The sequence below is a fragment of the Excalfactoria chinensis genome, chromosome 2 (genome assembly GCF_039878825.1).
Source record: "Excalfactoria chinensis isolate bCotChi1 chromosome 2, bCotChi1.hap2, whole genome shotgun sequence".
Classification (NCBI taxonomy): domain Eukaryota; kingdom Metazoa; phylum Chordata; class Aves; order Galliformes; family Phasianidae; genus Excalfactoria; species Excalfactoria chinensis.
Genome location: NC_092826.1, coordinates 33,385,416 through 33,457,504, shown reverse-complemented (window position 1 = coordinate 33,457,504; position 72,089 = coordinate 33,385,416). Strand labels below are relative to the sequence as shown.

The 72,089-nt window shown below is 40.3% G+C and overlaps 1 protein-coding gene and 1 long non-coding RNA gene across 4 annotated transcripts; both read left to right on the top strand.

Moving 5' to 3' along the window:
• The first annotated feature begins 31,027 nt into the window (after positions 1-31,027).
• On the top strand, positions 31,028-36,509 carry LOC140248393 (uncharacterized). Its single transcript, XR_011902834.1, has 3 exons — positions 31,028-31,443; positions 34,727-35,028; positions 35,641-36,509. It is a non-coding gene; the product is annotated as an uncharacterized lncRNA (long non-coding RNA).
• Positions 36,510-36,608: 99 nt separating this feature from the next.
• On the top strand, positions 36,609-49,120 carry LOC140248816 (uncharacterized). 3 transcript variants are annotated; one of them, XM_072329862.1, is made up of 3 exons: positions 36,609-39,020; positions 39,746-39,983; positions 43,844-49,120. In XM_072329862.1, the coding sequence occupies exon 1, from the start codon at positions 36,948-36,950 to the stop codon at positions 37,728-37,730; it is 783 nt and encodes a 260-aa protein (XP_072185963.1). In that variant the 5' UTR covers positions 36,609-36,947; the 3' UTR covers positions 37,731-39,020; positions 39,746-39,983; positions 43,844-49,120. The 3 variants fall into 3 exon arrangements, with proteins under 3 accessions (XP_072185963.1, XP_072185961.1, XP_072185962.1); XM_072329860.1 differs by lacking the exon at positions 43,844-49,120 and adding an exon at positions 41,723-43,046 and having other exon boundaries at positions 36,609-39,983; XM_072329861.1 differs by lacking the exon at positions 43,844-49,120 and having other exon boundaries at positions 39,746-41,455.
• Positions 49,121-72,089: the final 22,969 nt, after the last annotated feature.

Sequence of the window (72,089 nt, the reverse complement as noted above, 5' to 3'; positions counted from 1 at the left end):
TGCAAAACAATCCCTAACCTGAGAGACAACAGGAATGCTCTCAGCGCTCATACCTCAGGCCCATCACACTGCTTACAGTAATTGGCTGATTGCAGAGGGCAGGCTGAAAACATTCAAAGAAAAAATATACTTGGACAGGGAGTGTTTTTTTATATGACTTTTTTTCTCCTTTTTAAAGCTAATGGCTAAAATAACCATTAAAAGTATATTCTGCCTTATATTGTTGTGTCATCAGAAAGAGCTGGCAACTGGAACAACAAACCGCTCTTCTAAAAATACACCAGTAGTTATGCAGGGATATTTAAAATAGATTAGCATATGGATTAACTCTCATTCCAAAGTGACTTTAACCCTTTGAGGGCATGAATCCTGTCTTCAAAAAGTGCAGCAGTGCAGCAGTGAAGGCAAACTTAGTATGTCTGAGTGTCCAAAAGCCTTCTCTGGCAGAGCAAGCCTGGCCACAGCTGCTTCCATGTCTGGCGGGTACTTGATGGCATCTGAGCAAACACAGGTAGATCTTGTAATATATGTATTCTCCTACCATAATTGTAGGGTGCTTTTTAACAAGGCACATTTCAGAAGGCCTTACTCAGGTGAGACATTTACTTCTAGAAAGATATTCAGAAGCTATACAAGAAAGCCCTGGAAGTGACAGCAGGGGAACTATATGACAGCAGCTAAGTATGGCTGTACAGAGCCTAACTGTTAGAAATGAGCAAAAAATACACAAGGGGATGTAAGAAGACTCAAAAGCAGAGGAGCTACGTGATGTAACAGAAAACGTGTTCTGCTAAACTAATTACATTTTTTCAAGTGGCAAACAACAACTATTAAACCAACTGAAAGAGACTGATTTTTATGAGAATAATCAGATTTTCCAAATTAAATTACTTTTACAGTAGGCATTCAATATTTGCACTTTACTGCATGTCATTTTCAAAACCTTTACACGTTGCTGAATTTGCTGAGAATTCGGTATTTAAGTAAGGTGAGAAATTGTGTGAAATGAATGGCATATCTCCCAAGACTTTCCAAGCTTAATATGTCAGCTTTGAAAAATTCTTCTCCCAACCTAACTTTTTGCCAATTAGAAGATGTTTATTTTTAATTTAAATAATAATGATAAAGCATTTTTTAAAGTTTTCTTTTTAAGGCACACAGTCATTTCCACTGCACTGATCAACAGATTTTCCCCACTGTGGCCGTATTTTCAACGACCAATAACTGAAACCAAGCTTTCTGTGTTTGTTTTTCCTTTGTTGGTTTGGAAATATAGATTTCCCTAATTTACCAGCTTAATTTTTTTGAAGGCATAGGGCTCTTATATCTCATTTTATGGGAGAAGTCTGTAGTTTACTGGATCTAGAATGTAAGGTGCCTCACTGCTTTGATTGAAATGCTCATATTAAAACTTCTGCAGTGGTAATTAAGCTTTGGGACTTTTAATCAAAGTACCCTTTCGTACATAGAACTCAATCATTTATTCACCTATTTTCAAACTAAGTCTTTGAAATAAACATTTAACACATCACTATATAGAAAATACACAGGAAAAGAAAAAAATGCAGTGGCAAACAGCTCAGACTGGAGTGGCCTGAAGAGAGTCTTTCTGAATTCTTTCTCAGTTCTGGTAGGAGGAGGACCTGGGAAGATCCTGAATGGGAAGAGTGTTCCCTAGTGGGAGGTGGGAAGGAATATGTGGCAGGGCAAAGGGAAGAAAAGCTGGGGGCATTCCCCATAGCACCTTCTTTCTGCCTAAATAATAGAAGAGTCCAGTTCTAGGCAAAATGCCCCTACAAGAAGCAACCAGTATGCAAGCAGAGGACTGTATGATACTATCCACCATCAACTCCTACTGATGTAAGTCCTTCAGACAGCAAATAAAGGAGAACATGACGAGCCTGAGCTACTGAACAGTTGCTTGCCTTTGCAAACATGGGGATAAAATACTTCTTGTTTCTACAGGAACATGTCTACAACATTCTTCTTTATTTTTTTTCTTTCCATTTCTGCATTAAGAAAACATGCCAAGCAAACTCTCTTTAAGAGCATGTGTGTGCTTGAAATGAAAAGGATATAAAAATCACCAGGAAGAGTAGTGTTTCTAAAGCTTGATATGGGTGGTGGTACCTAGGTTCCGCTGACCTGTACAGAGGCACGAGCAGGAAAGGTATCTTACAAGTAGGGAAGCCAGGAGCACTGAGTCTGGCTGGCTCTGAGGGTGCTCTGTGAACTGCTGTTACCTCTCAAGCTGCTTAAAACAGGGGAGTGAATTGCCTAGAGTGTTAGTAGGTAGATACTGCATCAAGATGCTAAAATGGAAAGTCAAGGAAAAAAAAAGAGGAAAAAAAAAAAAAAAAAAAAAAGAAATAAAAGGGAAAAGAAAATTAAAGAAGGTATTTCTAGAAAAGAAATTTAATAGATATGATTTGCTCTCTAGGCTTCAATTTAAATGTATTTTATAATCTAGCATGTATACTTTAAAAAAGGTTTCTGTTCTCTAATGAAGCTTTTGGTCCATTTGGAAGGGATAAAGCTCATAGATGTTATGGATTTCATTCTAAGTGAGTTAATAAAATCTCCTTTCTCCAATATCATTTTGGCATAATCAGACAACCTTGTATTGTTATTATCAGATGAACGTGCTCCAGTGCAAGGCTTTTATTACCTGTACATAAGCTTTCTAGGAAAATATTTTGAGAGAGACAATGATTGTTTAAATAAATGTGAAACATAAAACACCTGAATGTTGCTTCATGTAAAAGTCATTGGTATAAAAAAGAAATTAATTAAAAATACATATATCTTCCACATTCAGAGCAAAAATAGCTTTTACACTCTGACATTCTGCAGGCAGAACTCATATTTTCAGCTTTTAAAAACAAATGAAAACCACAGGAGTCTGTTCCCTGGTTATAAACCTGTGAAGCTCTTTGCTCTGTGCACGCACATATCCGTATGTGTGTATGCCGACATGCACGCGTGCGCACACACACACACATGCACACACTGGAAAAATGCTTTTGTCTCGAGGGCTATTTCTCCTCTTCAGAGATCATAAGATGCTTACTTAGCTAATCAGAGGAGAAAACAGCTATAATTTTGAAACAAGCGCTTTCTGTGTAAATGTACACGGTAGCAACCAAATGCCATTAGGGGAAAATATATATACATGTGTTTTTTATAGTTCAACTAATAAATTGAAAAAAAAAAAAAACGTCACTTCTTTCTTTACTATTTTTAATAGTTTTCTCTGCTTCTCCACAGAAAATAAGGGTGTGCAGCTGGTGCTGAAACTCACCAAATCCTATGCTGTACTTACCATGACTGTTAGCAGATTAAATCATAAATACTCACACAAGGTGATTAAAACCTAACATGTAGTATATTTTATTCTTTTTCCTTTCTGTGTAGTCTGCCTCTATTTTATTATTATTATTTGTCCATTTCAATCTCATTTTGGAAGGCAGTTATAATATTATCTTCCATGCTTTTATTGTATTTTTAGAATCTACTCTCCATTATCAAAGATGCCACCGAGGGAAGACACTTTACAGAGATTATTAGATTTAGAGAGTAGTCCAACATTGTTCTGAGTTAATAAAACAACAGGACAGCCGCAGCAGCAACAATACTTAGGCTTCACGTGAGAATGTTTTTTAGTCCATGCCCTAAGCAACACCAGTCACTCATTCATTTGGTAATAAAGATTACATTTCAACATCACCACGTACTAAACAAAAGAAATATTAAGAAAGGTTATGAAGCTCTTGTGAGGGCAGGAACAAATCAGAGTTACAGTTCAAGCTTATTTTTCAGTGCTACCCTGCTGAAATGCTTACACGTGTTATCAGAGCACCTTTGCAAATTGCTGTACAAATAGCTCAAGCAAACACCAATCTGCTAGAGACAAATATTGCACACATTTCTACAAGTGGGCAAGTGAAAGATGCAGACACTGAGAAAAGTCAACCCCAGGAAATTTTTTCAGGTACAGAACGTCCCTCACAAAACCTATCCAAAACACACTATTTCTTGCCCATTTCACAAGCAGGTAGGCTAGGGCTGTGTTGCTGTAGGCCTGGAAGCAGACTCAGACATACATTCCCCCCACTTCACTCCAGTAGCTTCTCACTCCATGGTAAGGCTGGAAAATGGATATCTATCCAAGGTAAACCAGCTGTTCCAAGATGCCCTGGCCTTTGCAATAATTTGTGTCTGGCTTATTCTCACTGTTGCCCTCTGGAATGTCACAAATGAAATTTTGGCTAGCCCAGTTGACCCCAGGAGACACCCTCATTCCCACAGAGTTTCCTTGGGAGGCAGCATAGGCAAATGAAGTCAGGGGTGATGCTGACCCAAATGCATCTCTATTTTTGCGTGTTTTTGCAAGAGAAGCTTAATCAGATTGAAAGCTGCTTTTGTAGGCTTTCAGAGAAAATGCCTTTTAACAAAAAGGGGAGGGGGATACTCACTGAGCGATGGCAAGAACAGAAACCGGAGCTTTGAAAGACCCACCAGGAGAGAGAATTCAGCCCACTTACATTAAATCAGCTGTTATTTTTCACTCTTTCCCCTCCCCCAGGTACTGGGTACCCAAAAAGAAAATTATATGAATCCATTTTCAGTGCTGATTCCTTTTAATCCCACAGATCAAAACCGTCCTACAGGTTCCAAATGCTTTTTCATTCTAAAGGTAAAACATCTCACAGGAAGATGTAAGGGGTAAGTCTTTCCAATCACACATTTTAAACTCCATCACTTGCAAAATATAATGAACTTTTAAAAAAATGGTAAAAGGCCTAAATCCTGAAGACAATGGGGGGTTTGCCATTAATACCTAAGGCAGCAGGATTGTGCACAGGGTAATCAATTGCCCAACAAGGCCCTAGAAACCCAATCGAGGACGGATGCTAGAGGAACATATAATATTTCACATTTAATAAACGGACTTTTGAGATTACAGACATATAGCATAGCAACAGAGAGCAAGGCCATAGTGCTAAAGTAGAGATTATTCACGTCTATCTGTCTGTCTGTGGGGTAGAATCTTAAGTAATCATTTTCATATAACCTGTCAATAATCAGCATGCTTTGGCAGTTTCACGGTTTGCTTCAATTTAAATTCCTATTCTTTAAAAGCATAGTAAAGATTATTCTACCTTCATCGGGGCGGAGGGCGGGGGAGAAGGAGGCAACGATGAGTCTTTGATAGACTAATCAGACTGACTCCTAACAATACCTGTCTTGTGAAAGCTAAGGAATTATAATAAAATATTTTTAGTACATCTTTGCTGTCAAATACCATCTTCTTTTAGTATTTATTTTGCTAACAGTGCTATTTACAGCAATTTCAATGAAATAAAATTAGACCAGTTTCATTGCTGCATGTTAATCAAATTTTAGCCTCAAAATAATGCATGAAATATGTTGTTACTTAATAAGCAGAAAAACTTCCAAATGGCAAAATCTCTATGGCACATTTCCTTTCTCTTCTAAATTAAGTATATAATTATAATCTTTTTATAATTACAATAGCTAAAAGACTGTGTTCAGGCAAATCATATTGTAAGTAATGCCTGCAAAAGAAATAACTGATTTTGGTCAGATTTTTTCCATCAACTTCACAATTATTTTTGGCCTGATTCTTCCTTCTCTCTCTGTCCTTTCTTTCCCCCCTAACACAAACAAACTCTCTACTTCTCTTCCATCAATCTTTCCATCATTAATTCAAAAATGGGCTCAGACTGCTCTCTCAACCTGTCCTCTGGGTGGATACACAAGGTGCTGTCACAGTATGTTCATCAAAAAATTAGGGAGAATGTTCCCACTTTTTGTACAGCTCTTAGCAAACATCTTAGGCTCTTATCACAATCTGTATCCCCTTTTCATCTTTAACCCAGTGTCCCACTCATATTTCAGTTCAGTTCAAGAAATAAAATGATTGTTCTCAATCACAAAAAACTATAATCTTTAATGCTCAGCTTTGATTTTATTCTCATGAAGTACCTTATCACTGGGCTGCAGCTGCTTTCCTGAATCCAGAAAAAATACCAATTATTAATTATAGTATCATACATCACCCATACATATGATCATTTATATATATATATATGTGTATACATATGTGTATATATATATATGTATGTATGTATATATATATCAGTCTGCCTAGATTAGAGTAACACGCCAGCACTCTGAGCCTTCTGAAAGGGGGGTGAAAGTGTATGGAAGGGGAAAATGTATGGATCTTATTTGATCACAGTTCCAATAGTATAGAAACTATGTTATGGTTGTTCTACTACCTTTATAAAATCAAGATCTTATGTTTGGCTGCATTTTTATTTTGCTTTTTCTTGCCAAAATAACAATTAACTTGAATGAATAGTGATTTTCAAATAAGTTTTTCAAAAGAGGAAAGTTGTAGCTGTGCATTTCAGTATCCCACACATACATATTAGGTAGCTTTCTCCCCTGGTGTGCCAGAAAAAAAACATGCATTCCTTCTTGCTACAAATCTGTAAATCTGAAAAGAAGAGGCCACATGAATAGGAAAGCTCTTTACAGAATAAAAAGCATGGGGCGTTATTAAGTAGGACTGTAAGCCCTATTCTATTCATAGTAATTAAAGGATCAGATCAGGTTAATGTGAAGACCTAGGTCAATAAAGTACTGTAGGTTCACCCTTTTAAATCCTTCTCAATCCTATAGACTGGGTTTCTGACTGTTCTGTTTGACTTACAGAAATGTTATAGATGACAAAGATGTGCAGAGGATCATTATAGAAAAGGTGAGATTTATATCAATCCTACCATGCATTTTTGAACTTAAGTGACAGGAGGTCCTTTGGGTGAGGTACATGGAAAAATTTAGGACAGGTTTCTCCACTGTTATACTCTTTTTACTACACTAGGTATTAAAATAGCCATGTGAAAAAAGTTCAGAGAATAATTTGGGTCTGATGAGCAAATGCATGATGTTATAAATGTTTTAAAACAATGCTGCTGCTTGAAAATAACCCAGCACAGTGGAAGAACCAGTGTGAATTTGTTCGGTGAGGGAGTCTGAAACTGCTGGGGTGCACCCAACTGAGCTGCAGAAAAGCAGAGATGGAGCTATGAGGAGTGTCGTCTCCAGGAGTAGCTGCTGAAGAAATCATCAGGCCTACTGCAACCATACACCTGATTGGAATATCTGCAGCCTGGAGGATTTCCTGCCCCACATGAGCATGTGTCAATCATGCAGACCCTGCAAAGGATTTGTGCTATAAAGTACCGTGTGAATTTTGTGATGTTCTCAAGGTTAAGCTGATGGCTCTAAGTGTAGGCCCAGTCCTGTGTAACAGGAACATCCCAAACTTCTCCAATCCCCCTACACTTCTCTTTGCTAAATCTTGATATCTTGAGTGTCCACAGCAAAATCTCTCCTTGTTTCTGTAGAGCTGTACCATCTCTTCCGCTCTCTCTGACCAAGATTTTGATCCAAATTCCTGCTATTAATCAATGGATAGTGCTGTCAGCAAAGCATAATCTCATCACGTTATGCCTGTCCTCTGAACCTATAAAGCACTCTTTGCCCCAGGAACAACATCAGTGAGAAACTGTGTTTACAAGGCATGTGGACTAACAAAGAAGAAGTTGCTGATATTATATGTCAAGTTATGGTTAATTAAGGAGTTAAAAGAAAGATTCCATTTACAAATGTGGATGATTGTATGATAAAAGTCTACTCTACCTATACTTATCTCATGGCATATACACAGATACTTTTTCCTTCTACAAAATGATCAAACTGTTGTATTTTATAGAAAAAAATAAAACTCATTTGAGAGGATCTGACATCATTTTACATCCCAACAGGCTTTGTGCATGTAGAGAAATTAATTAAAAGACCTACAGTACCACTTTGATAGAAGGGCGCTATAGTGAGGATTTAATGAACTCTCTACAAAGCTTACATATCTTAACAAGAAAACCCTCATTCATTAGGTCTTTTAAATCTCCCTTTAAAGTATTCTTATTCTAAATTATGAGATGCATATTTATATATTTACATACTGTGTCCTATTCTCTATGTATTTTTTATTATATGTATCTATAAAATTGCTAGAAATTAATGGAAATGTTTTTTCTATTAAATTTCATGAGATTCTGTAGTAACTTCTTTGTAACTATAGATGCAATTTCCATTAACTTTTAAAGGAACATCCTCATGAAAGTTAAAAGATTGGAAATTTAAATGTTTTACTGTACGGTCCAAAAAATAACAGGTAAATGAAAACCACAAAACTCTTAAGAACTCAGTCTTATCAAAAGATGCTGTATTTTCTACTCACATGTGATAAATCAGTGCAAGGAAAGGTTAGAGCTTGGGAGGAAAATATTTGCCCTGTGCATTTTCTCTTTTTTCTGTCCCTGTGAAAAGTTCATTGCATCTTTTTTTAAGACAAAAAAAAAATATAAACAACAACAACAAAAAACATTTAAAAAAATCAACGCTTGGGTAAGGAAGAGACTGATTGATTGACTGATTCTTTTAAAGACTGAGGGAGAAAAGAGGGAGAATCCATTATGAAAGCAGAGGTCATCCCAAGAAACAGAGAAAAATAAAACAAAAATAAAAAGAGAAAGCACCAAAAATGTTAGTATGTGAATGATGTGAACTCTGGTAAACGCCAGCATGCAATATGGCAAAAATGAATCAATCAGTTCAGCTTAGTTCAGCCTCTGCAACTGGCCATCTGGCGCAAAATCAACCAAATGTAGCCCTGCATATTCATCTTCATTTTCACAAATACTCAAGAGAATGTCATTCTAGGGCAAAATAAAATTAAATCACCATAATTTTTAAGACATCTTTTTCTCTTGTGCTCTCTGGAGATTAGCATGTTCATGTGAGAACACTCACTGTTATAGGGTTAGGAGGTAATTTCTAAGGGTGTACTCTCTTATATTTAAAATCATATTTTGCATGTTTGAGATGCTGAAACATGGATTTTGCTGTAAACACACTGAAGCAAAGCTTGCACAGGAAATTACTGTGGATACATTGACAGATTTGGTCCCCAGAGTGGAATTTTGCATTTACCTTCCAGAACAGTCACCACAATGCACCTGTGTGACCTGCTGACAGTGTGGGATGTGCTAGATTGACCTTAGGGGAGGTCTGGGCACTTAATCCTTAAAGCAGATAACAAAAAAGAACTGAAGATGCAAGGCCGGAACCAAGTATCAGCTGCAATTAAGACTGTTTGTGATCCAGTAAATTCTTTTTTTATATAAATCAAAGTGATGAGCACAAGACAGAACAAGAATCAATAAGAATAAGTGCAAGAGAGAGAAAATGAGCAAAGGCAACGCACAGAGTAATTGTCACAGTACACTTAGAAGCTACACTATGTACAGTTATTTATTCACAGGAGTCTAAACAACTGCCATTCCAGATAGATCACTGTGTGCTTTATCTTTCAAGTGCTTGAATTAAAGTCTAATCATACCCCCATCTTAAGCCTTATCCTTAAGTTTATTTATTTATTTGATTGGGTTAGATGTTCCCAGAGTTGGGTTAATTGGTTTGCCTGGGGTTGATGTTCAGGGAGAAGTCTGATTTGGTTTTAAGGCTGTTTATTTCGTTTTTGATTTCTTACAGCTTTAAAGTTCATCACATTTTCAGAGACTGAGAAAGCTTTACCTGAAGTTTGGACAACAGATCTTTTCATGAGCATGTTTTTGGATGCCAATATTCTTTCTGACAAGAATTACCACCAAAACCACAGATATTTAAAAGAGGTGTTGGAAGGTTCTTCCATTGATCCCGCATCTTTGCTCTTGTCCCACTTTGTTTGATAAGGGATAAATAAATGCCTGGCTTCATTTGAATAAATGTGTTGAGCAAATGTTAAACAAGATGCATCAAAAGGCAGCAAGCACATTACAACTGCAGGCTGCTGGGACGCTCCAGCTGAGCATGGAAGCGTGCTTCCACTCAGACAGGAAAAATGAAATAACCAAGGACAGTTAATCTACTTCTATCTATCTGCCTTAAGGATTGAAACTAAAGCCCATCACAGTAGTACCAGGCAGAAATCCTTCCTCATCTATTTACTTAAGGTATATACAAAACTATTAACTCTAAAAATGCCTCTTCTAATGCATAAATACAGTCAACACAATACAATGTGTTTGTGCTAATGAATATTTATTTTGAATGTTTATGTTTCTATTTTGTTCTACAGTCTTCCATTTCTTTCTCTTAACTAGTAGAGGTCAGAATCACATTTATTCTTTGATTCTGAAACCATGATTATACTCAATCAATTGTAATATATTTCAGGCAGTGCGTGATAATACTTTTATTGCATTTTCAGATCTGTCTGAGCTTTTATAGCCACAAAATAAACATTGGTTGCCCAAAGTACGCTGCACACACACACAAAAATTTAAACACACACACAGAAAAACCCACACACCTTAAAAGACAAATTCTTGGCAAACATTACACTTAAGAATCTCTTCCAGTCCTCATTTTTATTCAGATATCACTGTGCTCAAAAAAAATTGCTGCTGTTCTACTTGTGATTGTTTATTTTAGTATGTCACCAAAAAGAAGTATTTACAAGAAATAAAGTAAGCTGTTACAAAATGTTATATATTTGTTCTTCCATTTTTTTCACAGCATTTTGCTGTTTACATGTTGGTATATTAGCAAGATGACAACTATGGTTTTATACTTAAAACAGCATTTATTAAGCAGGACACGTACAATTCATAATGCCTAATTCTGAGTTTTCCATTGCCAACTGTGTGACATCAAATCAATGTTTTGTCTTCAGGCACAGAGAGGTTTGAAATAAATATTTTGCACTGTTCAAGGAAAAGCTGATGCATCACACCTTAACTTCATGGAGAGTTCTTACACCAACAATCTCAACTTATCTAAATGAATACAGCAATGGCTTCATCAGCTATAAACTACAAGACCAGACCTACATCTGTCAGACTTGACTTTCTGCTAAAGATGACTACCTTTACTAGCTTTTACTCACGCTGTTTTTCTTATTCTTTTGAAGGATTATATTGTGATTACTAAAGTCCAATGTTATACGTTAAATATTTGTGTTTTGTTCTGATTTTGTTGCTTTTCACTTCTTAACAGAGAAATCCTAAGAGCTAGAAGTACGTGTTCTTCCTCTTGATTCATTTCAGCATAGTCAAAGTATCTGCTTGTAATTACACTTTTTCCACTTTTTTCTATTTCCTATTGCCAGTACCATCGATAATATACAGCATGCTGCATATTGAATGCCAGTTCTTTAAGAATACCAGAAACTCACAGTCAGATAGTGTAAATCATGATAATATATACAGTCATTTTTGCTGTAATTATGCCAATGTTTCAATATTTAGTTGTGTTTTGTTCTTTACCTTTTCTCAGCTTAGGAGAAATTGTAAAATTATCATTCACTCAACCTGACAGTACCAGCTTCCTTCATAAATATAATAATTCTAACTTTATCATTTGCCTTTTGTGCAATATTAGTTATGATTTCTAACTAATTACTTTATATTCTCTGCAAGAAATCTCTGAACATCTTAACTAAAGGATTTCATTAGAAGACAAAATTTGCAAACATAACAGAGGAAATTTTAATCTGTGTTTTATTAATATTTGGACTATAATTCAGTTCTTACCTGCAATATTCCGCTTTTCAAAGTATGTTGAACATGAAATGGGATCTTATAGCAGAGTCACTGACTGGTGAAAGGCACCACTGGGTTCAGCTCCCACTCCAGCAGGGACAACAGAGCAGGGATCCAGGCCCATGTCCAGGCAGTTTTTGAAGATCTCCAAAGAGGAGATTTCATAGCCTCTGAGCAGCCTAGACTTGTTCTCCATCACCCACGCAACACAGAATTGCTTCCTGGTGTTCAAATTGTGTTGCAGTTTATGCCAATTGCCTCTTGCCCTAACACTGGTCACCACTGATCTGAGCCCCCCCTTCAACTCTCTTTACATCCTTCTTTTAGGATCCTACACACTGTGAAATCTCCCTGAGCCACCTCTTCTCCAGGCTGAACAGTCCCAGCTCTCTCAGCTGTTCCACATACAAGAGATGCTTCAGGCCCTTCAACATTTTGATGGTCCTCATTCCAGCATCTTGATGAGCTCTTTCTGTTATGCCTGAGGTTTCCAGTATGTCTGTGTCATGTAGTTTTTAGCTTGAACTAAACCCTTGTCATGTTTTTGTAATGTTTTGCTATTAGTATTCCACATCATGACATCGTGTGGAGCACAAAGAACTACACATTCCAGAGGACCTCATGGTCAGAGAGGGAAATATGTCACGGAAGTGACACTGGCTCTCTTTCTCACTGCCTGGCAGGGGTGTGAGTGTGCTTCCAAGCCATGGTGCCTTCAATTTCAAAGTAGGCATCTTGGTTTTCAGAAAGCTCTCTCTCTTATTTTACTTGATTTACTGGATTGTATTATATTGTGTTATCTTGCATTCCTATATCATAGTTAGTAATATAAGTTTTCCTCCTTAGGTCGTTGCCACTGCTCTGTTTGTTTCCTTGAGCCCAGCTCCCACCTCCCTATCCCTTTCCCTTTTCCCTTACAATTTTTTTGGGGGGCCAAGAGGCCCACAGGCCTACTGCCCCTGTCACAGATGTAGATTGATCTAGATAACTCTGTGACAACCCCCACCAACTTTACTGAGTGTTCAGGATGAGAAAAGCCATTGCTGAGCACTGCAATGCAGAAAGTGGTAGACACCACTCAGCACCCATCCAGTCTGGGCCCAGTGCCTTTCATGCACTTTTGAAACTGTGGCATCAGGAAAGCCTATAATGTGTGTATATATTTGCTATTGTCAAAGAGAACATCACTGATAAGAATATGCACATTACCACCTAGTTGATTTCCTAAGAGATCTTTCCTGAATATCCTTTCAAAAAGACCTTTGGAACAAGGGTCCACTTCTAGTGATTAGATGAGGTGGAATAACCCTCCCCTGATTGAGCATTATCATTCTTATAAAGTGTTCAAACCAAGAATATAGTCAGTTAATACAATAAATTTCCTGTTTCATCTTTGCTACCAGTAGTAACTTGTTAACTTTACCACAGATTATCAAGAGACTTCCAAAACTGAATCTAAGTTACTCCTAATATCATTGAAGTTTAAACTGTTCCTATTTCCTATGAGACATGCCATTTAGTAGTTAAATGTGAATTAAAATAATTATAAAAGCCTTAGTAATTATAACAAAAGGTGACAAAGATTTCAGGGTTTCCACACAGTCTTTCTTCCCCAAGCAACAGAAGAAAAGGACAACACTTAATGGAACCAAATTGTCCAAAGTAAAAAATCACTACATAAATATTTAAAATAATTTCTGTAAGAGGAAAGAAATTTGAAAATTAGAACATCACTTCATTCTGCCCACTACTAAAGCCACAAGGATTAATTCCTACATTGGTTATACTAGTGTTGTTCTAAATTAACTACTCATGCAAACAGAAACACTTCAGATATACGTTAGTGTGTTAATGAAGTAAGACTTTGGCCCTGAGATTTAGCTCTTTCATTAGTAATTTATACTCTCATTAGGGATTTATAGAAATGGGAATCTAAGGCTCAAATGCTAATTGAGAATTGTCAGTTGTAAATAAGTGCTAACAAGAAAAATTTGCTCCTGGTCACATTGAACAGAGATTTTAACAAAACAAAACTCAAGCAGAGAGGATGCAACTCTGCTGTCCTGACACACGGACCCTTACGAGCCATTGCTCTCCTCACCTGCACAGCACCCTCCACCTTCTTCAGAGAATAGATGAGAACAAGACTCTGTGTGTAAGATATTTAGTTCCCTTGAAGCCCCTCTGCACTCTTGAACTGGGGCTAGTAAGGATAGTGTCATGAAAGAACCCCCCTGTGAGCTTGGGGGATGTTGTGTGTGATCACATGAGACACTGTTCATGGTGATGTATCAGGAAGACTCACAGCTCTGTAACCCTACTGAGCTACCAGTCACAGCCTAAACTCTCAGAATGGTCACCTCCTATTGCCAAGTCTTATCTCACCAGCACTTACATACTGAAACCCACAGAGAAGAAGACCAAAGAGGTTAGGGAGGAACTAGATCATACCTAATCATGTTTCATACTTGTATGACCAGGAAATCAGAATCAGGTCACCTCAAAACATACAGCCACTAGTCAGTCTAGATTTAGTCTAAGCTATATTGCTGAGGTAAGTCTTCAATCTCTGCATACGCTGTAGAGACAGGTTGCCAAAAGTAACTTGAACTCTGCCTGCTAGATTTAGCTAAGCTTCAATGGTATAGCTGAGGTCACATTTCCAGATAAACCTTATCTTAATTTTAAATCAACACAGTATAGAAAGAGAAAGAGAGAGGCGCTAACTCCTGGATGACAGATCTGACTTCAGTAAAACTGCAACAATAAAATTGAAAACTTGCCTCAGTGTCAGAAGGCAAAAGCTAGTTTTAATCCTCCTCTCACCCTTCATTCCCTTGTATGCTCCAAGGTAAATAAATCCCTCCTCACTCTAGATGTCTTTCACATAGAGACGTGATCCCTATGCACCTAGAACAAAGTGAACTCCATGCAAGATTCTAGTCATCACTAGAAACCGTAACTAACACACAAATTTACAGTAGTTGCATATTATTTTCTTTGAAAATGAATGCAGCTTAATCTAGTGAATTGCTGTAGGCAGCTATTAAGAAGCAAAACAAAACAAAACATTTAGCATATTTTTAAAAAGGGAGGAGGAGGGAGGAGGATTTGCTGGTTTTGTTTATTGGTTTGCTTTAGAAGAGACATCACTAAGTGCTTTCAAAACCCGCTAAGAAAAATAAATGAAATGAAGAGACGCAGGGCATTCTCCAATGTCAGAAAAATAAAAAATAAATAAATAAAATAAAATAAAATTTAAAAAGCTCCAGGATCTGCATTCAAAGCAGGGACTCTCAAACTTGGATGTCAGCTTTTGAGAAAAATAAAGATATTCAAAGGGATGTGAAGAAGTTTGGTAGCAAAAGATGGACAGGCACTACATCTCTGTTGTCTATGCATCCAGATAATCTTCCTTAGTAGCCTCTGTCTCAGTGTAAGGACCCTAAGGCTCTCCTAGTATATCCTACATTGAGACAAGGACAAATTCTGGTTTCCATTTCAGTGGCACATCTGTTGTTAGATGACACAATGCAACAGTGTACATTATAAACTTTTCTAAGCTAGACTGTCTCTTTCTCCCACAAGCTAAATTTCTCTTACAACCACCTTTTACGCCCTTGCCACGTTTTAACACACCTTTTCTTCAGTCTCTATCTTTGCCCTCAGAAATGTTTTCTGCTATACTTGAGTACTCCAGGGTCACAGCCTCAAGTACAGAAGAAAAGGAAGTGAAAAGAAACAGAAAGCTGCACTACTACCCTCCACTGAACATGCTTCTCCAGGTAAAGTGCTGCTCTGCTTTGGCACAGGCACAGATACATCAAGGATTTTCTCGAACTGACCAACCACAGAATAAAAAAAAAAAAAAAAAAAAAAAAAAAAAAGAGGAGGAAGAAAGAGAAAAAGAGGGGGAGACACCAACATTCCTTACCTTAAGTTTGGTATGTGTTTATATAACCCTTCTAGGTCAACTGAGCACACTGCTTCTCAGCTGTTCCTTCCTTCCTGAACTACAGAGTCCTTAGGTTAATAGCCTCTAGACTTTACTGTGCCCCAGAGAAGAAAAGGTCATGGAGACAAAAGCAATAGCCAGAGGCATTGAATTTAAGTCTTACCTCCCACCATACTTCTTGAGTGACCTTGAACAGGTCGCTTGAGCTGAGCATCTCAAAGGAATTCAGACACCCAACCTTCACAGATTTCAAGGGGAATAATTGCATCCTACTGAAGTTGCTTCTACATCTCTCCTTGGATTAACAGAATACTGTTCTCACCCTCTACAAAGACAGAACTGAAGCATAGGAGATGCAGAGACAACAATTTCAGTGGACTGGTTTTGTTTTTGTCCTACTTATCTTGAACAGAAATAAAATTAGAGAATCATAGAATATCCTGAACAGGAAGGGACCCACAAGGATCATCAAGTCCAATTCCTGCCTCCACATGGGACCATATCAAATTCAAATCCTATTTCTGAGAGCACTGCTCAAATGCTCCTTGAACTCCAGCAGCTTGGGGTCATGACCACAGCCCTGGGAGCCTTGTTCCAGAGCCCAGAGAAGAACTGGTGAAAAACTTTTTCCTAATTCCCAACCTGACACTCCTTTGATACAGCTCCATGCCATTCCCTTGAGTCCTGCAGTAACAGTGAGCCAAGGCACACCCACCCAGCCCTCCATAGAACAAATGAAACCCTGTTTACTGCACTGTAACCACCTTAGTACCAGAATGCACATATCACTTCTCCTTTAGCTTACTCTTATTTAAAAAGATTATTTCCTAACCTTACGTTCTTTTTACATGTCAAATATTTATCTTATTTCAATCACTTTCCTAATCTTTAAAGTCTTCTTTTCTTTACATATCAAGTCTCTCTATCTCTCCACATATCCCACAGCAGACCTTACTGTCCTTTCTCCTGAGGTGACTGGCCAGCCTCTACAGTCCCCTTTCCATCCCTCCTGCCTCTTAGCCCAACACTTGTATAGGTACGATTATCTTTTTTCATACTTTACCCCTGCCAACTGAAAAGTAATAGTCCTGGGAAACAGAAGGACAGTATTTTTTAATCTATCACTTCCAAACAGATTTGTCTTCTACTTTTGTTCAATTCCACATACAATTTGCACCTACATACTGCCTTTTGAAGGGCATCACTATGAAAAAAAATGATACACTGTCTTCATGCCCTTAGAAACTTTTAAGTGTGTATTTGCAAGGGAAGGTCACAATCTAGAAGAGAAAAATGAACAATACTCAAAAATAAAGTGATCACTTTACAAAAATGCCACTAAATTGTATTATTTTTTGAAATTTTGAGTACCAAAAAGAAAGTTTCTACAAAATGACCAGTTTTTATTACCTCTCTGTACAAAATGAACAATTAGAAGGAAAGAGGCACCTGATACAGCAATAATATAATATACATTTTATGTAATGTAAATATAATAACTGTTCAGGATGGTTACTATTGACTCCAATCTGAAAACAGAGTAGCAGAGTTTTCACAAGTCCAGTACAGATATCAGGAGCAACAGAAGTCAAAGCTTGAGTCTCAAAGCATATCAGAGTATTAGAGGACCTATCATTTGGAAATGACACAAAGAACAATTTAGTGTTTTATGCAACAGTAATGATGGAAAAAGGAGGAAGTAAAAATGGGCTAAGAACTAGACAAATTTGATGAGCCTTTCTCCTCAAAGACAGGTTGTTTTTCAGAGATAAGATCACAGAATATCATACCTAGTTAAAAACGAAAATTCTTTCTCAAGATTTTCCACCGATATGCACTACCGGGAATGGAACACAGAAAGCAATGTTTAGTTATAACCATTTGTACAACTATGGGCAATGTAAATAATATATCCGAATAAATAAAATAAATTTTAATAATATATCCAAAACCTATAGATCTTACTGGGGGCTATCTCTGAAGTAGGCTATCAATCTCTGAAAAGTCAAAATGTTTTCAATTATCATACTGTCCCACCCCTTCCAACAATCACAGATTATGCTGTAATGTTACCCTGCTGTTGTTGATTAGTTCTCCATGGAACAGGTCATGCCAATTATTCATGTGCTGAGCTGGGGGAATTTTCTTCACTGCACAATCCATATGCCAAAAGTATTGTTTCATTCATGCTAGATTCAGTAAAGCTTCCCAAATCATTTTAGTTAGGGAACAAATTTTAGGAACTGAGAAATTTCAGGAAGAATGCTACAAAAATTATCATGTTTTTTTTTTAATTTCATCACCAGTTCCAGTAGTATAGGCATTCCTCCACAAGACAGAAAAGTCACATACACACAACACCCCCCTACCAGCACAGTGCCCCCACCATGATGCTATCAGATTTTGGCAGGGAGTCAGAGAAAAACCTACTCCTCAGTAATGTGGTTCCACTTGGCATATATAAAAAAAAGCAAAATACCATGCAGTACAACAGAAACTCCCTTCTCAGATGATCATCCTCAACTCCAGACTAGACATATTCTCACCTTACAATCACAGTTTCTCAACTGGTATTTCAGTATGTGATGTAAAATAGAGTAAAGCTCAAGCCTTTATCTTAAAGTCCTGTCCCATCTCACCAGAGGTGACAGTCTGCAACTTGCATTTTAAGAAACCATACAATCAAGTTCTTATGCTCTTCCATTGAAGATGGACCCAAATTCTATACATTATCTCCTTCCATCAAATGCAGTAAATTCTGATTTTTAGTACCTTTGAATGAATACACAAATTGAGCACTGATGCACTTAGGAAGCCATAAGCCACAGCTGAAGACCTTAGGACAAATTTAACAGCTGGATGCTATCTTAAAAATAAAATATTCATTATCAGAAAAAAAAAAATACTTTGTCAACTGAATCTTCATCACTAGGACTGTGCTAAATCCCATTTAAAAGGGAAAAAGAAATTACAGCTCTCAGAACTGTTGCCTTAGTGGATTCTCAGGAGAGGCAGCAGTGTTGCACCACTTACCGCCAAGTCATGAGCTAAAAACTTCCCTAAAATGAAACTATTCTGCAGAAGGAGGCTTAGTTTCCTGGGCTTGTCCTGAGATATTCCAAAGGTCATTTGATCTATAAAGCCCAGATACGGATTTACATGGATGCTCAATTCCATATATATGGATGCCCAACTTACTGAAACTCTCACTAAAAGATTTTCTCCATTCTGTAGGATAGATACAGCAATTTTAGAGCGAAATTCTATACTGTGTTATGTGAGGTTCTAAAGGGTGATCATTACAATGGCTTCTAAAGAACAACACTTGTAATATATAAAACACAGATTCCCAAGTGTCAGTGGCTCTGTTTTCTCATGCCAGCCTAAATAGCAGAGGGGAACTTCAGTGAATGCTTTTTGATCCCTGGTACCTCCTCCTCTCCTGCAGAAGCCATCTACAGGCACACAAGTACTTTCTGCGCTTGACACGGAAAAGAAGTGGTTTCTGCTTTCTAAGAACTTTTCAGCCCTTCATTCCTGGGCAGGACTTAGGCTAGCACAGCTGCCTTGGGCCTGTTCACAAAAGCTGCTATCTCATAGCCATTTCCAGAAAGGAAAACTTTCTACAGCCTTCAACCCTGAATACAGTCTTTCCTACATGAGCCTGTTTTTCCAGTAGCCACATCTGCAAGACACCACACCACCACAGCAATGCAGGTGCAGGGTGACTTAATTTGGTCAGGTAGTAATCACCACATACAGTAGCAACAAGCTACAAGAGAGGCTATTACAATAACCATGTGGCACTATTGTCCCATACACATTGCTCACTGGGGATGTATTCACTGTAGTGAATACAGTCCAATTGCTTATAAGCTAGGATGCATCTCAGCTTGCTTTATTCAACAACACTGTATTTATTAATTCAATGTTTGTCACCCTTAACCTCACCCTTTACCCATAGCAGTTATCAGGCAGCCTTTGAAGTAGGAGTTTCTATTGCTTGTTTTCATTCTGTCACCCACTACTGGAAACTACTGAGCCTTAACACTCTCTACATTGTCTTAAAGTACATTGAGTTACCACAACTGGTTTAACAATATCCTCTTTTTGATTTAGCATGACTACAACAAAGTTAAAAACACCACTACTATGAAATGCAGTAACTAGCACTCACTCTGCAACAAAACAGTATTTGGTAATGTTAGAAATGTAACACAAAATATAATCAAATCTTACCTTAAAATAAACTAAGTGTTCAAAAATACTGTAGGAAGAGTTAGTATTTTAAGTTGGTATGACTTTATGTACGAAATAAAGCTAGTGCATTTACCCAAGGTATGATATGGGAATACATAACTGCAGGACATTCAAAAATCAACCTTGTTAGTATCAAGGTGGAGCCTTCGTTTCCTTTTCTGATCCTGCCTCTTTTAGTTTCTTCTATTGAGAAACCATTTCCCATTTAAATGAATACAATTATTAATACAATTTATTCCTCCATGAGGTATAATGGGTACCTCGGGGAAAAGATAATTAGAGAAGAAGCCTACCTCACAGAGTTTGTGGTCTACAATGGTTTCTTCTCATAAAAATATTAACAGCCTGTACACATTTTACAGCCCATTTCTGAGAGGTACTGAGCATACCTATTAATGCAATGACAAAGACTTTTTTAACTAAGGCAGATACAGGTTTAGAAATGTCCCACTGTAGTAAGGCCAGACATATTCCTTTAATTTGCACAATCATTTTTAGGGAAAGTAGGTTCTCACATAAGTAAGCTTTGCCTTTTTGTGTCCATATTCAAACATTTGTCCTGGTAGCAGTCTATCTGTACACCATTACTTATGATTACTCCTAGCTTCAACTTTAACAAATTCTGTCTAAATACAAATCATAATTACAAACAAAATAAGGAGGGATAGGAGCTGGATGGTCTTGGAAGAAATAAAAAGACTATTCTCAATCACTGTCCATTCAACAATGAATAAACAAGAAAATAATATCACTTCAAGTAAGGTTTTCAAGCTTATTTCTAACTTATTTATTGAATATTGATGTATTAAATAGTACATCAACCCAGAAGAGAAACAAAGCCTTATTCCTGCAAATCTACACCTTCAGCTAGATATAACTCCTCTACTAGTATAGTTTTTATATACAATGTTTGTAGTCCCTTATGTATGTGCATCATAGGAGCAAACACCTGGCTGACCACTGTTAATTTCAGATAAATGTCCCCTAACAAGGCCAGATAGACTGTAGCAGTAATCCTGCAGACAATAACACTGAGATTGGAGCCAGCTCTCCAGCTTAAAGCATTGAGCACAGAAATGCTATGTAAATTATTTTAGCAAGCTTTCCAAAATATTCTTCTTAATTGGCAAATCTGCTGTAACTACTCAGCTCCATACTTTTATGCTACAAAAGGCGAAAATTCTGCCTATTTCACCCTTATGAAAGCAAGGTACTCCAGTGTACTGAGACTCCTAGTTCTATAACATACCTGGCTAGAAACTAGCAATGATCTAGAGATCAGTTTTTTCCAATCTGAACCTCCATGAGAAGCAATATGTGTTAGCTCTAGTAAGCTTACAAACAACACTGTAAATTCCTAAGCTTTGCTGGCACTTTCTCCCTCATTCATTTACACAGACACACTATATCACATCTTTGCTCAGAAATCTCAGCTCTAAATTCTGGTATACCTTCACACTGTCTCAGTGAACCATGGTAAGAGAGGAAAGGGAAGAAAATATTTGTCAGAGTGTTTTTAAGAACTGATCTTTTAAGACATCTGTTCACAGTAAATTCTTGAACAAAGCTGTTTGATATCAGTGACTTACACATACTTAAGCAGGTTTCTTCCATATTGTGTCTTTAAAATATTCATCAGCCTACTAACAAACTAGTTTTTCTAGTAGGCCATCTTCTATATCATACTCTGTTGAGTAACACTACATAATATCTTTCTGTAGAGCAGGGGAGCAGTACCTGCAATCTCCAAACCATTTGTGGAAAAACTACTGAGTGGGAGGGCAGAACATCACTAAAATGATCAAAAATATCTATCAAACATCACTTTTTCATGCGTAAACAACCACATCCATGACCATCTATGAATACAAATTATTTTAGCATCGTTGTGTGTTAGAGTTGCTGGCAGCAAAGTCATTTGATTCTACTTAGAGCTCCACAAGTTGTCAGTGTCAGCCAGCTGCTATTAAAAGCTAGCATCATAAATGAAATTAATTATTGCTGATACTTTATACACACATCAATTATAATAATAAAAATAATAGAGAGCAAATGTTCCCAGTTTTGCAGGAAGATTACACAAGACTAAAGAGTTTGACTTGCAATATCAACACTCACTAAAATTAAGAACATCAAACAGATCACATTTCGTGAACTCATAACTTTCCAAAGCACTGATATTTCCACCTGAGATATTCAATACTTAATCTTTCATGCAGATTATTCTTACTTGTACATTTTAACAAAGTTCAAAGGAACAAGTTTCTTCTTTTTCAGTACTCTCTTCCTCAAGGCAGAGTGAAAATCTAGACATGTATGTTAGGCAGCATTAGAGAAAAGAAGACTGTATAGTAAAGCCCAAGGAGGAAAAGACCCTTGCTGGAGTATGCCTGCATTGAGAAAAAAAAAGAGAAGCAGCAACAACTGAAGAGCTGCTTGAGATGAGAGACAAAGAATGGATTAAATTCATCTCATTCATTTTTCCCCTTATATGCCTGCTTACCAGGGACCTCCTTAAACTCACTTCTTAAATGCCTCCATACTCAAAGCCAGTTGCAGTAAAAAGAACTTGCATCCACCAAATAAAACCTATGAGCAATGCTGAATATTTCTGCACGCCACCTACCGGTACTTTTTTCCCCAAACAATGACAACTGGAGTTACAGAGCAGTTTTTCTAAAGATGTAGTTGAGCAGTTCCACCCATGCACAGTTCAGTCTTTCACAACCAGACTGAAGCAGTTCTTGCCTGCAGCAAACTGAACTTGGCTGTATAAATTATCAGTGTTGCTGCATTTAAGCAACTAATCACCAGGTACACGAGCAAGAGATTCCCCCCCCCCTCTCCCAACCTCTGCCCCTTCAAGGAATGGCTGCCCCCACCCTCACTCTCTTCCCCAGGGTTCACCCACCAACGCATAGCCCTACTCAGCTGTATCGGCCACAGACTTCCCTCACACCAGATCCTCTCCTTGGATTTCCACAGCCTTTTAGTGAGGATCAGTGATCCAGCTCACCCCTCTACATACACAACACCCCACACATTGAGTTATAGGGTTTTTAAAGACTTTTGAATAGCGAGCTGATCTCTCTCAGCTATAAGGCTTCATCATAACTCCAGGCCCCTTCATTAGTGCTGCCTCTCCCATGAGCCACTGTTTCATAAAGCCCCAGCTGCCGCAATCAAGATATCTGCAAGGGAAGCTCAAAACTTGCTTTTAAAGTACATTTTCAGCTTTTGCAGATATAAAGTTTAAAATAAAATAAAATAAAATAAAAAAAAAAAAAAAAAAATAAAGGCTCCAAGTTCTATGGAAAAATCTTTAGGAAAAATGATTCACTAGTTTTGAGATCTTCAGGTAGACAATACTTATGTTTGGTGAACACTTTATAACTCAAATTCCACCTTAAATAGAAAAATTACCCACCCAGCTTTCAATCTATATATGAAACACACATGCAAACATCTGTGATGGTGTAACTTCTGAGGTGCACGTCAAGCAGATTTGTGTAGGTCAACATGGTTAAAATGCTAAATGCATTCTTTTCCCTTACAAAGTTTCAAAAACTTCATTTCATAAAACCTTGCTCAATACACTTTGAATGGTAACCAAGCCCACGCTGAAATAAGTTGTCTGGAAAATCTTTACCGAATTAGGTACATGGGAGTAAAGCAGCCTTTGCTGGATCAGAGACAATTTATGCCAAGAACATCAGAATTCCTATCAATATCAGGAACTGTTACAATGCTATGAGTCATTTTTATCCCAGGGTGCAGTGTACAGTCAAGGTAATATTTAAGAAATCTTTCTACCTTAGAATGTCAATAGAAGTAAGTAGGAAGCTATTTTAAAACAATAAATGTTATGTAAACACACAGGAAGAACTTGTGCTTCTCTTCCCAGCAGTAACCTCAGGCACCTTTTTCCTCCTAAACACCCCCCAGTGCTTTAGCAGCCCTTCAGCTTAGCACAAATCTTCTCCTGTCCTCACCACCTCAACACACACTGCTGCTGTAATCAATACTCTCCACTTCCTATCACTGACAGCCTCATGCACTTGGCTTATCCCCAGTGACTCATGTTTGCCTCTCTGGGCTACAGCTACAAACTGGTACATGCAGAAATGTCACTGTTTTTACAGCACTATGCGAAGATAGGACACTATATTGAGGGGAGATGTGTGCACTCTTCCGCACTCCAAGTGCTATCTTCTTTTTCTAGTCTCATTCAGTTCAGTGGGCCAAATTTTGTCCTCCCCTTTGTCTTGTAGAGCAGTATCTCAGCCCATGAATAGTCCCACTGACTCAAATGGGAGCTATTCAGACAGTCAGCCATCAGTAGGAATGGAAAGAGAAACTGAGATTGTATGGTAGCATTTCTAATGCATACCTTCTGATGGCATGTAACAACCTCCTGGTGGTCAAAGCTTTGCAAAACATAACTGCCATTGCTATTTCTTTTTTGACAAAGTGGGAAAGTCCTAATTTCTATGAATGACATCAAAAAATATCATCCAAAGAATACAGTAGTGATGCAATGAAAACCCAGAACACAACAGCTTCACATCTGTTTTTACACTGTAAGACACTGGGGGAATATGTTACCTAAAAAAAAAAAAAAAAAAAAAAAAAATCTCCAAAATTGTTTAATACCAGCAATTCACCCATTAATCTGAAAGAGAGAGAGAAAGAGAGAGAGAGAGAAAGAAAGAGAGAAAGAAAGAGAGTAAGAGAGAGAGAGAGAGAGAGAGAGAGAAAGAGAGAAAGAGAGAGAGAAAGAGAGAAAGAGAGAGGGGGGGAGGGAGGAAGAAAGAGAGAGAAAGAGAGAAAGCCGACCAGTGAAAAACACATAGCTCGCAAAATCCACATGCAGGTAAAAACAAAATTTAACTAACTAAAAAGACTTTTCTATCCATTTTATCAAATGTTTTAATGCAGTTGTATATTATCGCCCTTTATTTCCAGTACATAGAAGTGTGAAGCCACTGGTTGTACTGAAGAGCAAGAAATGAAGAATAAGGCCTGGACGCATAAAAGAACTTAACACTTGAAAAAGACGGTTCTGCCTGATTAATGTACACTCTGGCTTGCAGACCAAAGCAAGTTCTAAAAAGAAAGATCTCCTTTAAGCAAGCTCTGGTGAAAGAAATGGATCTGCTAAAAAACAACAGCACGGGTGCCGCAATGTTATTGTATGTACATTGCTACTCTATATTTAATAGCGACTTGCTCCTTTGGAGAGAACTTATAAAAGAATTATTCATTCTCTCTGTGCATACTTTCTGAGAATAATTCACTGTACTTTTCCAAATTATTTTCAAAGTGCACACAGACAGGAAAGGATGCAAACTTTTCCCAGGCTACATCTGAAAGCTTGTCAGCACTCAGCACTAAGGCCTTTAATCCCAGGCTTTAAATAATTTAGGTAACACTTGATTACTCCACTGCTGGAATGTCAAGCTCTGCAAAATCTGAGTAGCACAATATTTGGGGAGAAAAGAGAGAACACTCTGCTATAGGCACTTAAGTAAAATAAATTTCTTGAGAACAAACACAAACTGCAGCCTTACATTTGTGAGGCAATCCAAGGCAGAGCACCACTGAGGCTTCTTCCTAAAGAACACTGTGTTTTAGTTTCCCCTCACAAAACCCTGTCCTTAGGAGTTTGGGGGTGCTCTGGTCGTAGCATATGTGCCACGAAGTGCAACACCCACAGGGCTTAAGGAGCAGTTTTCCCTCAGGCTCATGCCGGTGGTGAAGTATCCTCACTAAAGCATGCACAACAACTTCACACAACAAGTGAAGCCCTCTCCCTCCTCACATACATCGAATTTCATCAGCAAAACAAAAGAAAACACGTTTTCCCCTTCTAATGAACTAAATCTTTTTTGCAAAGTGCCGTTTCAGTTTTTCAGGCAATCCACGGGGGATTCAGTGTTTGCTGTCTCGGTGCATTTGTTAAATAAAAAATAGTACAAATTGCTTTTTTCTCTGAGGTACAGCTGTGTCTGTCCTGCTAACAGTCCAAATTCTGCATTTTGCAGTCATAAACTCCATTCAAAATAGCCTTTTTTTTTTTTCCAAATGAGCTAAACTTATCGGTACAAAGTGACTCAAATAATTTTCTCAGAGGTAAGAGACAGGAATTTAATAATATGGGCTGTGAGATCATCATCTATGCATATTTCATTACACAGAGATACCAACTCACTTAAGAATAATTAAACATCCTTAAAAAATGATCAGAAGGCAACAAAGAATAAAAGATCCCCCTGATTTCCCCTGAGAATTAAAGCTTCACTTCTCAGATCCTTTCCCACTGTTCCCTTCACACAGAGGGGTGCAAAGTTTTTCCCTTAAATCTCTCAGTTCCTTCTCACCACAGCACTCACTGTCGAGCTCTTTGCAATACACAGCACTAGAAAATCAGGAGCAACAACAACAACAACAACGAGCCCACCACTGCCCTCAACAGAGCCAATAAATACATTCGCCTCTCCCTCACACCCTCTGGGAATGAGTCCTCACACCACCGCAGCCCTGACACCTCATCCATCAGCTCCTCACACACGGGAGCAAACCCCACAGCAAACCTCTTCTCTCCTATGACATCGCCAGAGCTGAGGCCCAGATGAGGAGCAGCCTTGTCTTCCAGCACAGCAAGGATGCTCCTCTAGGATCGTACACCTTGGCAATCTGACCTCAAGCCATCCTTACTTGCAAAACAAAGTCTCCATCATCTTCAGAGCAAGAAGGGAAGAGAGTGAGAGAGAAAACAGGGGTGGGGGGAAAGTCCAGTCCCCTGTGACCTGATTGGAAACTTTGTTGTGGCCAAAAAAAAAAAAAAAAAGAAAGAAAGAAAAGGGAAAAAAAAAGAAAAAATGCTTTGGCCAGTTGAGAAAGTGCCTATGGTTGCTCTTGTATTGGGAGGGTCTGTTCAGGGCTTCTCAATCTTCTTTTCTCTCCCTCTTCCCCCCTCTCTCTTTCTCCCCTTCTCTTGTTTCTAAAGGGGCCTCTGGTCAGCGCTGATTAATAAGTGTTTTTTGTTGTGAAGTGTTGAATAATAGAAGATGGCCGATGACCCAGGAAAGACTAAACCTTGTGCTACTTTATTGTGGCAAGCTGAGAAAGGGGCTTTAGGACAGAGACCCCAAGCACTGACCCGCACACATCCTGCGGATTCCCTATTCATTCTCACAGCCTTACAGTCGCCCAGAGCTCCCATTGTTTGCCAAGCAACAATAGAGATTTTGCAAAGAAAGTAAAGCTCTTTTCAGATTCCTCCCTGATGTTTTGCATTTGGGGAAACAACCATCCTCAACATTTTTTCCCTTAAATGAATATCAGGAAAACTCCTAGGATTTGGGGTTTTATTCCCGTCTCTCAAGACTTTCTAAATAAACCTTAAAAAACAAACATTTCCTCTTAATAAATGCTTTCTACTTTTTTTAATTACACAACACGTTTTTCCTGGAGAACTGCTTCCCTAGTGATTCGGGGAGGGGGGTGGAAATGAGATTTATTTCTTAGCACATCACTCTGCTTTAATGCACGTTACATATCTGTGCAGCTCCTAAAAATAACCATATTCGAGCATCCTCTCTTTTGAGTGGGAGCCAGCTGAAGAGTTCTACTCCTTTCCAAAAAAAGCAGAAGACTAAAATCTCTCGGTTTATTTCTGCCCTGATTAGGTGAGCCCGGCTGTTATCTGCTCACAGCCTGGCCCCTTCCCCACGCTCCAAACAAAGAGTTCATACGGAGACACCAAAAGAGGGCAAATGCCATGCACAGTCACTCTGTTTTACCTGTAGGTCCCGAGCCACAATTCCCATTGCAAATAATGTGCATTATTTGCAGCCTGGCCACGTGGGTAAATAACTCTTGCAGCTATCAAGCCTCTGGGTAGGAACACAACGAGATGGATGAGAGCCCCAGAATTGCAGAGTTCTGTTTAGCCACATTCCCTAGACCATTATATGTGTGTTTCCATTCCTCTATGGACTCCACTTGCATGTCACCAAGCAGTTGAGCAGTCTGGGTATTTGGTTTTGCCTGGTGAGGTTTGGGTGTCGGGTTGTGCCTTGTAGTCTGAGCATCTTGTGAATCTACTGGGCATTTAAAAAATAATAATTATAATAATTACAATAATTGTAATAAACAGAAGGAAGTTGCAATCAATAGGACAAATTCATGTCAAATGCCTCAGAATGTCTTCCTCCTCGGTTATAGGAATGTCTAAGAGTTGACCACTCACATCAGGCCCACTTTTTTCCCAATGCTCACACTTGCACGGGAGGTGCGGGAGAGGAGGCTGAGAACCCCGAGCTCCCGAAGGGGAAACAACAGTATTTATGAAGGGCGCTGGGCAGCAGAGTTACATCGGGAGGGGAGGGGGGGGGTGAGGCGTTGTAAAACATCCATTTGCAAAGGGCTTTCAAGCTGAAACTCTTTCATCGGCGGCGAAAGGGGAGGGGGAGGTTGGGTGGGGACTAGGAGCCCCCAATCTCTCCATTTGTAAAGGCGGCGGGGCGAAAGGTGGGCTGCCCGGTGGTCCGGGGGCTCGGAGCGGGCGGCAGCCACAAGTGCAATGAGCGCGGGGGACTCAGTCGGAGGTAGCCCCGAGCATCCCTGCGAGGAGGCACGCCGACCTCGGCTTTCACTTTCATGGCCACCAGAGCCACTTAAAGCGTTGGGAAGGGGAGAAAAGGAAGGGGGAAAAAAAAAAAAAATAGAAAGAAAGAGAGAGAGAGAGAAGGGGGAAAAAAAGAGCCCTGCTCTATTGTTCCCCTGTTCGATTGATATGCTAATTCCCCTTGTGAGGGCATAACAAAGAACACCTTGCACTTCTGAAAGACTTTTGTGTCTTGGCCAGAGAAGTTTATTATCAACTAATTAGCAACAACTTCTAGCAATGAGTTGAGTTACATTTTCATAAGCTTTGAACAAACATCCTGAGCTGCGTTGTGTCAGGGTGATGGGTTTGCTAAGGAAAATAGAGTCCTAAATCAGGGAATGAGGTTTAATAATTAGCGCCTGCTGTACATGGAGCCTCTGTCGACGTCGGTCTTCCACCGAAGCGTTTGATTCGCATTGCTTCCAGCCTTGCAAAGGGCCGTGACACTCACTCTACGGAACAAAATCTTACTCGAGGATGACTAGCCACTTTTTTCTCACGTTAAGGTTCCTCTTGCAAGCGAAGAGCATTTCAGGCTGCCCTGATAATGCACCAAGGATAATCAGTCTGTGAAGAAGCTCAATACAATTAACCATACTCAAATTACTATTATTTAGAGAGGCTAGGTTTAGACAGTCTGGTACTTCATATATAAAAATTGTCTGGGGAAAAGGAAGGTTATGTCCAAAATGACAAACAGAAAACCTCTTTAGATTTTTGTTTGTTTGGTTAGTTGGTTGGTTTTGTTATTATTTTACTTTTTACTCATACCACAGACCTTCCTATGAAGGAACTGGCCCAGGACTGGGTTAGTTCAGTGCCGCTTCTCTAGCAGACTTACATCATTGGTCTTCCGTTGGTTTAAAGTGAACCTAGGAAAAAGCAATAAGACTTTTACCACTGTAGCAGCTCTGATTATTTTCTTCCTGGCTTTACGTAAACAGAATAGAGAAGAAAATCTTCTGAGGCAAAGTACACTCTAACTAAGTTTACTGTTATTTTTTAATGGCTGTACACTGAGTGCTCCACATTATGCTGTGGGGGTGGTTTTCTCTCGAGGTGTGAGGTTTTCTGGGGGTGGGGTTGATATCGTTGCTCAGACCATTACCAAATCTCTTCTGCAGCATTTGAATCTGCAGCCTGGACTTCCCCTGGTATTAAGGAGAGCTCTGAGGAGCTGTGTGCCTCGGGCCTGTTCAGATGCACTGGGATTCAGAAGCAAGCAGCCTCACCACCACCACTTAGCAATTCACCTTATTCTCTGCCATTTGACTCATGGAATGGGTAAATATACTCTTCATCTCTCTGTCTCTTTCTGTCCCCTTCTCCAAGCGATTTCATTTGTTTAAAATCCTAAAAGGTGGTACCAGGTCTTACTGCATCCCAGTAATGTAAAGGGTAGGAGTGGATTAGATTCCTTCATTTCCTTTTGGTAATCCTAAATGCAGCTATCTCTGGTTCCCTAATCTCCTCTAGAGTCGGATTACCACCCATTTGAGTGAGTGCAGCTGGAATTAGGAGATGACAAGGATGGAAAGAAGATGCCAAGTACTGCTGAGGTTACCACAGAGTTGGTGTGGCCCACCCCTGCACCCCCCATGCTTCCCTATGGGGCTGCAGGGCTGGGGGCAGCACCCAGCACACTGCTCAGCTCCACTGTTCTCTTTCATTGGCAGCCCCCATCACCAACTGCTGCACTGGCCTCATGGCAGGCTACTGCCGACCTCCATGTATCCATCTGTTGGCTAAAAGCACCCAGTCATACAGAGATGCATACCTATTTCTGTGTATGTGTATCTATATGTATATGTGTATGGAAGCACCTGTGCTGCCCAGAAGGAAGAATATGCATAAGGTAGCAACAAAAGTGTGTAGTAATTGCTACCATGTTGACACACATGTCTGAACCCTACATGTATGTGTGAAACTGCTCTTTAAAACAATCGCTCATATTCGGTTGAAATGTAGCATGCTGCTATGTGTATTTAAGATTAAAGGTTTATTCTGAAAGGTTGTAATCCTTCCAGGGAGATTTTGTTGATATAAGACTTCACTGGAAAGTAATTGTGGGTTGCACAGGTTGACCTTTGCAGGGTTCAGATCTGGCCAGCTGAGAAACACGGGGCACCCATTCAGTAGGAAACCCTGCAGACCATCTCAGCGAGCATGCAAGTTCAGGAATTTATTAAAAGGTTACTATTAGTGGTTCAGTCGTCAAAGCTGGGGATGTGGCATTTTTACATGGAGTGAAATACATGATTTAATTATACTAAAATGGAAAAGAAAAAAAAAATTAAGGACAGGCCTTCTGCACAAATTGGAGGCAGTGAAATGCTCTTTTGTGCCTGCAGCTCTAAGGAGGCTGTGATGCATGAGAAGGAAAGCGACTGACTTAACTCATTGGGATTCAGGGAACGACCTGCCCTCTTTTGGAAAAAAAAAAAAAAAAATAGAAGAAGAAGGAGAAGGAGAAGAGTAAGTGTGCGTGTGTGTGTGTGCGTGTGCGTGCGTGTGCGTGCATGTTCGTGTGAGAGAGAGGGAGAGGGGAGGGGGAGACACACAGTGCTGCTTTCCTGAGCTGCCGCTTCCCAAGCAGAAGCTATCTGGAGAAACGCAGCGTCTTGGCTCTTTCCTGCATTTACACAATGAAACCACTGCTGTTTTTATTCCTGCTAACGGGCTGCTTTTGTTTGCATCCACTCCGAGGCATGGATGATGGGAACAAACAAGTGCTTAAAATCAAATAGACAAAAAAAGAAGAAAAAAAAAAAAAGAGAGAGAGAGAGAGAGAGAGAAAGAAAAAGCCCAACTGCGCTGGGATGCTGGGATGAGGATTACTCACTTTAGCTCTGACTGTAAGTACAAATCTCCTGCTGCATTTCTGTGAGCTACTGAGAGACTGTTACAGTTTGGATTTGAGTTGTTCAGGTTTGGCTTGCTTTTTTGTTGTTCTCTCTCTCTTTTTAATATCATTGCCTCTTTATCAGCCTCCCGCCGAGTTACTTAAATAAGGCAAAATCCAGGAGAGGGAGAGTGGCCCCGCATAGAGCGAAGCAGAGAGGAGTAAGGAGCAAAATGCAGGGAGGTAGGGAGGCAGGAGACAAGGGCGGGAGGCAGGGAGGTAAGGAGGTAGGAGACAGAAGATAGGGAGGTAGAAAGGTAGAAACGGGGAAGAAAAAGGCAGAAGGCAGGAGGCAACTGAGCTGCGGGAGACCTGCGGTTGCAGGCAGCATGCTGGAATGTTGGGTCTCGGTGGTGCTAGGGGCACAGGGGTATTTTCAACATCAATTTGAGGGCTTAGTTGGCCTGGAAAGGCAATTTTCTGGTGCAGGTCTGTGTGTGCCTGCATGCGTGCATACACATCCTCAGGCAGCGTGGTATTCCTTGAGTTTCTTTGGTGCAACGTGAGCACACCCAGCTTGAAGGAATGCGACGGACAAAACACCTTTTCATCTGGTTTTATTTTGTTGTTGTTGTTTGTTTGTTTGTTTGTTTTGAGATTTTGTTGTTGTTTTTTTTTTTCCTCAAGCGTACAAGTGACAGCAGGACTCTTCCCGGCAGGACTTGATTTAAATAACCAAGATAAAAACTGCCTTCCGCTCTCCTCAGTCAGCCGCTTTTCTCCCCCTCCGCTCCTTTCTTCCTTTCTTTACATATGTGAGCATTCCTGAGAAAGCGGATCGGGCAGAGGGAAAGGCTTTTGAAACGGTGGGGGAAAATGTAAGAGAATTCAGAGGGTCCGGGCTTTCTTTGTGTGGTGCTGAAGCCGCGGAGCTGCTTTGTGCTTTGGAAGGAGAAAATGGCGAGTCCTATTGTGTTTAGGCCATTTTCTTCCGGTACAAGGGTTTTCCCCCAAATCCTAAATACCTCAGGGCTTTTTTGAAAGAAGTCTCCCAGCCCACGAAGAGTGAATGGCTGCAGCTCTGCCTTTTCCCCAGCCAGTAATGCCTCCTGTTCGAAAGAGCCCACAGATTACTCCTCGCAAGGCGGCTGCACAATTCCTACAGCTGCTGCCTGCAGAGCCTCTCTCGTAGGAGCAGTAATTGGAGCTGCTCTTACCACGTTCTTCAGTTCATGGGGACAGGTTATGGGAAGAAAGGACACTGAAGAAATAATGACCTAAGAACTGTCCTTGTTATAAAATGCTAAGGAGAAATGTTAGCCAGCTAGGGGGGAGAAAATTCATCAGCAAAAAGACTTGTGAACCATGGTGTGAGGATCTGACTTATGCATTAAATTATTTAAACTTTATATATATATGTATATGCGTGTTTGAGTGAGAGTGTATGTATGTGCATATGCATGCAGCCACACAGATGGAGGATACTTTAAGATAGGAAAGAGGTTGTGTAGATTGTTAGGTTTTAGAGTATATTTATTCATTGTCGGCAAGTTATTCCCACTGTAATTTGCAAAGAAAAGACAGTATGCAACGTTTCATGTCACCCTGGAGGCTATACCCCTTACCGAAAGTCGCCTCTGAATTTGTACTTTAATCCGTTTAAGAAACAATTGAGAGTGCGAGGTTTTAAGACCGTTGTCGGTTATTAACCTCTTTTCTTTATAACATAGGCTAGCCCAGGCAACAGTGATTAAAAGCACTTTGTAACTGGGGAGCTATCAAATAAACCCCAGAAAAGGCAGATTCCAGCCCTCTCCCTTTTCAAGGTGCTGAATAAAGGCATGTATCTATGATTACTACCAATAATAATGGAGCAGAAGCGGTCCCTGAGCTCTTGACGGCAGCTGCCGACCCTAACAGCGCCCGACGCCCGCCCGCCGGTCAGCACCATGGACAGAGCGCGGGCGTGCGGCGGGCGCGGAGCGGCTGTCACCCCGCGGGGACGCGGGGTCACCCGAGCTGTCCGCACTCACAGGGCGGCGGGATGCCCCGCCGGGCCGCCCTCCTCGCCTTCCTTTCCTTGTGACTGACAGAGTTCCCGAACAAAAGACTGAAGAAATGACATTTAGAATCTTCTGTCATGAGAGCAAGCGCTATTACAGTGCCACGCTAGCGCTTTCTCTTCTTACTGCATGTAAAACAAGCAGGAAGATTTCTCCATTCTCCATAAGGCTGGGTTTTTTTTTCCCCCTTCTTTTTCCGAGACAAAAATAAATCTACTGCTCAGATCAGCTGAATGACAGTGGTGTAAATTAAATTGATTTTATCAGTGATCAAGTTCCACAATTGGAAAAATTAAATGCCACTTTGACAGACAAGGATAATATGGAGCAGATCTATAAGGCGGCTCCTTTGAACAACAACAACAACAATGTCAACCCAACAGGAGGCCAGGTAGTGGTGATCCTTTCTTCCTCATCCTGCTCTGTTATGTCACATCATTAAGTTCGCCTTTCTGCAGCACCAAAATGATTGAGACCATTGTTTGATGCAAAGGGACTGACAGTGATGAGTCATGGACTTTATGCCACAGCAAAGGCATCAGACAGACATGGCTCTCAGGCAAATTTCTCCTTTATTTTGCTCGTGCTTCCAATCGGACTCCCCTTTCAGATGCACTTTGCTGCCCTTCCAGCTCATCCCAAAGCTCTGCAGCTGCCAGCACCAACACAGAGCTGAGTTCTGAGAACAACAACCTGTTCTGTGTCCACTTAGGAGTGGCACAAACACACACATGAAGTCTGTAGGACAGAAAATCTGACTTCTGTGCCTCCCATCATCACTTCTGAGAGGAGGCCTTGAGTGACCTCAAGGCTCTGCAGAGCACCGCAGTGCTCTGGAGCCGCAGAGTGGGCACAGGGCCGTGCTGCCCAGCGCCTGCCTGTGCCGCAGTGGGGACAAAGCCCAAGAAGGCTGTGGACACACAAGAGTTGGGGGTGGCAGTGGTGCAGTGAGGAGGGATCGGTGACTGTTTTGGGCAAGTGGCCTCTGAGTGAGCCTGGGAGCTTACTGCTCTTTCTTGCTCCAACTGTATGGATTCATGTGACATTGAGGTTGGGGAGGTGGGAGGAAGGCAGAGTGGGGGGGAGGGAGAGGAGCCGGAGGGAAAGGGGAGGGTTGAACTTTCTGCCGGGCTCGGCTTTTCACACCTTTCTCTCCCCATCGTGCGAAAGGACGTTTGGGGAGGGAGCGGCCTGGCAGGGTCCCCTCCAAGAGGGTCCCCCTCGACCTTGCAGGGACCCAGCCGGGTGGCACAAGGCTGGGATTGTGCCGGATTTCAAGGACACGGGAGATGATCGGGACTTTGGGAGCCAACATCTGCCTGGCTGGTGACGTCAGCAGCCCCGTGTAATCCTCTTGTACTGAAGGCAGATGCCTTATTTGTTTGGCTGGAGAGGCATTAATCCCTAATTCTGGAGCAGCAAGCGAGGGGGAGAGACCGGACCGCTTCTTACCCCCCGACAGCCGCTCACAGGGCTCTCCTCCTCCCTGCACTCTGCAGCTCCGGTTGGGCGTAGGACGAGCCAGCCCTCGGCAGGTTTGACCATATGTTTTTTTATTACTTTATATATATATATATTTGGAGAGGGGTCATAATTTCTTTTTCTGCTTGTTGTTGTTCGGATACTTGGATTTCTCCCCATGGACTTCGCTTTTTGCTCTCCTCAAGCTGAGAAAGAAAAAGCAACTGCTGTGTTGATTTTTATTCCCCTCCACTCTCATCCATTTTCCTCCTTTTTTTTTTTTTTTTTTTTTTTTCTTAAAAAAAAAAATAGATTTTTGGGGGGATGGGGGCAGGCTGGATGTTTCCGCAGTACCGGTCAGGAGTTCGCCCTGTGCCCGTTCCCATCGCGCCGCAGAGCCCCGAGCGCCCGCCTGCCCCGGCTCTGCGGTGATGGGCGTTTCGCCTCTGTGCTCGGCCGCAGAGGCTGGGGGCTGGCCGGCCCCAGTTCCGCGTCAGTCCGCGGCCCCCCTCCGTTTCCCTTTCCATCCCTTCCCTTCCTCCCCATCCCCTTCCCTCCCCGCCCTTCCCCTGCTCTGCCTCCCCCCTCTCTCCCTTTTGTCATTGGCAACCGCGCGGCGTGCGGGCTCCCGGAGCCCGTCCCTCCCCGCCTGCCTTTCTAATTCTCTCGCTTTGTCTCTTTTCCAGGCGCCCGCACGCAGGAGCCGTGCTGCCGAGGGCGGGCCTGAGCCTTCTGCCCGCCTCGCCCCCGGATGCCCCGGCAAGCGGCGGAACAGCCCCTGGGAAGCCCAGCTCGCCGCCGGAGCCCAGCGCAGCGCAGCCCTCTCCCTCCCGGGCCCAGGCCCCCGGCAGCAGTCGAGGTCAGCACGCACGGTTCGGGGGGTCCGGCCGGGTCGATGCACCCGGCGCGCCGGCGGCACAGGGGCAGAACGGTCCCGTCTTGAGAGCTGAGAGTCGGCTGCAACCGTAACAATAAGAATACAAAGCGTAGTCTGGTTTTTTAATTTATTATTATTTTTTTAATTATTATTATTATTCTAATGAGTTCATCCCTCATTTCCTCGCTCGCACAGCTCGGTGTAGGCAGGCCAGATGGGCTGCCCCGACCCTCCCGGGAAAAGGGCAGGTGCGAGAGAGTTACATTTTTTTTTTTCCTCTTTACAAAGCGAGATGCCACGTCCCGGCCTTTCGCTTCCCCCCGCCGCTCTCGGCCGGGAGGAGCGGTCCACCCCGGGCTGCGGTTCCCCCTGGCCGAGCGGGTCCTGCGGCCGTTGTGCGCTCACAGCCGTCGGGGCGCTGACGCCCGGCAAGGACGAAATTACATCCTGGGAGTGCGCGATCGGCACACGCTTCATTTCTGTGATTTTTCTTTTTAGTCTATTACGTGCTTATCGAACAGCTTCCCGGGCACTGCAAACAGCAGATGGGCGAGTAGGAAAATTGGAGAGCGAATTACACCCAGCCCAGGATGGGACTGCGGCGGAAGGGAACCGCCTTTTTTATTATTATTATTCCTTTTTTCTTTTCCTTTCTTTCTTTCTTTTTTTTTTTTTTTTTTTTTTTTTTTCCTTTTTCTTTTTTTCTTTCTTTCTTCTTATATTCCCCCCCCCCCCCCCCCCCCCCCGGAGATCCGTCGCAATTCTATTTCCAGAGAGAACGCGAGTGAGCGCTCCCAGGCTCTGCCTCTCCGTGTTCACAGCGGACCTTGATTTAATGTCATACAATTAAGGCACGCGGTGAATGCCAAGAGCGGATCCTCCAGGCGGCATTAAGGAACTCGCTAAGCATAACGTTACCAATAAAAGCAATAGCAGATTGTCTCGAATCAGAAAGGAGAGGGGAAAAAAAAGAGCAGTGATGGGCTCGGAGCCTGTACTCACCTCTATGGGACGCGAGGCAGCGATAAGGCGGCTCTGTGGAGCGGTGGCGGCGATTTGCGAGGCAGTGAGTTCCGACTTCTCTCTTTCCTGGGCTAAGCCATGTAACGTCGCTTAATGGGAAATAAATGCATTTTTTCTGCTATTAATCACCGCGAGGATCGTTCTTTGCGCATCGCCCAGGAGGCAGCGAGAGGTGCCCAAGGTCCCCGCACGCTCAGTGCAGAGGACGAGGAATGCGGGCCAGGGGACCACAGAGCTGCGTGCGGGACAGCGCTGCCGGCGGCGTTTGAGCTCCGAGGGGCGGCGGGAGCATCGCGCGGTGTGGGCACGGCGGGGGGAGAGCGGACCGCTGCAGGAGGTCTGTGTGTGCACAGGGCCGGAGCGGTGTGCGATGCCGAGGGCCCGGGGGAGGCTGGCGGCGGGGGGGGAGGAGGCGGCGGCACCGAGGCGCGCGTGGGGGGTAGTGCATGCGCGGCCGGGGCAGCGGAGACGACTCTGCTGGAGGTGGAGGCGGCAGCGGGGCCGCTGAGGTGCGGTGAGCGGAGGGTGCGAGGAGGGGAGAGGCCGCGGGGCTCCTGCGGCGGCGGTGCCTTTGTTCCGCGGGGTCCGAACAAAGGAGCGGCGGAGCCGGACCGGGCCGAGCCGGGAGGGACGGCTGCCTGCGCTGTCCCTGGTGCTGGCGGAGGCTCCCGGCAGCACGGCTCGGGACCGCGGGGAGAGCGTCCCCCGGCGGGACGGGCGCGGAAGGAAAGCGGGGATCCGGACCTGTCAGGGAGCGGCTGTGGGAAGGGCTGCGTAGCGGGTCGGCCCTGTGCGCCGTGCCCCTACCCCCACCGGGTCCACGGGAGCGTCACCCAGTTCATTCCTCCCTGCAAGTCCGCCTCCGGACCGGGGTGAAATAGCTGTGGTGGAAGCAGGACGCTCAGGAGCTCCGTCCCGCTGTCAGTCGCGCTCCGGCCCCGGTCATCGCCAGGCGGCGCAAGGCACCGCGGCTGCCCCGTTCTGCGCTGCCCGCTCCCAACCGCGGCACTGCCGGGGAGATCAGAGATGTCCTCAAAGACCAGATAAGGCAAACCAACCCTGTAACAATAATAGCAAGAGTAATAACGATAGCAGTGCTATCCACTCGGGGTTGTAGTCCTTGTCTCCTTTCTTCTTGTGGTCAGTAAAGAACAGTAATCACGGTTCTATTTTTTTGCCAAAGATTAGAGTGCAAACTAGAATGGTCATCTTCTCTGCAAAGGTTTCTTGGCCTCTCCATTCCATTCGCCTTTGAATTGTCCTTGTGTGGGCCAGCTGACAGAGGAGGCACATGAGATACTCTTCCCCTGCATCCAGCTCAGCAAATTGGGATTGAGTCTCTCCCAATGTGCTGTCTGCTCCTGCTGTGCTACAGACTGGTTCTCATTTTTAGCTTTGAGATCTCTGTATAAATACAGATCTCTATATGTGCACAGATTTGCACATCTGTGTGTGTTTATTTAGCTTTAGATTGTAATGCTAAACTTCTCAGTAATTCTTGTTCATATTTCCTTTGTAAGACCTACAGTTTCACAGGATCTCAGAGGGGCTGAGCAAGGAACAGAGCAAAGATCATCTTCACCTGCTTTGTGCATGAGCCAGAAAGAGTCGCAGACCAGATTGACCCTTGCGCAGGTAGAGAGCGGGGAGGGCTTTTAAGCACCATGTGTGACCTGAAATGCCCAGTTAAACTGTAGGATTGCAAAGCTGAGCTGATCTCTCTTGCATCAAGTCACTGTGCCCACCATAACTCATATTTTTTTCTTGCGAGCAGAAGCTAAAGATTCATTATAAATAATATACAGTTCCATATCAAAAGAGGTATAAATACGTACATGAAGCTGCCACTGTCAATCTCCCAGTGCATGCTTTAAAATATTTCTTAAAGCTTGGAATGAAACAGAGTTTCTTTTGTTTTGTTTTGTATGTTTTGAGAAGACGAAGCCTTCTTCAGTGAGATTTCCAAAGACGTGGAACACTGACACTTTCTCAATTGCAGCAGCAATAATAATGGTGGTGATGATGATGAAGCACATGAAAAATGGATGTAATTTAAGATCTGATCTAGCAGAAACCTGGGTAATGCCTCAGTGCATTTCTCACTCTGATGTCATGCTGCAGCAACAAGAATACTGAAGTTCTGGTGGCGGCTGCTGGAAGTGACCGGTATTTAATATTAACCACTTTCCTTCCTACTTTCAGAAAGGAACGAAAACCTTGCTCTCAACAGCTTTTCCTCTGGACGGCCTGATTTCCGACACCAACCCCATCATGGCTTCCCACGGCGAGGAGAGCACTCCCTCTGAGCCCCCTCAGCACTAAGAAGCCTTAAGACCCTCCTCCCTTTCAGTTCTCCCCATTTTTCCTTTCTGAAGCGATGCACCCCCGTAGCCAAGGGAGCGGAGAGCGGCCGGGCCGCTGCAGGGCACGGAGCCCCGCAGTCCTCCGTTGTAGCGCCCCCTGGCGGCTGCGGTGGGCTCATGCCGCAGCACAGCCCGACACTGCGCAGCTCAGCGCAACGCGGAGCCGAGCTCCCTCCGCGGCGGAGTTGGAGCACCTTCGAGAGTTTTGCAGCTCAGAGCCGGACATCTTTTAATGGTTTCCCTTTGGAAATCAAATCTATGCCTCTCGAGCAAATTCCGTGCTGTAGAATACGGGCTGCAAGACAAACATACAAAGGGCTGTAGTAGGGCCACTGAGGTGACTTAGGGCATTGCTGTCCCCCAGAAGCCTATGGTCCTCCTACTGCAAGAGGCAGTGTCAAGTTATTGCCTAGTTACAGAGATGGGCTTTCTTCAGAAAGTTAAAATGAAACCTTTAAATGGACTTAAGAATCAGACTAATTAAATGCCTACATTTTGTTTTATTTCACCTGTCCTCCTGTATTCAAGGGAGCGGCTATGAAAACGTGTAGCCCCACAAGCTGCAGGGCCCAGGTAAGTGAGGCAGCGAGCAAAGCAAGCCCTCCACAGGACAAGCACTTTCCCATTGCCTGCACCAGCACAGCCAGCCCCGGGAGCAGCACATTCCGCAGTGCCTGCGCCAAGAGATGTAGAGCTGAAGCAGTATCCAGCATCCAGAGGCCTGGTGCACAACTACAGTGAGACAATGTATGAGCCAGCTAGCAAGGTATGACATGAGATTCATTTCCACACTCTGCACAAACCTCTTTTCATTTCTTTTGTATTATTTAGCTCTGTTGGTGCTGATGAATTACCACAATAACTGAGGAGTAAGATAATAGCAGATAGCAATTTGCACTGTAAAGTGAATTAATTTTCTTTTAATCAGGCATTGTTAAATAGCATGGTGGGAATAGAGTACAGTGCTTCTTAATGTTAAGTATTTGCTTGCCTGAAGTAGCGCTAAAAAAAATATGACCGCTCTAGAAAAGCCCTGCAACCACAAAAGAAGGGAAAGATACCAAATCTGAAATGCACTGCTGTGATAAAACACAACTGAAGGACTGTTTGATTTACCGTTAACACCTGGAAATAACCAAACTAACTTCGTGTACTTTTCATGGTTCGGTTAGCTTATAATTCACTGTATTAAAGTAATTCTGTTCATTAGGCAGAGAAAGTACAGGTTGAGTGTTTAACAATTTTAACTTAAATACTCACTTAATACTTAGCCAAAAGTAGTTAAAATCTAATCTAAGGTTGTTATTTGAGTCAATAACATATTTTACATAAGCGTTCCATGCAAGAAAATACAAGATGAAACATTCTGCTTACAGCAACAAACTGTGTACTTGTAAATTGATCATAATGAATCCAGCTGGTAACAGGGTTAGTAAGCAAAGCAACAGCACTTGTTTCTTAACAATCCCACCACATAACTGTGGAGCTCTTTAAAGACATCTCTTTACAGTGCATGGAACAGGGAATAATCTTAACATTGGTCTTCCCTACCAGGAATTTTAAAGCACGTAATGATTATGCGCCATTTTATGACATTTTTTTTTTTTTTATGAAGGAAATGTTTGGTCTTTTCCAAACATAAAACTTCTCTAATACAACATCCAAATCTCACTAACCTGATCTGTTAGAGATACTGAATGTATATTAGCCATTCAAAGAGTAATGTTTTGATTTACTGCTATATACCCTGAGCACGAGGCAATGAAGTGAGGGAACACTATTTCAGTGAACATTATACAGATCACATTAAAATGTTCCTACATCTACACCACTATTTTTCATACTCATTTACTGTTGTTGTTATCTGTTCTTTCTTTGGATTATATACTTTCTGCCTACAGATATTCATGGATAAAATTAAAAGAGCAGATTTGATGGTAAACTGAAAGAACGTTCTTCAATTTTTTACCATATACCCTTTCAGGTAATCTGGCAATTGGTGAAGTTCATTACAAAACAAGGATACAACTTTCTTAAAATTAACAAAATCCTATTAAACATGGTAAAATACAGTAATAATAATAATAATAATAAAAAGAGTCTGTCACTAATTAAAGCCATAATTAGTAAGACGTTGACCTATTTTAAAGATTTTTGTAGTTCCTCATCTCTGTTCCATACAGGATTCTAAAGATCAATTAGAATTAATTATTTGCTTTAAAAGAGTGCCAAAAAAAAAAAAAAAAAAAAAAAAAAAAAAAAAAAAAGACAAAAAAAGAAAAATCCAAAGTTTTTCCCTCTTTCTATTTCTTTGGCTCAGTATCAGTCAGTTAAAATGTCAGATTACCTACCTTAGTTAAATCAGTGAAAGCAGACGCAGTATACAGATCACAAGTATTTCTGCAGTACTTAGAAAGCCCAGACTTCTAACTGAGCAGGGAAAAGGAAGAAAGTTTATTTTATCACTATCAGTATAAAACTGAAACGGTGTATGTGCCTATTCAGACAGATCTTCTGCATTTACATCTTCACAACCTCAGTTTTAGTATGCTTGATGTTTTCACAAGACTCTTAAGACCACAAGCAAGGTTTAAGCATGCAGGATGAAGATTTGAAGCACATAGGATGTAATACACATTTGGAAAGGAATTATTTCCTTCTTTGCATGAAGCCTTGGTTCCAGCTGACACTGCAGCACTCCCTGCAGGCTCCTGTTGTGCTCAGGCCCTAGAACTGTGCAGTGGGGTGAGCGCATGTGTGCTCAGAGCCCCAGTGACCAACATGATACTGCAAACACTTGAGCTGGATGTTCATACTTATCACATTGCACAGGTCATGGGTACCAGTATTCATATACTGCAGTAAGTTAAAATATTACCTAATGCTATATATGTGCATAACAGAGAATTAATTCTGTATTAAAAGGCAAGATGTTCAAGAATAGCAGAAATGGACCCCAAACACTTTTCCTGATCTGTGAAAAACGTCGGACTTTTCAAACATTACCTGAAAATGGATGTAATGACTTCAAGGACTGAGAACAGTAGAAATGGAATGAGATGTCATGCAAGGATGTGGAAGATCGCACTCTGGAGTTAAAGAGATTATTTCCTGTTATAAGTTAGGACTGCAGTGGCCAAGGGAAGTAGGTGGAAAGTATTTTGGCATTTGATTTGATTGCACAGGATCTGCATGTGATATCCACCCAGGAGGAAAAAGAAAAAAAAAAAAAAAAAAAAAAAAAAGGCCACTGAGCTGCTATTGTGGGCAATTATTTTATGCTATAATCCCATGTGCAGTTGAGGCTTCACTGGGTATATTATGTGCAGTCATAGTCAGAAAAAGAAAAAGGGTTGCCGAGACAGCATAGGGAAAAAAGAATCCTCCTGTGTGTAAGGTGGTTAGAAGCAGATGTCTTAGCTAAGCAAATGAAGTCAAAGGAGGAGGTGTGATGGCTGTTTGGAAATGTCTAAGAAGAAGGAACATCAGATTAGGCAAAAAAAAAAATGGTTGTGCTCCATTGTGGAAGCACAGATGCTGTCTTGGAAATAAATAATGTAATCTAAGCATAAAGAGAGGTAAATACATGCATACTCATAAGACTAGTGGAGGTGGGGAACACTGACTTGCAGTGGGAGTAACTGAGTTCATTTACTGAAGATTATTCTGATCCTTTTTTTTTTCTTTCCTAACAAGCTGAAATCTCAAAAAAATCTCAAAAATAAAAATAGAAATCTAAAATAAAAGATTAGTTTGAAAGAGGGAACAAGAAAAAGAGCAAATGACCAAGGGCAAGAGAGCAAGAATACGAGAGAGAGAGAGAGAGAGAGAGAGAGAGAGAGAGAGAGACAAGGCAAAGGAGAAACAGGAGGGAAGGGAAGAAAGATGTTTTCAAATAAAAGGAATTTTTCACAACAAACTATTTTAATCCATTCATTTCAGTTGGGTCTTTTACCAAAATGTGCTCCATCACTATTTGATTTCAATGAATCGGCACTTTCTTTCGTACTGAAAAAAACTGTTACAAAACCCTAAATCCACTACTACACAAATACCCCTCTGTTGTTTGAAGTTCTCCTTCACTTGTGATGCCTAATTTGCATATTGATATAAGCTTAAATGTGTGAAAAATATGGTAAGCTTACAGGAACAGAAAATTGGACTACGTTCTGGCTTGTTTATCGTTGCTGGGAAGAAATTCTCACTTAATGTTCTCCGAATCAAAGGATTCAAAAGCTTTTCTCTATTAATTTTTGTGATTTTAATCACAGAGACAAGGAAAACGCAAAGCCTCTTTTTCTTTGCTAAGTCATGTGGACTGAGAGAAGAACTTCAGCTATTTTTATTTTCTGCTGACCACACAGAAGCAAAGAATTCAACTCACGATTAAATGTGCATTTGAGCTCAGATGTACTGGATTTTGTTTGCATGGTCATTCATACAGAGGAATATGTAAGTTCCAAAAATACATACAAATAAATTATACACCTAATATCAACTTCATTAATATTAATCTATTTTCAGGTAATCACTGGTTCATACAGGCATGTTACATCATAACTGATCTTCAACAATACGTAACAATATTTGTGTTAACATATTTTTATTTTCCCTCAATTTTTTGAGGCAAAGTGAACACTGGAATAGAAGTCATCTAATGATGCAAAAGTCCAAGGAAATCATAAATGCAGGAACATGAGTGGTTAGAACTGAATGCTCTTCACTTCTGTTACCATCTCAGTCTACAAAGATGACTGTGCGTCCAGATACAGCACATGAGCCTTACACATGACGACTGTTCTACGGCTCACAAGTGGGTGTGAAGGAGAAGAGAAGGAAGACTACCCAAGCCAATCTAAATGGAAACAGTAAAAGTGCCTGGAACATAATAGGAGTATAGAAGATGACTATTCATTTGAATGAATTCAACTGGTCCTGAGTAGAAGGGAGAACGGAGATATTACACAAAATTAAGAGAAATAATTCTCCAGCTTCAGAAGATTGCACTGCAACACAGAGAAATGCAGAAGTGATACAAAGAGCAAAAGGACTGTGAAAATTGCACTAAAATATTTTGGTTTGTTGTTTTACTTTTTGTTTGTTTGCTTGCTTTTGTTTTTAATTTATACTACATTTTCTTCAATTGTTTATCGACATCCTTTCATGTTGAGCTTAAGACATTCGTGCAAGCAATTTTATTTCAAACAAACATTAACATTTGGTAGGTAAGCACAAAAATCCCCACATTTTTATATCTTCACATGCATATGTTGTCACTGAATTTACTTAAGCACCTCATTCAGTCAGAGTCTGAACAATCCAGTTCAACAAGCAAGATCCACAAACATTTCAAATAATAAATAATGACTTCAAAGAGCTTTTTTCTGATGCAAACTGAAACATACACTGAGCATATTAGAGAAAGCTGTGTCTGTTCATGCATAGGTTGGATTCTGGACCACAACATAATTTTCCTTAACCCATATGAAGAAGGATGAAGGGAAAACAGACAGGGATAAACCTTGAGAACTGAAGCTGTGATTTCAAGTCAAAGTCTGCCCCGATGGAGCCTTATGGAGGGATTATGAAAGGCTTCTACAGAACAGGAAAACAAGTCCTTTTGTCCTATATACATCAGAGAAGTAAGACAAACAGAAAGACCTGGAAATGAGAAAGATCAGTAAAGGAGAGCAGTAGATTAATCCAGGCAGGAAAACGCAGAAACAACTCCCATGAAGGATTTGCAAAGATGAATTAGAACAAATGTGAGAGAAAGTTGGACAGCCATGTTAAATAATTATGAAATAATCACTGTAGAATGAGCAGAAAAAAATCTGTCTTTGAATTTGTTACAGTTATTCAGAAACATTAAAGTATTGCCTCATCAGCACACATATTAATTAATGTAACATGAATCAGTGTAATGCATAACAGATTTGCGTAAGCTGCCTATATGAAATCTGATGTTTCCCTGTTGTGCTTGAGTTCACATCTCTATATTTTTCTTGATTTAAGAAACTGTCCTACTTGCAGTTACTGCTTTTCTGTCAGAGAATGATGGAGTGGGATTTCAGTCATCAACAGTGCTCAGCTAAGGAGTCAAATTGTGTTAAATGAGCCTTCTGCTGTTTCATGAGATGATGTTGAGCTTAAACACCTGAGTTGTGCGCAGGATTTTTCTGCCCTACTATTGCTAGGAGAGATGGCATGTTTACAGAGTGATTGCAAAAGTAAGGAGTTAGTGGCCATCATACAGATGGTTCATGTTTTCTGAAGGTTCTAGAGAAACACACAACAATCCATAAACCAACCAAACAAGCTAACAAACCAAACAGGCACCTGGAGAGGTAGATAAGCAGCTACTACTGAATTTCTTACATTTTCCCTAACAGTGAGGGGAAGTTTAGTGAAACAGAGGTTCCTACATGCTCAGAAATTGTCCAAGCTCTCCCAAACAAGCAGCTTCAGGAAAATAAAGCCTTGAAAAATGCACAGCAAAACCTTAAGGTGAATAATGAAGAGTGACTAAATATTCTTTACTTTAGAAAATCTTCCATATTCTGGCTTTACTTTGAAGTTTTCAAAAAGCATTTGGAAAGGTTCGTCACCTGTGAAAAATCACAGCTTGGTGGAAAATATCTGAATTTATCATTTTGATATGATACCACAGGGATACCCAACTACTGAAGCAGCAGTTTTAAGAAGTTTATTTACCCACTTTTCTTCCTCTGAATGTGATACAGCAAGACTAACTACCCTTTCTGCAAGGCCTGCAGAACCAAGTCAGCAGCCTCAAACAAAACTATTGGCAGACAACCAGTATCTCAATTCACAGGAATCTATAATCTCCCAACTATAAACACCTCACTGTGGAGAACCGTAGGAATAGTAACTTGCATTTCAGTACCAGCACTCAGTCCAGACTACCAACCTACAGCACATAAGATCTGCCTATTCTGGCAGCAGCGGATAACCATGCATATGTGTGTCACACAGTCATCTAGCTGTGTCCCCCATGCCAGGCTGTGGGCAGCACAATAGAGTTTGTTTAGGTTCCACTTAAAGCCTCTCTGTTCCCAGAATAAGAAAACTGTGGCAACCGTGGTACTGGTTATTATAGAAGCTCTGTCATTGGAAGTGATTAATAATAAAGTGGAACATATACTTAAGTGTGCCAGTCCCTGGCAGGGCAGATGAGCAGCATTGCAAATGTTACATTTTCAGGACCTAATTCATGTGATTCTATCTGCTGCTCAGTTACTTTTCTGTATAACTGTATAACAAAGTAGGGATGGTAGAGACTGCTTAATCAGGACAGTCTAACCTATGGGCAATTATCCAAAACCACATATTTTCTAAATTCTGAGCAGAAGAGAAATGAAGCTTAAGAGCTCTGTAGGGATCAGAGCTGCTAACCAACTTATAAGAAGGGCACTGGGGACTGGAATGGGAATAATAAGAAAATCTGGATATTCAGCATGAAGAACACTCCCAATTTAGCTACAGCTACATACAAATTAAATTTGTATTTAATGTTAATTGCTATAGAGTCCACTTTAAAACTTCTCATGGAACAGTGCTGGGAGAAATTGTATAGCCAGTGATTTTTCTCTCTTTTGTTATTAGTGTGACTGAGAGGAGGAAACTGGGTCAATCACATTTGGAAGTTCAATCATGCAACCAGACTGTCCTGCTAGCTCCCCCTTTTTCAGGTTACAGCATCATGCTATGTGGTTATTTATTTCCATGTGTCATATTTAGGTATCACATGTATTGTCTACATAGTGATAAACACACATATATTTACAAGACATCTACTAAAATGAAGAGGTCTGGAGAAGCCATATAACACTGAATTACAAAATAAGAGGGAAAAAAATTCTTCCAGGATGCTCCATCCTGTGCTTTCTTCCATTATTCTGTTGATAAAACATAAAGTACTTCCAACATATTTAACTTACTTAAGTCTGAAGACATCCTTGATATTTACACTTATTTCTAATCCAGTTCCTTTGTTACTGAATTGGTTTAGAAAAACTTCTCTGTTCAGGAAAGCACTTTAACATACACAGAAGGACATTCTTAAAGGTAAGTGTGTTCCTGAGTAAATCTTAACATTTAATGTTAATAAACACTCCTTAATAAACCATCACATTCAATATGTGTTTGCAATGCAGTGATGCTTTTATACTCTTTCACATTGCTCAGCTTTTACTAGTAAGACAAAAAATAGGACATGGAAAGGTGACTTCAAATTTTTGTAAGTGAAGTTTAAAATGGCTTTGAAAACCTCATTTTCAGAATCGCAACTTTGGAAAATCAATTTCACCATGATAAACTCATTGTCTGAGGATCCACCATCGGTAATTATTTTGGAAATCTTGACTTATAGACAAGCAGTTATATCCATAGCAACAAACAACTTGGCTTCAAGTTTGATGCAGCAATGACTGAATTGTGAATAGTTGTTGGGATTGATCACAACTGATATGTGCAAATGAGCATGGGTGTGTCTGTGTTTGTATGTGTATAAAGCATGAGCCACATAATCTCTCAAGGAGGGAGTGAGCTCCCTTTCCACAGACTCTGTCGGACAAGGCTGTCTGAATGCAAGCAACGTGTTCCTGTAACACTCTCATCACGTATTCTCTTCTTCTGCAAAAATCATGTGTATTAAATTGAAGAATTGGGCAAATTTTGTGACCAAGGACCTCAACTGTGGCACAACAAAGGTAATCCAGAAACAGGCAGTGACTGAGCAAGGGCATTTCCACTTTTCCTGTCAGTGTTCCTAGCCATGAACTTGTGCTCTACCACTGCTCTTACATCTGTAGAGGTTCAGTGTGAATCTCCTTGCAAGACTGTTGTGAAACCTGTTCTCCTCATACAGTTCAGCAAATGGTACCTCAATGTGCTATATTTGCACAGTTGAAGGAAAAGCATGAACAGTGAATAAACAACAGGCAATAGTCAAAGGTAACAGAGAAAATGCCAACAATGTCACTAGAATCTATAGGATCTAGAGCAGACCTTGATCACTGGTAATGTTTTATATAAGTCCAGGGACAATCTAAACTCTGAATTGTTCCTTGGTAGCATAATTCAACAGATGTCCTGAAAAGCAGTCTTATGCCAGAAGAACTTGGAGATTATCTAAATGCATGTGGCATTTAAATTCAATCAGCTGTACTTGCCACACAAGAGGGATTTATCCTCTCTTTGCATTTTTAATTTTATAATGGCTGCAGTGATCTTAGGTGTATCCCTAGCGTACTTAATGTCTCATTTGGTATATAGAGCAGAGGAATAGAATAGAATAGAATAGAATAGAATAGAATAGAATAGAATAGAATAGAATAGAATAGAATAGAATAGAATAGAATAGAATAGAATAGAATAGAATAGAATAGAATAGAATAGAATAGAATAGAATAGAATAGAATAGAATAGAATAGTTGGAAAGGATCTACAGTGATAGAGTCCTACCAGACCACTTCAGGGATAATAAAAATAAAAGCATATTATTGAGTCCTCTCGAATACTGAAAAATGGAGGGCATCAACCACCCCACAAGAAAGTCTATTATAGTGTTTGATCATGCTCAAGATAAAGAAATGTTCCCTAATGCCTAGTCTGAGCCTACTCTGGTACAGCTCTGTGCCATACCCATCCTACCATTGGTTCCCAGGAGCAGAGCCTGGCACCTCTCCCTGCTCCCCTCTCAGGAAGCTGCAGAGAGCAGTGATATCAGTTCTCTGCCTCCTCCAGAGTGGACACTCTCACCCAACATTGCTTTGCTTTTATATTATGGAGAAAAAGACGGCGAGCAGTACAGGCAAGACTGCACCAATGCGAAATGTAGCAGGATCATCATGTGACTGCCTGGCTATGCTGTGCTTGATGCATCCCACAAAGAGTTTAGCTCTTTATTTTCTTAATAAAGAGAAACTGGTTAAAAATAAATTTTTTCAAAAAAGTGGACTGAGATTTCAAAATTCATTCTAAAATTTGTGTAAAAAAAAGAAATAACATTTATTGTATGTTATTGGAGGGGATGTTACATGCCAAAAAACCCATTTACCCATGCACAAAAGAGCAAAAGTCATCTCTTCCCCCTGCAGCTCCCTCCCACCCCACCCCCCAACACCCCAGTCCTTCTTACTAAGCCCCCCTTCCAAAACAGAACAGCCCAGAGGTCAGACCAAACACAACAGAGACACCCAGGTCAGTTTTGTCTCTGCAGAATTTCCATCTTGTTCCCTTCAAGTCTTGCTATTGAAGTTTTCTCAAAGACAACACAACCTCTTCTTCCTCAGCAGTGAGAAATGTGCCCTTGTGTGCCATGTTGCATCTATTTGTGTAGCCTCTCCCACTGTGAGCATTTGGCAAACCCCCATTTCTTGAGAAACTGCATTTAGTTTGTGGCATTGCTACAAAAGTAGACTGTGAAAGCAGCACTTCTACAAACATGCCAGTAAAAATCCCAAGCTAGAAATTTTGAAGATGATGTCAATCCAATATTCCTCCTACACACGTGAAACCAAAAATTGCCATAAAGACTGCAATAGATTAAAATTCTTTTAAATGGGCCGTTACAGTAAATAAGCAAATTAGTTCTTAGAACCACAGAACACAGATCCAGTCAGAACAGTGCAGAAGAGTTGAATTACATCAGGCATATTTTCAAGCCTGTTATCAAAACTATCAATCATGTCCCATCTAACAAGAATCCTGCAACATTTTAACTTCAGCAAATACAGAAATTGTCATAAGGAATGAAGATTGCTTTAAAATTGTCTTTGCTGTGAAGCACAAAGTTTGCACTCATGTAGTCGTATGCGTGTTCAATGACCTCAGACAACCTGCAGGAAGATGTAAACAAGATAAAAGCTGTCTGGAGCTACATGAGCTAACCACAGCCTGCCTGTGGACTATGGATATAATCTCTTCATTTTGTCTCAGATAGGCAGGAAAGAAAAATATTCTCTGTTACTTTGACGACAGAAGCCTCAGAGATAGATTGAAGATCCCCAGTCAGAATGAAAGATGTTACTCAGCTTTAACGTGGTGCTGGCAAACTTCGCTCAGATGGAGGTATCAGAGCCAGAGCTGTAGCTATCCCTCGTATCAACAATGTCTGGATAATCTCAACTGAAAACACTAAAATCTGTCTTTCGACTATAAGGAGAACATTCAGGTTTATAAGCGCTACAGATTTACTATACTTTTGCCCAGGGCCTACTTGCATACTTTAGAGAGCAGTCTTTTTGAGGAGAAAACATAAGACAGACTGACTTACAAGATGGTGATGAGATCAGTTTCATGTAAAATCCAATAAAAATTGAACAGCAATTATAACATTACTCTTGCTTTCCCTATATTGACCCTTTGCTTCTGTGCATGGGAACATATGCCTGAGTTTTGTTTGTGATTAGTTTATAGATTGCATATCAGCTGTGATGCCTTGTAGGTCACCAACTCCCCACTGACTACTGATGAGAAACAGCACAGTCACTCTGAAAGTCCTGTAATCTATAATATCATGTGTAAACAGGATAACAATGTTGAATGCTTCCGTCCCACATTTGTTAACCTTAATGACATCTTGCATGGCTAATCCTTTCTCAGAGATATGAAGAGTGAAGGTGCTCTAGTCAGCAATAGAGTGGAGAGCTGGAAGAATTCTCACTAGCCAGTACTCTAGGACTAACCACCACACTGCAATAATTGCTATGGATGTAAACTCCCAAGATACCTAATGCCGAGGGAAGGGTGAAACAAAAAAACAAAAAAACAAAAAAACAAAAAAACAAAAAAACAAAAAAAAACAAAAAAAACAAAAAAACAAACAAAAAAAAAAAGGTTACAAAAAGTTCTTCCAGTAAAAATAGAAAAATATTAGAAATACTTGGTGTCATAACTTGCAACGTTGTTGTGAAACCCAATCATTTTGCTGACATGTAAAAGAAAGACCTTCAATTCCATTGTATAGTTTGCTTTTATTTGAGTGAAAGGACAGAGAGATTCTATTACTTAGACATGGTTCCCTACGAGGAATATCTGACTTTTGGGGACAAACCTGCTCCCAGAGGTGCCCGTATCTCTCTACCTGCTCTGGAGGAGCTCTAACTCAGTCTGGATATGACTCAGCATTAAAGTCTGGCAAGGTTAATCTCCAGTTTCCCTTGCCCTCTTTCCCAGGGCCTCTTCCACATTTAATGGATCCATTACAATGAGTGCAAGCATATAGGAGGAAACACTCTAGACCCCAGGGCATGGTAGAACTTCTAGAATAGTATATAAGCTAACAGAGGTGTATTTTCTCCTTTTAAGATTCCCATGGTAATGTCATCTCTGCATCTATTGATAGGCCAAAACCAACTTTCTTGGTCTTGCATTCATAGCACTTCCTTTAGAGGAGTTAAGTCTCTTCCAGGTTGAACCAAATCAAATAGCATTTGATCTATATGTTTCAGATGATTAAAACACATTCACTTGTGAAACTCCTTATTTCCTGCAACAGGGAGTGAATTTTTCAGATTACGCACACAACAAAAAAGACATAAATTTTGTCAGTCATATCCATAAGCAGCATGGCAAGTGAGCAGAAGCTATTACATTTCAGTTACACAACTGTGATAAATTACTCAGTCAACTGACATCTGGAATGAACTATAAATTGTTCTAAAAATTATTTTACAAAGCTTCTTATATTATTAATTTGCTCTGTATGTCAAAGCATATCACACACACAGCTACCCTGAAATTAATTAGCATTCTCAGAGATCACAATGAAAAGGCCTACAGAGCCAGCAGGAATAATCTCAAAGATACCATGAGGTTACGCAGTGCTGGAACAACTTACCTTCAACATGTTTCCTTCAGTCCTTCTCTGAAAATAAAATACAATAAACTTCTTTTTAAAACAAACTCTCTGTAACATATCCTTAACTTATAAAATTTATGTTTAGAGGTTTAGATTTCATTTGCAATTTATATCACTAAAAACAAAGTATTTAGAAAGGAAAAAAAAAAAGGTGTATTTTCATTCATTTTCTAGCAGCTCAAAACCACACCTAAAATGAATTTGATTCCTGAGTTTACTGCAGTAAACCCAGATCGCAGTAAAAATATTCTGTAATCCATCAGGTCATAGAAAACAGGCTTAAATTCACCAGCCTTTTATAAAAGTTTGCTATTTTTGGCACAGATTAAATCTTGTGGAAATCTTGCTAAAATAGTATCTTTTCAAAGTGCTTATTACTTTTTTTTTTTTTTTTCCTTAAAAACAGAATGATATTTCACCCAAAGCCTGTATCAGGCTTTGTATATATATAGTAATAATAATAGTAATAATAATAATAATATACTCAAAGACATTAGAATATGCCAGAATTACAGGTGTCCAGGAAGCATGATTTGTCACATGGCTGCATGAGATGACATGAAATACTTTTCTTACCCCTGATCACAGCAGATAACCCAGAAAGCAGGAATAGATGTAATGCAGGACACCCAAATTTGGTAGTTCCAGCTTCCAGGATTTTGAACTTCACAAATTACTGCAAATTATTTAGCTGTGATTCTGAAATATGTTCTACTAAGGAGGTGCTAGATGCCCACTCATCAAGCTGCTGGATTCTTCATAGCGTTTACCGCCCATATCTATGTGCCACTGAACACAATTTCTCATGAATATAGAAACCATATGTCTTTAAATATGTAAAGGCTTATATTAACTCTCCTCCACCCAGCAACATAAATTTCACTTTCAGAAATATCGTATTTGAGGGCGTACCAAAAATTCAGTTAGTAAGTGACATCAGCTTGCAGAATGAAGGAGCCATAGTCATCAAGAACTGTGTTCTGAGATTGCTTTTCAAAATAAGGGGTATGTGAATTAATCTCTTAATGGATCCCCACGGTCTTTGATTTGAACTTAAAAAGGGAATCATAAAGATTGCAGTGGAAAAAAAGCCCTTCAAAATTAACATAACTCAGAAAATGTGTGCAGAAACACCTGCCTGAATCTGCAGAAAGCCTGAGACCATGTTAAGAGTGAAACGAAGGAAAAAAGCAGGCAGTAGTGCCAAACAGTGCAGTCAGCAAGAAGCCCAAGATAATCAAGATGGATGCTGGGATGTTCAGGTTGGATATTAGGCTCCTGATCCAAAGTAAAGGGGCTATATAGAAGGGCTGTATATCAGAGGCTATACAGGCTGTCAGATCATAGAACCATAGAACCATAGAATGGCCTTGGTTGAAAAGGACCACAATGATTATCTAGTTTCAACTCCTCCCTGCTATCTGCAGGGTCACCAGCCACCAGACCAGGCTGCCCAGAGCCACATCCAGCTTGGCCTTGAATGCCTCCATGGATGGGGCATCCACAACCTCCTTGGGCAACCAGTTCCACTGTCACCACCCTCTGCATGGAAAAACTTCCTCCTAATATCTAATCAGAACCTCTCTTTTCTTAGTTTAAAGCCACTCCCCCTTGCAAGGAAGAAAATATTTTGACAGTACAAATATCCTCACCCCTTCGTTGGGTGTGTAAGGGACAGAAGGCTGATTTCGTTCTGTTGGAAGTTCTTGACATCTTGCCCCACGCGTACTTAGAAACAGCACATTTCTTGTGCAGATGCCCCCGCTGTTAGGCATCTCTGCAACAAGCCCCGTTCACCTCCGAGTAGGGACAAACCAGCCCGGCGAAGGGGAGCGGTGGGAGGGAGAGCTTCAGGGCGGCCTCCGCTTCACCGCTCGCATCCCGGTCGCGTGGTGCCATCTAGTGACCGCTTCCTGGCACGGCACGGCTCGGCTCATCCCTGCGTTTCTGGCAGAGGAACTACGCGTCCGCAGTCAAAAAGCAGGCGCGATTCAAAGGGAGTCCCCAGATCAACCCTCCATGACATCGTAAACATGAGCATTCCCCTAAGGACAAGGTGACAGGGAGGAAGACAAAACAAATCGGTGCTAGATAGTTACCATCCCCAATATCAACCTAGAGTCAGAGCTAACCAGACTCAGAAGAACTAGAAATTATACATTGATATGGCCCAGGACCAGAGCGTGGCAGTTGCAGTGTGAGAGCAGGCAAGACTAATTATAGAGTTTATCTGCAAGGGTATAGTGACATACTACCCTAAACCTAACCATACTACCCTAAACTACTGCACTAGGGTAGTATGGTTAGGTTGTGGTTGAACTTGATGATTTTTAATGTCTTTTCTAGCCTGAACAGTTCTACGATTCTGTGATTCTATGACATGTTTCTACAGTTCTGGCTACACCAGCTAGTTTAATAGAGACAAAATCTCCAAGTTCTTTCTTATGGAGTTCATGAATAATTCTGCAGTATGCTGTGTGATACTGAAGCCAAAGTACAGTCAGCCAGAATGCTTAGAACCTATGAATAAGGCTCCTGATATTAGCCCAGAAATAATGAGACATGAATTTGGAGAGGAAAAGGAAGAGGTGGTGATCAGTTGTCTGGCTTTTTATGCCTATAGGGTTTTCAGAACACAATTCAAATATTTAGTCACCTTTAAAAGAAGCTTTAGATTCTAATATAATCACAGAATGCCGGGAGCTTTGGGGATATTAAAGAGGGAAGAATCCCTCCCAATCACATGATCAGAAGAGTTTGTAATACTGTTTTTTACTGTGAAGTCCAAGACTAGAGTAATCAAGTTAGTGTGCCCTTTTGTAAGAGTTTGAAGTTATCAGCCCATGGGGCCAACTTGTTCTGGTGTAGACATCAAAACACAGGCCTTTCAACTTGCATAACCTTCATAATAGTCATGTTTTCAATGAAGTATTTAGCATTTTTCTATTTCTCTGACTGTCAGTAGGCAGTATTCATCCACCAGCATGCAAGATATTAAGATTTGTTAATTATATTAAGATAAGAAGACACAGAAAACTGAGAACTCAGCAGCTCTTTCCACTTGAACTGTCTATGTAGGAGTCTGCATGCTTTACATGGGAACAAAAGAGACTGCCATCCCTCCTCTCAGCCATGGCTGACAGTCTATGATAGACTATCTGGCAAGCTGCAGATCCATTACTAGTTTACTGTGAAGGCTCTGGAGACATCTATGATGCCACTTTCAGGCAGCCCAGCACCTGCTAAGAGGTTGGATAACTCCCAGTTGAGATCCTTGGTGAAATGCACTCCTGAGGGTTCTGTATGTTTTATTTAGTATTTTCACATCAAATGACTATACAAGGACATGAAGCATGTCTCTATCTCTTGAGGGACACATCTCCTGATATTACTGTTCAGGGCCCTTCAAGCTGTCTTGTCTTTCATATATACCTCATCTCTCAACTGGTGATGAAGGATAACCTCTTTTGGCACTTCCTTCAACTGATCTGGACAACCCTGGAGTACGCATGAGTTAACTTCCTGCAGCTCTACATCCTGATTGACGTTTTGTTGTATCAACTGGATCCTCCCCTCGAGATATGAAGATTTTGTCATGTGTTGACAGGCACTGTTGTTCCACAGAGCAACCTGAGTTTTATTCTGAAAGAGTCACTTTGTCTTGGACAGCTTAATTAACACAAGCTTTTCCAGGTAAAATTCTACCTATTTTTTTTTTTTTTTTTTTTTTTTTTTTCCCAAAGCTGCAACTCTGGAGCAATTATCCTTTAATGTGAAATGTCATATTGTTGTTTCTAATACCCACTTTGTAAGAACATAAAGAGAAAGGAACCAACCTTGTACTAATTACTAATCCTGCTCAAGGATGACCATTCACTTGAAAATACTAGAGGAACAGCATAAAGTGAGAAAACATTTTCCATTATAAATCAGAGAAGATTAGAGAGTACAGGGAAATCAACTATTCTAAAATAGAAAATACTTGCTTGCATGTTTGTTTCTTTTTCTATTTTTTTTTTTTTTCCCCCACATTTAATAGCCTGACAGACTGGCATTCAGAAAATAAAAGCACACTTTTCATGGTACATCTCACTTGGCCTGATGATGGTGCTTGGCCTCCACAGCAGAATTCATCTAGTTTGACTGGGAATACAGAGTACAAGACATCTTTCCTTGCTGTCCACAAGAAAACAATGCTGGTCATCCAGATTGCCAAGAGCACAGTAAAACAGCCTGTAAGGAGATCCCACCTGGCAGTTGGGCTACTGTCATGGTCAACTGCTAAATGCCAGATATAATAGCAAATAATGTGCCAGAACATAAGTATTCTGCTTCATGAGTTGTCATTACACTCAGAAGGGCACACAAACAAGCAAAAAATACCACATAAGAGTAAAGCAAAGTAAGTAAGCAGCCTGCACTAACAATAACCTGAGAGTCAGGTGAATACAGCCAAATAGGTATGTGAAACAACTGCATGTTATTCTCAATTTTTCCAAGATTTTGGTATTATTATTTAAAAGGGCTTCAACCTTGCCACCAGATATTCAGAAGGGTAAGTCAAGCATTTAGGCCTAGGTTTCCAGAAGTATTTCTGATTTTGGCCTGCTCACTTTTCAGATGTACCTATATGAGTAGGTCTCAAGCACCATTGGACTCAACAGAAGGAAGATGTGAGTCAAAAAACTGCCTTTGGATGTACAGTAACCAACACAGATGAGTGAGTTATCTGTGCCCACAATTACCTCAGCACTAAGTTATATTGAGAAGAATTGCACACAATGTTTAAATACCATGAAATATACAGTCCCAACAAATAAACCCACTTAAAGACCATTCTACCCAATGCAAGTTCAGGCAATAGGCTACAACTAAAAAAGCAACTAATCATAATCTACTTATCTTCTAACAGTAAACAGGAAGGACTGAATTTTTCCTCCAGCCTGTGCTCTGTCCTCTCAAAGAGTTTGCCCCATAGTCACCCCACCTTCTTTTTACCTTTCTTTTATATATCTTTTCTATGTTCAGATGAAATGTCAGTCTCCTATTTTAAGCCATAGTTTATGCAAGATGAACCTTTCAGTTAACCACACAACATTTGCAAAAGCAGACTCTAGGAGGATTCCAGGTTCTTGTCCTAGATGTCCCCCCACACTTATTTAATCAAGTCTGTAAAAAGAAAGTTCACAATGTGATAACTATGTTCATTTTGGTCACACCCCACCCAACCATATGCTGTTGTTTTTTAGCACACATGGAATTTTTGCACGCTAGCAATATGTTGGAGCTTTTTGGATTTTAAGTGCTGAAATTAAATTACTTCTGGTGTGAAAACTGAAACCACCTCCAGCAACATGCAAGAATTTCTGAAATTGTTGTAAATTCCACAGTATTTTCAGTGAGGAATGGAGGAGCTGTACCTCTTCTTTACTGTTTTCTTAAATCAGTTTACAGTGCAGAGATGCTTCAGCTAACTCGCTTAGGGCACATGCACGCAGCATATTGTAGTGTAGTATGAGCATGGTACAGCTTTGGAAATAATTAGTCCTGTTGAAGGCAAGCAGACAAAGACAAAGCAGTAACATAGCAACATTTTGCTTGAGATTGTTTGATTAAAACACACAAGCAGAAAACACAGAGAGCTACAAGTCGTTTATTTGAATGTGTGGTATTTCATGCTTGTTTTGCATTGAAAAAAAAGTAATGCTTGATGAAAGCATCCAGATGAAATTCTTTTCTCTTACTGAATCAGCTTTGTTTAAACACATCCTTATACAATTCAGAAAAGTAGGAAACTGAACTAACACTGCAGTTCATTCCTCCAGATGGAAAGTTTTTGTTACTCAAAGAAACTAAAGTCATTACGTATTGCAAAATATCTGCCACAGTTAGCTTAAAGGTATTAATTTATCTTTCCTGAGAACTGTTGGAAACTCAGAATGCATAACATCAGATTTAAGAAATAACTTTTGATATATATTTTGCATTCACTGCTAACAAACAAAAATAAAAACCTGTGTTACAAAGCTGCTTCTACTGGATCTGGAATGCATTTGCTACATCGATAATGTGCTTCATTGTTCCATTTAAAATTTTTAAACACTCAGTTGTACTGTATTCAGATAACATACTATATATAGCTCCGATCATAAATATTCAAAAATCTTGTAATTTTTAATGTACTTACCCACATGCCACCACAGTGATGCACTTAACAAGAAGTCTAGGACAGAGAAAGAAACAGAAAAAGAGTTCCCAATTTGTTGAGCTAAGTCAGGAGCAGTCCTTCCTCCAGGTAATAGACTCATTACTGTAGGAGGCTGTCACAGAGCTCAGCTTCTAACACATAGAGAGGAAACATCATCTCACAAGAACGCACTTCCTCTTCTTTGATTCTACCCATCCTGAGTAGCACAGGAACATCTCTCTTGTTCTGCCACCCCAACACCTCCCTTTCTTTCTCTTCTATCTTTGATTCTCATCATCACTTTGATAGATATTCCTGCCAGTAAAGATTTGAAACATTTCTCCATTCTCTACATTCTGAAAGCCATCTACCCTACCCATTAAAGAATCCCACTGGCTGAACGAAGGCATCATTCCTTCTTCCTCCCCCAGAGCACTCTTTAAATAATGGGCTGCTTTTGTCCACCTCATTCTCTTTCTCAGCACACAGAGGGCATATTTATTCAATGAAACGTGGATTTCTACCTCCTCCCTGTCTGCTCTTTCCTGTTCTGCTGGATGTAGCTTCTCTTCCTCCCACCCCTTCACCATATGAGACCTGAAGAAAGCTGATTTACTTTCCCAATTTCTCTTCCTTGCTCTGTCTTCCCTGAGTACACCGGTTTCTCCTACTTTGTTTTAGCTTCATACCACAGAAAGCTTCCAAACTCTATTAGAACAATACTCATGTCGCTTAGTCCCCACTATACTGAGTACTTCAAAAGTTTACATAGATACACTCTTTCCAGTTTCAGCAATATCAGAGATGACCCTCAAGCCTCACACACGGAGAAGGTTTCTAACCTGTTCACATACCCTACAGTCCTTCTGCCAAAAGACAGCCAGATTGAAAGAAGCCAGAGTAACTATTGTAACTCTATTCCTTCTTGGGCTTTTATCAATTACCAACACAATATTACTGTTTCTTAAAGGGGAGGCTGCTTTCTTGATTGTTTGTTCCTGCCTTAACATCACACCATGCCATGAAATAGAATATTTCTGAAGTCACAAATGAGAATTGTCTTGGAATCATCCAAACAGCAACAAGAAGATGAAAGTAAAGGGAATAGAAAAACTTGAATGTAAAGCCACAGTGTTTGACTAAGAGGTTTCAGTAACTGACATGACATAAGCCTAAACTTGGTCATTGCTGGCATGGTACCATTGAACGTGTTAGCATAAGTAAAAACATTTCATGGGAACCTCTATTAAGAACTCCAGACCAAACCTCATTTTCACTGTATTTGGATCCCTTTTGTCTTTTTTGCTCTAATGATTCAAGCACTGAAACATTTCTCGACAGGACAGTCTCAAAAAGTCTATTTTAAATTCATAACACTTCCCCTTCAGCTATGGTGGAATTAGGAAATACTTTCAGTCCAATTTCCAGTTCCAATATTGAGTTCAAAAAGTACAGAACTGTTTTGCAGTTTATAGACATACAATGAGCTGAAAGGGGGGAAAAAAAGAAAAAAAAAAAAAAAAAAAAAAAAAAAAAGTCTTTTGAGAGCTTTTCACTCAAAGCACTTAAGACAGATAAGGGAAAGCAGTATTTTCACCATCTCTGAGAAAAGCAATATGTTACAGGTAAATCTTCCATCACCCTCTGCAAATGTGATGTTTTAAAAGAAAACAAACACTTGCCCTCCCGAAAACAAACCTTAAATCAAAGCTTCTTTACAGAAGCTCAGATACTACTTGAATAAGCCTTAAATACACAGAGATGTGTATTTCTTTCTTTCTTTCTTTCTTTCTTTCTTTCTTTCTTTCTTTCTTTCTTTCTTTCTTTCTTTCTTTCTTTCTTTCTTTCTTTCTTTCTTTTAAGAACAAAGACTCACATCAGCTTCCAATATTCCTCTATCATGAACCAGCAGGAATCACAATGAGTAACAGCTGCTTAGGAGGGTAAGAAAAGTGCTGGCATCTTCTTCCACTTGCAGGAAAGCCCAAGCACAGGTCTGAAGTGTTTTGCAGACCCTGGAACATTATTTTATTGGATTCTAAATATAAATGTTTATTGTTATTTGTAGTTCAAGCAAGCAGCACTCTGCATTGGTGTATTGCAGAGCCAAAGGAAGGTCTACTGACAATATGGCATGATATCTTTCCTCCATTTGAATGTTCAGAACTACCTTTGGACAATTAGACATAAGACTATATCCCTAAATTTGCATAAAATGAGAATCACACAGATGGACAACACATGCTTCCCATAAGTCCAGTGTGAAAATTACTCTATCACTTGTCGTTGTACCCAATCTTTCCACATTTCTGGCAATTCACATCTTAAACAAACAAGAATTGTGACAAGCAAAACAGATGGTCTCTCCTCCTCCTTCCTAAAAAGTTCCAAAGGCACATTTCCCAAAATTCTTGCTTTATAATGGTGCCGTTCCACTTGTCACAGCAGTTTTGAAAGAACTTTCAGTAACACACAAATAGCAGGCCTGAGTCTCATTTACACTCAGTTCCTGCAAAACCTGCCCCTGAGTGCCAAGGACCCACGCTGAAGGTGAGTTCAAACCCCCTGATCTTCAAGGTGAATTTAGAGAGGTGTCAGTCATGCCATTTAAAGAGGCTTGCCATTTAAAGACTGAGTGAAAATTGTGTTTCCTTCTCCATTAATTATCAAGATTATTAATTGGCATTTTGTGTGAACACATTATCCAATTTGTGAGAAATTCATCAAACCTAGAAATCTGCTAAGGAAAGAATGTCCTGCCACAAAGTACATAAATACATAATCTGTGGCACATAAACCTTTTCACTGGTAGTATTCACAATGGATATACAGCTAAGAATGGCTTTGTGTACCTCTATAACTTTAGAGCTTATCACCTTTCTGATTCCTCTTTTCTCTTTGTTCCATGTGGTCTGCTCACACATGCCAACTATGGCAATAGTTATTCGTCTCTGCAGTGTTTAGAAAGATGGTAAAGGCAAATGTTCCTTACAGGGGTTATGGAGAGATAGATCACCATATGCTTGGAACTTTTGAACAAGCTGATGATGTGAAAGATGTCAAGTACAGAAAGATCTTTGAAGAACCCACAAACAGACCTCTCAGAAGAGAACTGAAAGGTAAGCAAGTGCAAAAATATGGCCAAGAGTGTAAACTGGTTTGGTGTCTAAGCAACACAGCATGAAAAAGCAAGCCTTTATTTCACAAGAAACAAGTATTAATAAACAACACATTCATCCCTGAATCATACCAGTAACTTCCTCAGCCCTTGCAATACCTTTTCACAAGCTATGCAGCTACATGCACAATACTCCCTCACTTTTACACTGAAAGTCTGTGCCCTTCCTATTTTAAACTTGGAATTGCATGTTTCTCAGTAAAAGTTTTACGTGTAAATTCAGGCACTTGTAGATATGAAAAGGAAATGACAGAAATGCACACTTCATGCACCTGTTGTATAACAAGATAGAGTGCTTGTGAAAATTGTCCTCTATCTGCAGAGCACTTAATTCACTGAAGTTAGTTCCGTAATTGAGTGGATAGCACCTAAGGCTGATCTGCTGGTTAAAACAGAGTATACGGAGCCTCTTGCTAATGATCAGGATCTGCCACTCTCACGATGAATATCATATCACTTCTAGAATTGCCTCTTTAGTTCTTGCTGACAAGGTCAAGTCATTATTCAATAATTAAATAAATTTGTGCCAAAATTACTCCTACTGGTAATACTGGACTATTTCTGGAATAAATTACTAATTATCCCTGCTGTTGTTCCCATCCACTACGTAATGCAGAACACAGCAGAAGTAAGGGTAGCATGGAATTAAAAAGCATGATAAAGAAGTCTTCCCTGAAACTGTTACGAACTTGTGTACTTCCTTCTAAACATAACTGCTAAATGACACAATCTGTTGAGGATAAATATGTATCTATACCTTTAGCATGAGTATTGGACTTGGTGACCCCTATAGGTCCATCCTACCCCTACAATTCTGTGGTTCTGTGATACTGGTAGATCAGGGTATAAACTACATCAATGGTAGTCAATATGTAAAATCAAAAGAAAGATTTAAGACCGTGTGATAGTTGTAATCTGAAAAATAACACAGTCATGTTAACATACCATTTTGTGAAGGGTACGTTCCAAAGACTGAAAACTTCCGACTGATCATACATTCTGTACATGTGATCACTAGTTTCCACATTCCTCTCTGGTAGCGTGTTTTGATCCTCACTTGAAGGGACCAGTTGTGAAGCAAAAAGCTCATTCACTTTCTATGCCCTGACAGTTTATTGGAGTTTCTACTTTGCTATTTAAAAGCTGTGTCTACACTGCAGTCAGGACAAACTCTCTCTCTGTTTCAGTTGCATTCAAAAATAAATGATGTATCTCTAGATGTAGTACTTACATCTAGAGAATGGATATCTTCTAAGAATGGCAGTTAATCTATATGTGAACAGTGTTTGGTTTATTTTATTTTATTTATTTATTCCTGATGAGAAGCATCATGCTAGTCTACAAGCCAAAACATAGAACTCATTTTGCTTGACACAAATGGGCCCAGCCTGCGAAGTGTGGGGAAAAAAAAAGATTTGTTAATAAGAAGCGCATATAATTTATCAGCTCAGTGATTACTTCCAGGAACATGGATCACTCTGTTATCATCAGCTACAGAAGGACTCTAACATCACCAGAAGAGTAATTACATCACACTAATGGTAGGCAGCTGTGCACAACCTCTGCCTCTCAACATTTACGAGGTGGAAACTGGAAGGCAAAAAGCAAGGAGATACCTGGAAACACCTGTGTTGTTTGCTATGTTACCTTTGGGTGATGAAAAATGCTGATGCAGGAGCATCCTCACCAGCCCCTTCATAGGATCCCTCCTGATATACCTGCAGGAATCTGCCTGGCTTGAGGGATTGGAGGGCTATTGTGTAAGGAAAAAATGACATAGGCCAACTTCTTTAAAACTAATAGCCACCGTCTGGCAATTTTTTTGGCTTGCAGCCACCCTCAGCAGCCATTCAGAACTGCCAGGTGGCTCTATCTTTCCAGCAGGGTGATTTGGCAGAGTCTGAAATGAAGCAATTCTTAGTGAGAATCATCTGCCCTTTCCAAACAGAACTATCTCAAGCACTTGATTACATTTCAATCCATAATAGATATTTTTCCATTCAAATTAATTGACAGCATTTTTTGCCCTGCCTTGTCTGGCTGATTGTGCTTCATAATGACTTTGCAGTATTTTTTGCACATTACCTTTGCTCAGGCATGGACTGTATTACGGAAATTGGCAGAATATATTGTAAATGGAAATTAAAATTTGATAATCTTGTTAAATGGAACTTCATGTTGATAAAAACTTGGGAGCTATAAGCTTCCTGCCAAATGGTATCTCATCTTCAGCAGTAGAACTTACTAACAGAAAGAACTGATACTGGTTGCTAAATGTGAGCAGAGGTTGTTTAGAGGCTAACATATCTAATTTTTATTATAAAATATTTAATAGTCAAATGAGAACCTGAATTAATTTTATAAATTTTCTGATCTCAGAAAGATTCTTGAAACTGCTCCAATTTTTATGAGTTCTAGTGCCCACTCATTTTACTCCTGAGTTGGTATTAAAAATAGACAACTTTATTTGGGAACTCTATCTTATTTGCACCATGAAGAGTCAGAGTTAAGAAAAATAGTCACCTACCCCCTTGCACCACAGTTCAGTGATATCACTGTGCATGTCTGCAGGAGGAAGCGACCCAAGTTGCTGAGACAACATATATGTTATCCTTATCTTCTTGTCTATTTACATGTGGATTGTTAAGAGCCTTGTGACAAGACAGCGGACACTGCAAGGCAAGCTCTCTGCCTTCTATCCCTGCAACTCCAGTTGCCTTGCTCTTGAAGATCAGATGAGCCTTTCAGCTTTAATTGGTCACTTACCTATCAAAGAAGGAAAACCTTGCCAAGTGGATTCACTACAGGCTGAGTTTTATTACCCGTAGTTCTTGCCGTTACAAGGAACACGTTTGCAGTCCATACAACAAAGTATCAGGTTTTGTCTTTTGCTACAAGACAAAAACTATAATTAGCTAAAGATCATCATCACGAGCTTCACAATTACTAGAAGACTGAAATAAACATCTTCACAGTTATTTTAAGACCAGTAGGGAATTTTTAAGCTTGTCCTCTTCCATAACAGTTTGTAAAGCTATTTTTTCTAGCAACTCCTTCTCCAAACCCACTCATCTATGGTTAAGACATAGCAGTTTTCATCCATTTTTACTTGAGCTTCTCAGAGTGAGGTGTTAACTTCTGTCAGGGTTCTGGGCAATAAAGTTTCCTACTTAAGCTCTCCATTGAGAACTCCTAGAAATAGTCTATGGAGACCAGTGAAGTCCTGGTTAAATTGATTAGAGTTTATTATATTCACTGCTTCAACCTTTTGCATCTCCACCTCCAAAGAGTGCTCTCTGCTCACACAGACCCCAGGCAACCCTACAGAGAGAACTTCAGTCCAGATGTGATGCTTATAGGCTGGGGAAGCCAAGGAAGACTTTTCCCACAACCAATGTAAGTGTGCCACCATCTGGACAGTGGTCTCAGTCACCTTTTCCAGACCACCAAAATCCTGAGTTGTGAGATCAGTGTTGCCAGGGGTTCCAATATGTTATTGTCCCAGTATGTTGTGCACCAGGACAAAAAGTCATCTGCATCCATGTAATGATGAATCCTGCTTAGCCCAACGAGAAGAAAATTGAAAGCTTTTTGGTATTAGCTCTATAACCCACTGCTGAAAACAGACCCTACCATAAGCCATCAAGCATTGCAGTTCATTTTCAGATATTGAATTTGTCATGCAAAAATCTAAGTCATTTGCCTCTGCCTTTGGACTGCTTCCATCCTTTCCATTCCACCCACTGCAACATGAACTGCAGCACCACTCAAGTCAGAGAATGGATTAGCGGTTTTTGGATTCTTTCATGCGCTGACAAGTAAGTATCCTTTACAAAGAATGCTACAGCACAATACTGTCTTGGAGAGCAGGAGACCAGCAAACCAGCCTAATGAAAGTTAGGGCATTGGCCATCCATGTGAGGGTCAGACTGTACGGGAAACTATTCACTTCAGAGAGATGGATGCAGTCTAGGAAATCTCTCTGTTCTTTCCTGCTGGCTTGAGGCCCTACAGTTAATAAGCTCACTAGATTTCCTTCAAGTTTCATAATTTGTCACAGTGTTCCCAGGTCACCTCAGACTATGCATTCTTGACTAAAATCTCTAAGTTTTGTTATTAAATCCTCCTAATGGCACCTTACTCATACTTCTTGGAAGCAGCACGCCTCAGTGAGTAATTTTTTAACTGATCAGATTTCTAATGGACTAAAATGTGATAAAAGTGCTACATAAACCAAGTTAAAACTGAAAGTCTGTATTTATAAAATAGGCCCATCTGCTGTTTGATAGATGGGGAAAATAAGAAGGAAAGGGAGATCCCTATTGAAAAGATCTTTCTCCAAAACATCTGCCCTCACTGGACAGTAAACTGATCAGCAGTACATTCTTAGGAAACAGAAAGTAACTTACTACAACTGGGCTGTGAGGTTAAAATTTGTCTTTAGAAGAAATTCAAACTTAGAAAATCCATGCATCCCATATTTTACAAGAGAAAGAAAGAAAATTGTCCAAGTTTCATCCAACTGCTTTGTGAATAAGCACTGAGAGATTAAACACTCCATTGTATAACACAGAGTACATACAGTGACATAACCACAACATCACACTGTAGCCTCACGTAGCATGCAAAATAGATGATGTAAAAAACCTGTACTGAACTTTTCCATGTACCTTCTCTCAAGGGAGGGTTTGGGCACTGCTACAACCTTATCTTTCATTGAATATGGAGTTATTTATTGCTACTTGTGCCTCTGGTGGCGCAGTGGTATAAGTTGCTGCTTGCAACACCAGAGGCCCGGGGTTCGAATCCCCCCTGTGGCATAAGTGGCAGAATGCTGCTCTGCTACACAGAGGGCTTGAATCCCGGGAGTTGGACTCGATGATCTCTAAGGTCCCTTCCAACTCGCACAATACTGTGATACTGTGTGATACTTGGAAGTTTCTGTGATGATGTCATTTCACAGCAACTAGTCCATACACATTATGAATTTGTCTCATCAGCATACCCTGAAGATGTGAGCAAAGGCGCTTCACAGAAGGGAGTCTGAGGCACGGGGTATTGGGGTCCAGTTTAGTTCATTGTTCTTCAGGTATTTTTCCAAGCATAATGCTGTAGAATAAAACTATGGTAATTTTCATACATATTCCCACAGTGTAACATCTCATTTCTGTAGTAGAAATAGACAGATCACTGGCTTCTCCATGTGATACTTCTGAGGTGATCTTACAAATAAACCATTAACTTTCTGCAGTTAGAGCATTCATACTAGTTAGCAACTGAATTAAAGTTGCACAGGCAAATTCCTTCTCTAAGTTTCAATTTACAGCACTATATTATTCCTTTCACATGACTTGAAGCAAAACTGAGAGTTTCATATCTGCTTCAGGCATAGCTAAATATTGTTTCTATCGCCCATGACCCTTCTATCTGCTCTGTTTCACCTTTTTCTCCCCTTGATAGAGTCAGTCATTTTCTTGCCATAGGCAAGCTCAGGATTTTGCTCTCTACCAGCTCTTCCAAATATTATTTTTTTTCCAAGCTGCTTCTTTCCTACCATTTATTTATCTTGTGGGTTTGTTTGTTTGTTTGTTTTTGTTACAATTATTTATTTATTTTATATTGCAGTGTGTCAGATCCCTCTGTTTACCACAAAGGCACTTTTGAAAGGAAGCACCAAGAAAGCAAGACAAGGTGAGAAAGTTCAGCAACTCTTACCAGATGAAAGCCAGAGTCTTATAATTAAGACTGCTAGAGAACCTCAGCTAGAGAGTACTGTTGGCAGCTCCATCTTCGGTGGTTGAAGTATCCCACAACTGTGTCATTTTGAGTCAATGCAAAGATGACAGTTACCTCATGATTACTAAGCACTGACTCAGTCAAATTCTCATGATGATGAGCTCTCCAACTTAGTACAACAGTATTATAACTTCTTGTCTATACTTCAACATTTTTTTTCCTGAGTAGTTGCAGTAGCTAAAGGAGGAAAAAGATACTAGAATAAGTTAGTAAAATTACTGATTGTTTAAATTGTATCTGCACCAAGAAAGCTCACAAAGTTCCCAGCTAACTTCTCTAGCACAGATTACAGACCCTTACCTTGTTTTAGGGACAGTCACCAAACAATACAGGGTTTCCTTATCTAATCATCCCAGAATAATCCTTGGATACAGTTTAAGGTCATGTCTATTCTCTGCTTTTGAGGAAGAATCCTATAACAGCTGTAACACGGGCAGGATTTGAACCTCTTATTTGTAAAATGCAACTCTTAACTGATCTGCTAATCTATGTGATTCTATAGTCCACATAACACATAGCACAAGTTGTAAAGCAAAGCTTTCCTAAATTAAGCTCAAGTATCTCTCAATGATAGTATTTAACCTATTAAATAATCAGTATATTTTCCAGGTTAAACACAGGCCAAGCAGAGCTGTAAGCACTTTGTCCTTTTGTCATTATCCTGCAGGATAAAGGAAGAAGTGAAGAAGCTGAAAAACCCACCATGTCAAAAGATTATTCAGTGTCTGACACTTAGTGGCCAAAATCTAGTATTGCAGTTACAAACTACAGAGATCAGTGCCTCCTCAAAAATAACCCATTTCACGAGTGGCCACATTCAGAACACCAAAAGAAATATTAAATGATGCACAGTAAACACCTCAGTGGCTTATAAGGATGTATTTTTAAACTACAGGATCGATACAGTGAGAATAAAGCCAGGGTTTCAATTATAGATAACAGAACCCAAAGAGAGGTGACAAAATCCAAACACTGTAGTTTAGGCATTTCTGAGTAAATGAAATATTTTGTCTAACCATATATTATTGACAACGTGCTCTTTTCTTTTTTTCACATTTTAGTGCCTTGAAAAAAGCTAGTCACATTATTAGCATACTTTAAAAAACTCAGTGTTGGCTTATGCCAACTACTTGAGAAAGTTTAAGGGAAACAGTATTAAAATGTCACATTAATTCTGCCAAAATGCTGTCTACATACAATCACCAAAGTCAGTTTATTTTAAAATAAGCCACAAATTAAAAATAAATAGATGCAACTAAGAATTAGTAACAAACTTCATGAAGATACTTGCTGCAAGAGAAATCCAAATGTCACAGTACACTATCATAAGGCGCTCTGTAAGCTCTATCACAGCATAAAGCAGTGAAAATAACATTTAAAAAGAGATGCCATACAAATGAAGATGATCTCTAAAGGTCTATCATGGCATAGTATCAGAGTTTAGGTTTTGTTTTGCATCCACAGGCCTATATTCAAGACAGACTGGTGTGAAGTCCAGCCACAGGTGACAGGGATGAGAATGTCCTCTTCGGAGAACACTAGCTACAAAATATGGTGTGGCTGAGCCATTCTAACCCTAGTGAATAACCTTGGTTGATGTGGTCAACATCAGAAACACAGGTTTAATCCCACAGATTCGGTGAATTTCATTCCTCCAAGAAATGGGCAGCTCCTCTGCTCTGGGCTGAACAAACCCAGGAACCTCAGCTGCTTCTCGTACACCTTGCCCTCCAGACTCTTCATCATCTCTGTAGCCTTCCTTTGGACTCTCTCTAACAGCTTGTGTTCTGCTGTATCTCATACTTACAAGCTAGGAAGAGCTCATCAGTGATGTGAGGGTTCAGGGCAGCCTTGGTTGCAGTGACTGTGTTATAGTGGATCCTGAGGAGAGGGAGAAAAGCCAATAGTGGGATCCCCATAATTGCACCCGAAGAGACTCGGGTCTTCACAAATCACAGGCCCCTGAGACTAGTGGGAAAATCTGGATCAAAGACGGCTTACCTTGGGAGAGTGCATGTTAGGGAATATTAAAGCAAACTGAACACACGCAGCAAGTGCATGGAGCCTGACCAGATACACCTATGAGTGCTGAGGGAGCTGGCTGGTGTCACTGTGAGGCCACTCTCAATTATCTTTGAAAGGTCAGACTGATTGGGGGGATTCCTGAGGACTGGAAGAAAGCAGCTCTCACTCCTGCCTTCAAGGCCAAGGAGGGGGATTTGAGGAACTACAGGCCAGTCAGCCTCACTTCATTCCTAGGAAGGTGATGGAGCAACTAATCCTAGAAGACATTTCCAAGAGAAGAATCAAAACAGCCATAGGTTCCACGAAAAGTACTCTGTAGTATTTTCGCTTAATCTTTTAAAGCATTTCTGTAAAAAGCTTAGGAGAAATAGCTCCTGACTTACTCACCCAAGGTGAGTCAGAAAATTCATGAATAAAGACAACCCCACAACTTTTCTCTCACAACTCAGTACTGCTCAAAGAACGAGAATGGCAAATTTTTGATGGACAGTAATATTAAATGTTACACCTTATTAGGTCTGACATGACACCCTGAGCAGCCAAAAAAATAATCCCTTATTAACATTCAAACTAAATATCTCTGTTGGTTTTAGATTTTTACTATAACTACGCCATTAAACAGAGCAGTCTTCTGATAAAAGTTATTCTGACAGTTTTGATAAATGACCTGCAATTTTGGTAAGTGCTGTATGTCCTCAAACTAACTGTAAAACTGTTGTACCATTCTACAGTGTGCTGTATGCAAGGAACAGAGGTAACAAAACCACTTACCAGGAAAGTTTTACAAGTATTACAGAGAACTTTCAAATGCCTTCTGAGGACTATTTGTCATTAGCTTTTTACATGTGAAGTCAGGTTTCTATCTTTAGAAATCTACCTATTCAGGCACAGTAATGGTATTTTAAAAGAAGCCTTGAGCTCTACTCTTAAAAAGCAAGAGTAACAGTGAGTGATGGAAAAAGATAAGTTAAAATGTCACTAGATAGAATCTGTTAATCCTTTTTTGAGTAAACAGTTCTGATAAAGCAGAGGCATTCATGAACATTGTCTGCTTGTGTCAGAACAAGTCAGGAGCCAATGCCTCAGTATTCTTGTGCAAGAAAAACGCAATCAAGCAAGCAAACTAAATTCAGTTGTAAAAAAAAAAAAAAAAAAAAAAAAAAGAACCAAACCAACCAAAAAACAGTTTTTTAAAAGCCTTCCTTTCAGTGAAAACTATCTTGCCAACTTTTATCTCACATCCATCAGATGGCAAAATACTAATGTTGGGTATTCTTTTTGCACCCAGTATAGCATCATGTTTGATCTCAGGCATGTTAGTCCAGAAGAGTTTGATTTTGAAAATGAAATTTCATTTTTTGATGCAGTAATTATTTGAATGTGTCTTTCTGCTCCCTTTACTGAAGAAGTCAGATTACTGACTACAGAAAAGTGAGATGATGAAAGATAACATTAGTTTGCAGGATGACCTGTTCTCACACACTTCTACTCTAAAATCAGCACGCATATATGCCCTAGCACAGACATACATATATGCATTATATTCCTTGTATCTGACAGTAGAAAACCAACCTTATTCTGCATTAGGGGTGAAAATGCGCTCTGTAAATCAGGATACCACCTCTCCAGTACTATTTGACAATAATGTGACTAAAGCTACGTCAAGATCTTTAGTTACCTCCTTCCATGTCAAGAAAATCAAGGCTGCTAAAGTCTTCCATGGTATCATGGGAATATGTTTGGCGGATGCTATTTCACCGGTAGCTTTTTGGCTTGAACTGACATTTCTCACAATTCATACCCATCAGTGTCAGAAACTATATCAGGTTTTACAGCAAAGTTTCTACATCAGCCTTAGAGGGTGTCAGTCAGCTTGTGCTCTCCACAGCCAGACGGGCTCGTCGGGCAGCAGGACTCCCAGCTGTGCTAAAAGCAGTCTGCACAAACACTCATGCTAGACACCGAACCATCCTGACAGCAGATATGCTCAGAAGAGGGAACACTTTTCCCCACACAGCTGATGCTTTCCCACCCTGTAACTGTAATAGCATTTCACTGGATGTAGGAGTTAGTGTTACTATAGTAGAGTGTTTTAGCTTGTGTTTGTTGAAAGGTGTTTGATAGTAAGTGCAGGGCTGAACGAATGTGTCAGCTGCCAGACTCTGTATGCACTGGGTAGAAGAGAAAGAAGCTGAGCAACCAAGCTGTTTTCAAAATGTATCCCCCAATGATTACAGGGGCTGATTGGCTGCATCCTTCTGTATCTTATCTCAATACCTTGTTTAGATTCTATCTATGGAAGAAAGACTCTGAAGACAGGAGACATAATGGTAAAATTAATATCTCAAACAATTTTTCAGTCTGGGTCCTACAGACAATAGAGTAGTGTTGTTTTATACTCCAGAAGGGATATTCATTTCAACTGCTCATAACAGAAAGAATTTCAGTAAATTTCAATTCTACCTTCTAATCTTGCAAGAACCTACCTATCTTTTCTCCACTTAGTGTCAGATGCTTCACTTTTTAGTAATATCTTTCCTAGATGTATAACCAGCCACTACAATCTGATAATGAAAACAAAATCTAGGTCCCAAAAGAGCAAGGTGTTTTGAGCTTCTGTCTTTATATGGGAATACAAAGGAAAATGACCATTCCATGATTTCACAAACTGCAGTACTTGTTGCACTAAGCCTCTATGTCTCAATGAAAAATTGCCTACAATGTTTGAGTTTATTTTCATGTATTGAAAAGCAACAACTAACTCCAGCTGATCTTTTTACCAGAAAAACTTCAGTTCCAT

What these genes read in the sequence shown, in the direction of transcription:
- LOC140248816 (XM_072329862.1), top strand. Translation starts at nt 36,948, where the DNA reads ATGGGAAATAAATGCATTTTTTCTGCTATTAATCACCGCGAGGATCGT.